General features: G+C 34.7%; 2 protein-coding genes across 2 annotated transcripts; one reads left to right on the forward strand and one right to left on the reverse strand.

The window, feature by feature from the left end:
* The first annotated feature begins 36787 nt into the window (after positions 1-36787).
* On the forward strand, positions 36788-38496 carry LOC139897968 (pentatricopeptide repeat-containing protein At2g15690, mitochondrial-like). The gene has a single exon (XM_071880684.1). The coding sequence runs from the start codon at positions 36831-36833 to the stop codon at positions 38391-38393; it is 1563 nt and encodes a 520-aa protein (XP_071736785.1). The 5' UTR covers positions 36788-36830; the 3' UTR covers positions 38394-38496.
* A 304-nt stretch (positions 38497-38800) lies between these two features.
* Positions 38801-40836, reverse strand: LOC139897969 (protein disulfide-isomerase SCO2-like). Its single transcript, XM_071880685.1, has 3 exons — positions 40198-40836; positions 39635-39761; positions 38801-39087 (listed from the first exon to the last, which is right to left on the reverse strand). The coding sequence occupies exons 1-3, from the start codon at positions 40603-40605 to the stop codon at positions 39014-39016; spliced, it is 609 nt and encodes a 202-aa protein (XP_071736786.1). The 5' UTR covers positions 40606-40836; the 3' UTR covers positions 38801-39013.
* Between the last annotated feature and the right edge of the window lie 31253 nt (positions 40837-72089).

The following is a 72089-nucleotide window of genomic DNA, read 5'->3' on the forward strand; positions in this document are numbered from 1 at the left end:
TATCACAAAGTTTCTCTACTAAATGTTCATATTTTCATCTCATCTATAATGTTCGTGAACAAAGTTTTTTCAAAAAACGAAAAGAAAAAAAAAAGTTTTTGCTTCCCCCCACCACTTCCCCCCGAATGGTTACTTCCCTCATGATTCTACCACTATATATATATATATATATATATATATATATATATATATATATATATATATATATATTACCAAAAGAAGGTCGTGAATTAGTTTAAGTGTGTAAATGAGTTGATGCTTGCTGGTTTGCAAACTTATTAGGGTGGTGCGTATTGTGATAATCAACCTGAGCGTCTCTAAGACAATGCAATAGGCATCGTCTATTCTTATCAGTTATGATAGTCACAGGGGCGATCGGTTTGTACAAGGCGGTGCATTTATGTATGTTTATGTGTATTTTTGAGTGGTCGTGTTGTCCAGTATATGTGTTAGTCTTGTTGTCACGGTACGTAGTGTTCAATTCGAGCTAGGCCTCCTATTTTAGGGCTAATATGTTGTTGATGTGATCTTAAAAAAAAATTCAAACTTTAAGTGTCATGATAGTGAATGGTGTTAATAAGACGTAGAATACTTTGTAAGTTTGAATATACTTCTTTGTCTTGGCTTAAAAAAAACTTATTCATTTCAGATAACCTAAATATATATTTTATTATGAGAGTTGTAGTTATTTTATTTTAGTTATTTTATTTTATAATACTTTTTAACGAACGAGTAAAGTGATTGTTATGTCAATTTACCTAACGCACCCACACTAGCGGAAGCGAGGATATAATTGTTTGAGACAAACTTGCGAGAAATAAAAGAAAGCAAAATAAAGTAACTGATAACACGACGATTTAACGTGGTTCGGCAAAACCCTGCCTACGTCCACCCCAAGAGTCCCTTTATTCTTATAATATAAAAGAATCCGATATAAGAAAAAGTACACTATGAGTAAACTCAAACTCAAGCCCCTTAGATTTTAGTATAAAATCTAAGTTTCTCTTACACTCTTCGTTTACACTCCTTACAAGAATAAAACTCTCAACCACACAAAGAAAGGTTCCCGTTGATGTTACTGATCAACTCCCTATCTACTTTGTGATACCCTCACAAATAAACACACTCCGTTGATAAACCCTATCAACTATGTTTTTCTCTCATTTGTGATATCTTGATCCTCTCTCTCTTTTGGATCACTTGATCCCACTCTTGGATGCCCTATATCCTTTCCAAGTTCATCTATTTATAGATGCACATATACATGTGAAAACATTAATGACATGCCGTATTCTTTGACTTGAAACATCGAGAGCCATGTATGCCTTGCAAACTCCAATTTGGCAACTATTGCTAAACACTACATGTATACATTGTATCTTGACTTTTGAGCAATGCAAATCAAACTTTTCTACAATGACTTCACACATGAAGAAGACAATTTCATTTTGATGTCTTCACCATGCAAAAGACAATTTCAATTTGTCTACTAAATGTGAGCCATCATATTGGACAACCGTCCAACAATCTCCACCTTGGTGAACATTCCATCTTCTCCGTTACCAAAAAAACTAACGACTAGTACTTTTACCATTGGCCTCCGTATCACTGATGCACACACCTTAAATCACCTCGGTCCTGAACCTGATTCAAATAAACCGGCCAATAATCATGTGCAGCTGACCCTGTCAACTTACCTAGTTGACACCGAAGAGGAGTCTCGAATCACCTCTTCCACCACAGTAGGATTTTCCTTCTCACCCTCGTCTACCTTGGTCAAACATGTCCCAACATGTTCCCGACATGTTTCCCGCGTGCACGCTTTCAAAACCTTCGAGACACGAGTACATTTTGTACTCGCCACCAGATGATGTAAACCCTCATACTTCTCTCCCTTCATCCGGACCTTTACACCACGTGTGATTTTCATAACTCCACCTACGACCGAATAGGCGTATCCTTGAGAATCCACCTGGCTTAAGGATATTATATTCTTGCACATCTTTGGTGCGTACGCCACACCACCAAGCGTGTAAGCAGCTCCGTGAAACAATTTTGTTTTTACCATGCCAACACCCTCAACATCACATGTCAATCCACCACCTAAAGTCAGCACCCCAGCCTTCTTTAATATTAGCTTATCAGAATAAGCTTTCTTGGAACACACATGCATCGTACAACCCGAATCTAAAATCCATTCATCTTGAGCAGAAGTAGAACTTTTGGAGATTGTGAGAACATCTCCCAAAATAACCGATTCATTAACTGTTATTACAGCTAATGAACCCCCAGATTTATCTTCACCATTCTTCCAGAGTGAACAACCCTTCTTGTAGTGACCCCACTCTTGACATTTGAAGCACTGGAAACCCTTCACGCCTTCTCCAGATCTAGACCTACCGTTATCATTAGATCTCTTCTCGGCAAACCTTCCCCTTCCATGACCAACCATAGCAAACCCATGCTCAAAATGGTCAATGGATCTTTGCCTCTTATCCTGTGATAAGATTAACGGTACTACATCCTCCATCTTTATAGTAGCCTTACCATAAAGAACAATAGTGACCATAATATCATACGAACTGGGAAGAGAGGTAAGAAGAATAAGGGTCTTATCTTCTTCCTCAATATAAACCTCAACTTTTGTAAGTTGATCCACTTGACCATTAAACACGTTCATGTGTTCAATGATATTTCAATCGTCATTCGCCATCTAAAATGGCTCCACCTTAAATTGCATACCGTCGTGTCCCGCCAACTCCAAACAAAAACTATCCGATAAACCTGGATACGCTCTGTGTGATGACCCGTCCAAATCCATTTGGACGAATACATCATTCATTGATTTCATAGTGAGGTTTTGACCTCTATATGATACGTTTTGTAAACATTGCATTCATTTGAAAAGGCACACCATAAATGAATATATAAATTCAAGGTTTTCGACATCTGATAATTTCTACGTATAGACAATCACCGTATATAATAGTTTTTAACAATACATCCGTTGACAATAGAGTCAAATAATATACATGGTGATGATTTTGTGAATGCAAAATTTTCTTGAATAAAGCATGTATGACTCCATGCACATAGCTTGTATAACGTATAAGCAAACAACGGAAGACTTCTAGGAACCTGAGAATAAACATGCTTAAAAGTGTCAACACAAAGGTTGGTGAGTTCATAGTTTTAATGTTGCGCATAATCTGTATATAAAGGTGGATCACAAGATTTCAGTTGTTTCATCCAGAAACGTTTATCAAAATATTCTACGAAATTGAGCACCCTGGTAACTAAACTTTAACGTTATAATAAGTACACCTGTTTTAACATACATGCAACCAACATGTAAAATACACGTAAACCAACGTGTACTAAACTCAAATAGCATACGTCTGTTTTATAGTTCAGGCTAGGGTTTCTATACCTTGAACAGACGGGGATGTCAAGCCCTATGGATCCATATACAACTATTCGCGCCCACCAGTTCTTATAACTGGCAGTTACTAGTTACCAAAGCTAAGGGATTTTAGGTTCAAACTCGGTGTAGAATTTAGTATGTACTTGTATCCTTTGCGTTTAAAATAAAGTGCATGTATTCTCAGCTCAAAAACATAGATTGCAAAAGCAATTAAAAAGGGCGCAAATGAAACTCACCTTAGCAGCACATAAGGTCATTCACCGAAATGTGATCGAAACTCGGAATGCAAAATAACCGTAGATCTCAACGTATCAATATTGTGATTCAATATTACAGGAAAGTACGTAGACGCAACGGAGATGATAAACACTAGGTTTGACTTGCGAACAATACCCACGAACATTACCCATAACCTCCATAGCTATAACCCATATTTTCCTTAGTTCTATCCTGCTTGAAAAGCTTGTTTCGAAATCGTTTGGGCATAACCTCGTCGTAATATTTTATGTATAATAATACTCCTAACTATAAGATTAATAATAATATTAATCTTAATAATAATAATAATAATAATAATAATAATAATAATAATAATAATAATAATAATAATAATAATAATAATAATAATAATAATAATAATATAAATATAATTATAATACAGAGTAAGAATGGATAGATAGATTGAAGAATGAATCGAGAGCAGAAGGCTCGTGCCTTTTATAGGCTTTTTCCGATTTTTACAGCTCCGCGATCGTGGAGTTATTGTGCCTTACAGCTCCGCGATCGCGAAGGTGCGCATTTCCAGCTCACACATTTTTGTTCACTAGCTTGTCGACATAATTTTATATTTATATATAATATATATAATTTATTTTAATTAATTATATATTATATTATATTCTCGTGCATAGTTAACTTGTAACAATAGCTCCGTTGTCTTGTACGTTGATGCCCGGTTTATATCCCGATTCCGGTTTTTCGAACGTCCTTTCGTACGCTTAGAAAACTTGTACTTTATGTTTCGTGACTCGTACTTTTGTCAAAATATATACTTACATTACCAATAACCATATTACCCGAAATGTATCTTGTACGTTCGAGTGTTTTGGTCATTTGCTTCTTTAAATTACCTTCGCGTTATTTATTAAAATACATTTAATAATATATTAAGTCTTTATAACAAATCGTTTTAAATCTAAATTTATATTATATTTTATCACTTTGTAAAATATATATATATATATATATATATATATATATATACATATCTATTTACATATAATTTGTTCGTGAATCTTCGAGCACAGTCAAAGAATAATTGATTACATGAATATAGTTCCAAAACTTTTGAGACTCAACATTACAGACTTTTCTTATCGTGTCGAAATCATTTAAAGATTAAGTTTAAATTTGGTCGGAAATTTCTGGGTCATCACAGTACCTACCCGTTAAAGAAATTTCGTCCCGAAATTTGATTGGGATCGTCATGGCTGACAATAAGTATGTTTTCATGACTCATATGAGTTGAAAATTAGAGTTTTATCATCATTGAGTAATATGAATAAAACAATTCGTTTATGTGAAGAGTACGAGTGAAGCTATCGCAAAAGGTTGAGATAGAGATTTAACTTTTGACGTAGTCACGGTGGATTTCTGGATTTCAAGGAATTTAAAGATAATCCTTGAAATCCATAATAGATTTGATTCTCCGGTAATCAAGAAAATTATGATCCTCTTTGATTAAATGCGGTAATCTGCCTCGATTGTTAGGTCTGATATTTCGCTATAAATTGACCTCTTCCGTTCCATTATTTTCTCCACTTCTATACTTTCTTTCTTAATTCATACTTTAAAGTATTCGTCAATATGCTCCATCCAGTTCTGATTCTTGATATACTCCTAACTTTCATATCTGTCATTCTTCTTTTTCATCTGCCGCTGGAAAAATCTATTTACTTCTACTATACTCTTGGTTTTATAGTGTTTTTAGTTTTCCCGTGTCTTTATATTTCTATATGCATCGATATACACGGTTTGTAATTTCTGAGTTGTTGTTGAGCTTTATATCTTCCCTTATATTTCAATGTCTCTGCTTCTGTCTTTCTATAATCATTGACATCCATAGTTAATGCTCTCTTCTATTTGCTGCAATTTATACTCCCATTTCTATTTCGGAGCTTCATGCTTTTGTTTTCTCTTCGCAAGTAATGATCCATAATTCGTAGGTATGGAGTTTCGAATGAACATGGCTAATGTTCTAAGAGAGAAATTATAATAGCACGATCTTGATTGGTTAAATTACTAGAATTCAATAGAAAAGATAGAACTATCAAGAAATTATGTTTTTGATATGTTTATATACTAGATAGAGTGTAAGAGTCGTGTAACATGGCACATGATGACGTTATGATATGTGAATCATCACGTTCCATTAGAAACTCAGCATGACTTACTGTAATATAATCACGTTGATCAAGTGTCATTATATTATACTAACTCATGCTTCAGTTCCCAACACTACTTCAAAATATTCATATTTTAAACTCGAAGGTTTACAGAATATAGAAACTAAACAGTTTTCTTTATGATGTAGTACAGATAACGCAAGAAGATAAATGATTTCAGATAAGGATAGTTATGAAAATATCTTCAGAAATATCGAGGATATTTATAATGAAAGTTACGATGATATCTTAGAATTTCTAATATCGAAAGGTGATGAAGAATATTTGTCCGCAAAGGTTAGTCAGGAGCAAGGTATTCGTTAATGACTTCAGCAGACACTGAATCATTTGGATTCTTTGAAGGCAGGTTTAGTCTTTATGATTTGTCCACAGCCTCCTTCATGGTTTGCTCAATCCGTTTTCCAGTTCCAAACCTTTTCTTTTTCTGAGCTTTGCCAACGCACTATTCTTTATCATCAAATTTTTGGCTGTTAAGGTCGTTTACAGTTTTTGCTGCTTCCTTCAACTTTTTCAACATTCAGAGTATTGATTCGTAGACTGGTTGCTTTTCAGAATTTTAGAATGAAAGCTCATAATTCTAAGAGATGAATGTTATATGTATACATATGATGTTCTAGTACAGTTTTGAATTCAAAGTATGGCATTTGAAAGATGTAAAAATCTAAGAGTGATGTTTTCTGTTAAATCTTGGCTTGGATTCTGATTTTTCAAAATCATAATATGTAATCAAATTTGGATGCGAATGGTTGTTTTGATTTCTAGGAAAGAATGTATATCGTTGTGAAAGTAGTGAGTATAGTTGATGATTTGCTGAATCAGAATCGAAGAATGTAACATATTAATTGTGAATTTATATATCTTTCGGGTACTACCTACCCGTTAAAAGTTTCACAAGTAATATTTTGTACCAGAGAATTTTATTACAGTCTTTATGAAAATATATGTATGTATATTTTCCTCAGATGTAATACAGATTTAATGAGTTAATATCGTATTAAGCTCATTTGATTTTCGGCTGGATTAGAAATGAATAATCTCTAAAACATTAAAGATTTCATAATCTTCACGGAGTATTTCACTAATGTAATCAATACTTCGTTATTCAGTTTTATTGATATTTCCTCAGTGAATCATGTTGGTGCTTATGGAACTCTTGCTAACTTCGCAAGGTATGAATGATGTTTTCTGGAAAGTTTCAAGTATATCGAAAATGAAAGTGTAAAATCAAACATGTATTTGAATAATACACTTGATTTATTATGAAATGGAATCTATTAAGTCGAAGCAGAGATTATAGTTAACGATTGTTAAGTCATTAACGAAGGATATACATCATAGCATATTAATAACATGAACTAACCAAGTAGTTAAGATTCACACGTAATAACTTAGTACGAAAAGATTTATTTTGATCTCAAAATTCATATATATATATAAAATATACATATAATTTCTTCAGAGGAAATGAGTTAATACTTCATAACTCGTTGATACAATATACGCGTTGTTGATTAGTGATGATGTTTACGGTGATTATGGATCTGGCGGAGCTTGTGATGTTGTAGATGCTGATGATGCTGACGATGCTTGTAGCGACCCGACAAAATCGTCATTGACGGCGCAGTCTACTTAGGTCCCGTTACGTGGTCATAAGTCTTTAAAACAACGTTTGACCAAAAATATGTCGCATTCATTTCAAATGTAAGGATGTTTCAAAGTTTACAAGAATAGTTCAACCACTAGTTACATTACAATGTTATAAGTATAAATGAAACCTATGCGACACAGTTTTAAATAAAGTCAAAAGACGCTCCATGTATGCATATATACTCGACATCCAATGCAAGTATCAAAATAATGAGCGGAAGCATGTATCACAAAACGTTCAAGGACCTAAGAAAAACATAGAAATCTGTCAACGAAAACGTTGGTGAAATCATAGGTTTAATAAATAAGTGAATAAGTAAGTAAGTCGAACCACAAGATTTGCAACGTTGAAATATTAGTACTATATTCTAAAACTTGATATCACGAGCACCCAATTATCAAGGCTTAACTTCTCTTTTACCCCATACACAATAGTGTTAGAACATACACTGTTTCTCGAAAATATATTTCATCCGCATAACGGTAGCGAACCGTTCGAATGAGGGTTTGTCAAACCCATATGGCCATACAATATAAGTTCTCGCTTACACCCGGCGAGTGTAACTAATGATAATCAAATTGAGGATTTTGTTCTAACTCGTATGTAGAATGTTTGTTTTCGTACTTGTGTTCACTTAGTAAAACGAAACGTTTATGTTTTCTCATCCCAAATGTAAGGTTTAAAAGAGTAAAAGTGGGACTATGATCTCACCTTGAGTGCACAAGTAAATAAAGTACTTCACAAAGTAACGTGTGCAAGAACGAGTGCTAGTCTTGACCTAAACAAGTAGGTTGTATCAATAACGGTAAACACGGTTGGTCAAAGTTGTTCGATTAGTCCTATGGCTCGTTACGACTCGATTAATGTAGCATGTGAATCAAATTGTCAAGTTTCATGCAAGAATCAAGTATACAAGAAGATTAGAACGGTTTAAACAAGTATTGGTTAAGTTTGGACAAAAGTCAACTTTGGTCAAGTCAAAGTCAATGAAAAAGTCAACACGTTCGGGTCGGGTCCCGAACTATTTTTCTGAGGTTTTTAATCATATATAAGCATGTTGGCCAAGTTTCATGTTAATCGGAGGTACGTAGCATAGTTAGAATTAAATGAAAAAGTGAAAATTTGGACAGCCGGGTTTGGAGCGCCGCTCAAGGTATTGGAGCGCCGCTCCATGTATCTGTTCAGCTCTGGGCAGTTTGAACACTTAAGCACGAATCCAACTTCAAACAACCATAACTAATGAACCGTAAACATTTAAAACACGTATCTTATATCGTTGGAAAGGTAATTTAACGAGGAACATAACTAAATACCTTTCATCAATCAAATTCATCTTTTACAATAACCGGTTTCTCGTCAAGTGATCATTAAAGGTCAATTTTCAAAGTTTCAAGTTCATAAATTGCATAAGATGCTTCGAGAACTTAATACACACATATAATACGTCGTTTCGTAGGTAATCACGCATACAATACTATCAAACACTTACAAATAACATTGCAATGCATTCAATGCATTAAAAGTCCATTTTACTTCTATCAAACCCTAATTCAAAATCACAAATTTAACAATTATGTTTATGAAGCTTTTCCATGTCAACTTATATACCAAATTGAAGCTAGTGATGCTAGTAACACATTTAATACATGCACTTTTAACATCTAACAACATTTAAGCAACCAAATCTCAAAATCAAACACACCCATTTCAAGTTTAAGCTAGTTACATCAAAATGACAAGAACAAGCATATAAATCACATATTCATGTTAGACTTGAGCCATAGACACTAATTAACACACCTTTAAGTTTAAAAATCAAGAACAAAAAATTTAGTGTTTTTAGAAAGTTACCCAAACGAGATGAAGTTAGTATCAAAATGTAGAGGATGAATAGAGGATCACGAATATGTAGGCGGATTTGTTGTGAGCTTCCTAGATCCGAATTAGATGATGAATGAGTGATTTGGTAAGTTGAGAGAAAAATGAAAGTATGAAAAAAAAAGAGAAGAGAGAATGAGATGAATGAGTGGTGTGAAGTACTTTGACTAGTTGACCTAGTCAATCCTTTGCCCACTTGGCAAGTTTAGTCCCTCAAGTTTCAAAGCGGGTGCGTGAATTAACCGAACGAATTATTTTGAAATACACAAGAGTAAACGGAAGATGTTATAATCCAATAACGAAAATATTGAGAACATTAGCTAATGGAGGATACGAATCTAGATACGAATCTAGATACGAATCTAGATACGAATGATATTATCAAAATAAAAAGACGGGCGTTAAAAATAATTTAACGAAAAAATGCGGGATGTTACATTACCCACACCTTAAAAGAAATTTCGTCCCGAAATTTAGTTGGAAGTAGTAGTCGATGTCTCTTCCTCGAGACCTTGTGTTGTCAATTCTATGAATAAGTGAAGGTACGTCCTTGGGCATTCCCACGAACTTTGATAGTCTGGATTTTACGTTGTCTTATGGTTTGGTTTTACGATCCATAATTTCAACCGGTTCTCCTATGAAGTGGAGTTTGTCGTCAATGGTAAGCACATCTAAAAGAATAACAAGTTCCTGTTCCGCAGGACACTTCTCAAAGTTTGATACCTGGAATGTAGGATAAACGGGAATTTAATTGAGTTGGGTGATCTAAACGGTATGTAGCGGTTCCAATACGCCCCAAGATTTTAAAAGGATCAATATATCGCGGAGTTAACTTTCCACATTCCCGAAACGGATTACACCTTTCCAAGGTGCAATTTCTCAATATTACGCGGTCACTCACTTGGAGTTCAAGAGGTTTACGTCTAACATCGGCATAGCCCTTTTGGCGACTACGGGCCGTCTTTAGCCCTTCTCGGACTTGAACAATCTTAACGGTTATTTCTTGCATGAGTTCAGATCCGGTGATTTGCTTGTCACCTAATTCGGTCCAACGAATAGGAGAGCAACATTTGCGGTCATATAAGGTTTCGAAAAGTGCGGCGTTAATACACTAGTGGTAACTACTGTTGTAAGAGGAATCGGCTAAAAGCGACAATACATGTTTGTAACGTGTCTTTCCAAGATTCGGATCGTACGTTTGCTTGGTCCGTCAGTTTGTGGATGATACGCGGTACTCATGTTTAAACGTATTCCTAAGGCTTCTTGTAAAACTAGAAGTGAAACGAGTATTTTGGTCCAAGATAATTGACAATGGTACACCGTGTTGGAATAGAACTCTTTAAGATATGTTTGAGCAGTTAGTTAGGGCTCGAATACGTTTGTTGAAACAAGTTTCTTATCGGCTACTGAAAACGTTCATCAGCGCTACTCACCCTCGTGGTGAATACTAGTAATACGTGAAGAGTCTCTCTCTCCATTGAGAATTTAGATAAAAGGTTTCCTTATACGGAAGTACGAGCGAAAAAGATAGGAGTGAAATGAGGATTTAGAATAGGATGAGTTTTCACCTCGATGTAGCCATATCGTGCATCTTGTGGCCAAACGTTGAGACTTGGTGGGAATGAGATAGTACACGTAGTTGTATAGTCCGGAGTTGAGTAGTAGTTGGCCATATATCAGAAGCATGAGGACGATAAGTCAAAGAAGAAAGAGGTATCCTTGGGTTGTGTATTATCTTGGGTCCCAATAATATCAGACGATAATAGTGAAATAACAGAGTTATGTAACGTGGTACGTGCTGATGAGAAAAATTGATCGGGTCCATAATTAAGTATTCAAATTCTTCGTGCAAAGTAACGAATTTTAGTTTCCTTGAATTTCGAGTCGAGAGAGTATGCCTTTCAGGCGTTCACGTAGAAATATTTCCATATTTGAGTTCCATCTTGTACTACACGAATTTAGCTAGTCAGGTTGGTGTGGATAATCACGTTCGAGGTTCGGACACGGAGAGATTTAAGGACGAACGATACGGGGAAAGTCGGAAATGAATCTTCGGTAATAACCTGCGAGATCCAAGATTTTACGAATACAATTCAGAGTAGTGAGGGTTTCCCGATTTCGTGTGACTTTGATTTTCGCGAGATCTACTTTAATACCTTGACCACTAACAACATGGTTTAGAATTTGGACTTCGTCTAACCAAAATTCTCACTTAGAGAATTCGGCATAGAGTTGCTCTTTTCTCAAGAGTTCGAGCATAGGGCGGAGACGTTGTTCATTTTCTTCTTCGCTTGAATTGAATAGGTTAAGTCATCACCTTTGAATAAAATAACGGATTTGTCTAGAATAGTTTACATACGCGATTCACGAGATCTATGAATACGGGCGGAGCCTTAGTTAAACTGAACGGTCACTAAAAGAAATTCATAACTATCGTAACGAGTTCAGAAAACGGTTTTGGAGATACCTTCTCCCTTAACCCTCAATTGTTGATAATCGGAATGGAGGTCGATTTTGGAATACACACGGAATCCTTATAATTGATCAAGAGGTCGTTGACACGGGGAAGAGGATATCGGTTCTTAACCGGAAATTATTTAGTTCACGATAATCGATACATATTTGTGGGGAAACATTTTCTTTTTAACGGATGGTTCTGAGCTCCCTAGTTCTATAGGTATCAAGTCAATATCAAATTCTTTACCCAACAAGTTTAACGTATACCCTCCGATAAGATTTGTCGGCACGAAATAGTTTTCCAAATGGCCTAAGTAGTATTTAGGGGAAAATGGTGGAGTGCAACGAGTACGAGTCAAAGCCTTGGTTATAAAACATTTATCGGCACCTGAATTGATTTAAACAAGAAACATAAGAGTTGTTGAGAAGAAACGTACCCGTGACTAGTTCATTGTCATCTCGGGCATCCAAAGTGTTAAGGTTGAAAGCTCATTCGCGTACATTGGGGTTTGCTTTCTTCTTTGGACATGCATTCTTAAAATGACCCAGTTGGCCACATTCGAAACAAGCACCCCTTCTGCGTGCACTATGAAATGTCCCGTTCTTATTGATTAAAAACGTTCCATATTAATTGATTTCGTTGCGAGGTTTTGACCTCTATATGAGACGTTTTTCAAAGACTGCATTCATTTTTAAAACAAACCATAACCTTTATTTCATAGATAAAGGTTTTAAAAAAGCTTTACGTAGATTATCAAATAATGATAATCTAAAATATCCTGTTTACACACGACCATTACATAATGGTTTACAATACAAATATGTTACAACAAAATAAGTTTCTTGAATGCAGTTTTTACACAATATCATACAAGCATGGACTCCAAATCTCGTCCTTATTTAAGTATGCGACAGCGGAAGCTCTTAATAATCACCTGAGAATAAACATGCTTAAAACGTCAACAAAAATGTTGGTGAGTTATAGGTTTAACCTATATATATCAAATCATAATAATAGACCACAAGATTTCATATTTCAATACACATCCCATACATAGAGATAAAAATCATTCATATGGTGAACACCTGGTAACCGACATTAACAAGATGCATATATAAGAATATCCCCATCATTCCGGGACACCCTTCGGATATGATATAAATTTCGAAGTACTAAAGCATCCGGTACTTTGGATGGGGTTTGTTAGGCCCAATAGATCTATCTTTAGGATTCGCGTCAATTAGGGTGTCTGTTCCCTAATTCTTAGATTACCAGACTTAATAAAAAGGGGCATATTCGATTTCGATAATTCAACCATAGAATGTAGTTTCACGTACTTGTGTCTATTTTGTAAATCATTTATAAAACCTGCATGTATTCTCATCCCAAAAATATTAGATTTTAAAAGTGGGACTATAACTCACTTTCACAGATTTTTACTTCGTCGGGAAGTAAGACTTGGCCACTGGTTGATTCACGAACCTATAACAATATATACATGTATATCAAAGTATGTTCAAAATATATTTACAACACTTTTAATATATTTTGATGTTTTAAGTTTATTAAGTCAGCTGTCCTCGTTAGTAACCTACAACTAGTTACCTACAACTAGTTGTCCACAGTTAGATGTACAGAAATAAATCGATAAATATTATCTTGAATCAATCCACGACCCAGTGTATACGTATCTCAGTATTGATCACAACTCAAACTATATATATTTTGGAATCAACCTCAACCCTGTATAGCTAACTCCAACATTCACATATAGAGTGTCTATGGTTGTTCCGAAATATATATAGATGTGTTGACATGATAGGTCGAAACATTGTATACGTTTCTATGGTATCTCAAGATTACATAATATACAATACAAGTTGATTAAGTTATGGTTGGAATAGATTTGTTACCAATTTTCACGTAGCTAAAATGAGAAAAATTATCCAATCTTGTTTTACCCATAACTTCTTCATTTTAAATCCGTTTTGAGTGAATCAAATTGCTATGGTTTCATATTGAACTCTATTTTATGAATCTAAACAGAAAAAGTATAGGTTTATAGTCAGAAAAATAAGTTACAAGTCGTTTTTGTAAAGGTAGTCATTTCAGTCGAAAGAACGACGTCTAGATGACCATTTTAGAAAACATACTTCCACTTTGAGTTTAACCATAATTTTTGGATATAGTTTCATGTTCATAATAAAAATCATTTTCTCAGAATAACAACTTTTAAATCAAAGTTTATCATAGTTTTTAATTAACTAACCCAAAACAGCCCGCGGTGTTACTACGACGTCGTAAATTCAGTTTTACGGTGTTTTTCGTGTTTCCAGGTTTTAAATCATTAAGTTAGCATATCATATAGATATATAACATGTGTTTAGTTGATTTTAAAAGTCAATTTAGAAGGATTAACTTTTGTTTGCGAACAAGTTTAGAATTAACTAAACTATGTTCTCGTGATTACAAGTTTAAACCTTCGAATAAGATAGCTTTATATGTATGAATCGAATGATGTTATGAACATCATTACTACCTTAAGTTCCTTGGATAAACCTACTGGAAAAGAGAAAAATGGATCTAGCTTCAACGGATCCTTGGATGGCTCGAAGTTCTTGAAGCAGAATCATGACACGAAAACAAGTTCAAGTAAGATCATCACTTGAAATAAGATTGTTATAGTTATAGAAATTGAACCAAAGTTTGAATATGATTATTACCTTGTATTAGAATGATAACCTACTGTAAGAAACAAAGATTTCTTGAGGTTGGATGATCACCTTACAAGATTGGAAGTGAGCTAGCAAACTTGAAAGTATTCTTGATTTTATGTAACTAGAACTTGTAGAATATATGAAGAACACTTAGAACTTGAAGATAGAACTTGAGAGAGATCAATTAGATGAATAAAATTGAAGAATGAAAGTGTTTGTAGGTGTTTTTGGTCGTTGGTGTATGGATTAGATATAAAGGATATGTAATTTTGTTTTCATGTAAATAAGTCATGAATGATTACTCATATTTTTGTAATTTTATGAGATATTTCATGCTAGTTGCCAAATGATGGTTCCCACATGTGTTAGGTGACTCACATGGGCTGCTAAGAGCTGATCATTGGAGTATATATACCAATAGTACATACATCTAAAAGCTGTGTATTGTACGAGTACGAATACGGGTGCATACGAGTAGAATTGTTGATGAAACTGAACGAGGATGTAATTGTAAGCATTTTTGTTAAGTAGAAGTATTTTGATAAGTGTATTGAAGTCTTTCAAAAGTGTATAAATACATATTAAAATACTACATGTATATACATTTTAACTGAGTCGTTAAGTCATCGTTAGTCGTTACATGTAAGTGTTGTTTTGAAACCTTTAGGTTAACGATCTTGTTAAATGTTGTTAACCCAATGTTTATAATATCAAATGAGATTTTAAATTATTATATTATCATGATATTATCATGTATGAATATCTCTTAATATGATATATATACATTAAATGTCTTTACAACGATAATCGTTACATATATGTCTCGTTTAAAAATCATTAAGTTAGTAGTCTTGTTTTTACATATGTAGTTCAATGTTAATATACTTAATGATATGTTTACTTATCATAGTATCATGTTAACTATATATATATCCATATATATGTCATCATATAGTTTTTACAAGTTTTAACGTTCGTGAATCACCGGTCAACTTGGGTGGTCAATTGTCTATATGAAACATATTTCAATTAATCAAGTCTTAACAAGTTTGATTGCTTAACATGTTGGAAACATTTAATCATGTAAATATCAATCTCAATTAATATATATAAACATGGAAAAGTTCGGGTCACTACAGTACCTACCCGTTAAATAAATTTCGTCCCGAAATTTTAAGCTGTTGAAGGTGTTGACGAATCTTCTGGAAATAGATGCGGGTATTTCTTCTTCATCTGATCTTCACGCTCCTAGGTGAACTCGGGTCCTCTACGAGCATTCCATCGAACCTTAACAATTGGTATCTTGTTTTGCTTAAGTCTTTTAACGTCACGATCCATTATTTCGACGGGTTCTTCGATGAATTGAAGTTTTTCGTTGATTTGGATTTCATCTAACGGAATAGTGAGATCTTCTTTAGCAAAACATTTCTTCAAATTCGAGACGTGGAAAGTGTTATGTACAGCCGTGAGTTGTTGAGGTAACTCAAGTCGGTAAGCTACTGGTCCGACACGATCAATAATCTTGAATGGTCCAATATACCTTGGATTTAATTTCCCTCGTTTACCAAATCGAACAACGCCTTTCCAAGGTGCAACTTTAAGCATGACCATCTCTCCAATTTCAAATTCTATATCTTTTCTTTTAATGTCAGCGTAGCTCTTTTGTCGACTTTGGGCGGTTTTCAACCGTTGTTGAATTTGGATGATCTTCTCGGTAGTTTCTTGTATAATCTTCGGACCCGTAATCTGTCTATCCCCCACTTCACTCCAACAAATTGGAGACCTGCACTTTCTACCATAAAGTGCTTCAAACGACGCCATCTCAATGCTTGAATGGTAGCTGTTGTTGTAGTAAAATTCTGCTAACGGTAGATGTCGATCCCAACTGTTTCCGAAATCAATAACACATGCTCGTAGCATGTCTTCAAGCGTTTGTATCGTCCTTTCACTCTGCCCATCAGTTTGTGGATGATAGGTAGTACTCATGTCTAGACGAGTTCCTAATGTTTGCTGTAATGTCTGCCAGAATCTTGAAATAAATCTGCCATCCCTATCAGAGATAATAGAGATTGGTATTCCATGTCTGGAGACGACTTCCTTCAAATACAGTCATGCTAACTTCTCCATCTTGTCATCTTCTCTTATTGGCAGGAAGTGTGCTGATTTGGTGAGACGATCAACTATTACCCAAATAGTATCAAAACCACTTGCAGTCCTTGGCAATTTAGTGATGAAATCCATGGTAATGTTTTCCCATTTCCATTCCGGGATTTCGGGTTGTTGAAGTAGACCTGATGGTTTCTGATGCTCAGCTTTGACCTTAGAACACGTCAAACATTCTCCTACGTATTTAGCAACATCGGCTTTCATACCCAGCCACCAAAAATGTTTCTTGAGATCCTTGTACATCTTCCCCGTTCCAGGATGTATTGAGTATCTGGTTTTATGAGCTTCTCTAAGTACCATTTCTCTCATATCTCCAAATTTTGGTACCCAAATCCTTTCAGCCCTATACCGGGTTCCGTCTTCTCGAATATTAAGATGCTTCTCCGATCCTTTGGGTATTTCATCATTTAAATTTCCCTTTTTTAAAACTCCTTGTTGCGCCTCCTTTATTTGAGTAGTAAGGTTATTATGAATCATTATATTCATAGATTTTACTCGAATGGGTTCTCTGTCCTTCCTGCTCAAGGCATCGGCTACCACATTTGCCTTCCCCGGGTGGTAACGAATCTCAAAGTCGTAATCATTCAATAATTCAATCCACCTACGCTGCCTCATATTCAGTTGTTTCTGATTAAATATGTGTTGAAGACTTTTGTGGTCGGTATATATAATACTTTTGACCCCATATAAGTAGTGCCTCCAAGTCTTTAATGCAAAAACAACCGCGCCTAATTCCAAATCATGCGTCGTATAATTTTGTTCGTGAATCTTCAATTGTCTAGACGCATAAGCAATCACCTTCGTTTGTTGCATTAATACACAACCGAGACCTTGCTTTGATGCGTCACAATAAATCACAAAATCATCATTCCCTTCAGGCAATGACAATATAGGTGTCGTAGTTAGCTTTTTCTTCAATAACTGAAACGCTTTCTCTTGTTCATCATTCCATTCAAATTTCTTCCCTTTATGCGTTAATACAGTCAAGGGTTTTGCTATTCTGGAAAAGTCTTGGATGAACCTTCTGTAGTAACCAGCTAGTCCTAAAAACTGGTGTATGTGTTTCGGAGTTTTTGGGGTTTCCCACTTTTCAACAGTTTCTATCTTTGCCGGATCCACCTTAATACCTTCTTTGTTCACTATGTGACCGAGGAATTGAACTTCTTCCAACCAAAATGCACACTTTGAAAACTTAGCGTACAATTCTTCCTTCCTCAATACTTCTAACACCTTTCTCAAATGTTCACCGTGTTCTTGGTCATTCTTTGAGTAAATAAGTATGTCATCAATGAAAACAATGACAAACTTGTCAAGGTATGGTCCACACACTCGGTTCATAAGGTCCATGAACACAGCTGGTGCATTAGTTAAACCAAACGGCATGACCATAAACTCGTAATGACCGTAACGTGTTCTGAAAGCAGTCTTTGGAATATCATCTTCTTTCACCCGCATTTGATGATACCCGGAACGTAAGTCAATCTTTGAATAAACAGACGAGCCTTGTAGTTGATCAAATAAGTCATCGATTCTCGGTAGTGGGTAGCGGTTCTTGATGGTAAGTTTGTTCAACTCTCGGTAGTCGATACACAACCTGAATGTACCATCTTTCTTCTTGACAAACAAAACAGGAGCTCCCCACGGTGATGTGCTTGGTCGAATGAAACCACGCTCTAAAAGTTCTTGTAATTGGCTTTGTAGTTCTTTCATCTCGCTGGGTGCGAGTCTGTAAGGAGCACGAGCTATTGGTGCAGCTCCTGGTACAAGATCTATTTGAAATTCAACAGATCGATGTGGGGGTAATCCCGGTAATTCTTTCGGAAATACATCAGGAAATTCTTTTGCGACGGGAACATCATTGATGCTCTTTTCTTCAGTTTGTACTTTCTCGACGTGTGCTAGAACAGCATAGCAACCTTTTCTTATTAGTTTTTGTGCCTTCAAATTACTAATAAGATGTAGCTTCGTGTTGCCCTTTTCTCCGTACACCATTAAGGGTTTTCCTTTTTCTCGTATAATGCGAATTGCATTTTTGTAACAAACGATCTCTGCTTTCACTTCTTTCAACCAGTCCATACCGATTATCACATCAAAACTCCCTAACTCTACTGGTATCAAATCAATCTTAAATGTTTCGCTAACCAGTTTAATTTCTCGATTCTGACATATATTATCTGCTGAAATTAATTTACCATTTGCTAATTCGAGTAAAAATTTACTATCCAAAGGCGTCAATGGACAACTTAATTTAGCACAAAAATCTCTACTCATATAGCTTCTATCCGCACCCGAATCAAATAAAACGTAAGCAGATTTATTGTCAATAAGAAACGTACCCGTAACAAGCTCCGGGTCTTCCTGTGCCTCTGCCGCATTAATATTGAAAACTCTTCCGCGGCCTTGTCCATTCGTGTTCTCCTGGTTCGGGCAATTTCTAATAATGTGGCCCGGTTTTCCACATTTATAACAAACTACATTGGCATAACTTGCTCCGACACTACTTGCTCCGCCATTACTCGTTCCGACACTATTTGTTCCTTTCGTTCTATTAACCCCTGGTCCGTAGACCTCACACTTCGCCGCGCTATGACCATTTCTTTTACACTTATTGCAAAATTTGGTGCAGAACCCCGAGTGATACTTTTCACACCTTTGGCATAGCTGCTTCTGATTGTTGTTGTTGCAGTTATTATTGTTGTTGGGATGATTGTTGTAGTTGCTGTTGTTGTTGTTGTTGTTGTTGTTGTTGGGCCGTTTGTTGTAGTTGCGATTGATGTTGCGATTGTTGGGATAATTGTTGCGATTATTGTTGTAATTGCTGTTGTTGTTGTATTGGTGATTCTTATCACCATTTTCCTCCCACTTTCTTTTGACTTGCTTCACATTGGCCTCTTCAGCAGTCTGTTCTTTAATTCTTTCTTCAATCTGGTTCACTAGTTTGTGAGCCATTCTACATGCCTGTTGTATGGAGGCGGGCTCGTGTGAACTTATATCTTCTTGGATTCTTTCCGGTAATCCTTTCACAAACGCGTCGATCTTCTCTTCCTCATCTTCGAATGCTCCCGGACACAATAGGCACAATTCTGTGAATCGTCTTTCGTACGTGGTAATATCAAATCCTTGGGTTCGTAACCCTCTAAGTTCTGTCTTGAGCTTATTAACCTCGGTTCTGGGACGGTACTTCTCGTTCATCAAGTGCTTGAATGCTGACCACGGTAGTGCGTACGCATCGTCTTGTCCCACTTGCTCTAGATAGGTATTCCACCATGTTAACGCAGAACCTGTGAAGGTATGCGTAGCGTACTTTACTTTGTCCTCTTCAGTACACTTACTTATGGCAAACACCGATTCGACCTTCTCGGTCCACCGTTTCAATCCGATCGGTCCTTCGGTTCCATCAAATTCCAAAGGTTTGCAGGCAGTAAATTCTTTGTAGGTGCATCCTACACGATTTCCTGTACTGCTAGATCCAAGGTTATTGTTGGTATGTAGCGCAGCCTGTACTGCGGCTATGTTTGAAGTTAGAAAAGTACGGAATTCCTCTTCATTCATATTCACGGTGTGTCGAGTAGTCGGTGCCATTTCCTTCAAAATAGTTAAATGGAACAAGTTAATCATACAGAATATTAAGAGTAGTTAATAGTATTTCGTAGCATAATATGAACTCATTTATAAAAGCTTTTTCTTCATATTAGCGTTTTATAAGTTTAAATTCGGGTAGTACCTACCCGTTAAGTTCATACTTAGTAGCTAATATACAATTCAACTACTACAATTCTATATGAAAAACTGATTATAATAATATTTCGCGTTCAAACTTTTACACAATATTTTACAAACTTACAATACTTCTTATTTTACATATAGCATGAAATATAGCACACAATAAATTTGATACAAGATGGTTGTGAAGATAATTCTAGCTAGTACACAAGTCGTTCAGCAAAGGCAATAAAGACATGTAATTCATACGTCCAGAAACAAGTCATGCATTCTGGTTTTACTAGGATTACTTCCCATCCTTGGTCTTGTGGAACATAACCGTTATGGCCGTTGATAAGACAGCGTGTTGTAACGTCGTCAAAGGGACGAGGGTTACGTAATGTCCAACAGTCCCGTAACAATCTAAATACCTCATTTCTTACCCCAATTACCGACTCCGTCACTTGTGGGAACGTTTTGTTTAATAGTTGTAGCCCGATGTTCTTGTTCTCACTTTGGTGAGAAGTGAACATTACTAATCCGTAAGCATAACATGCTTCTTTATGTTGCATGTTAGCCGCTTTTTCTAAATCACGAAGTCCAATATTCGGATATATTGAGTCAAAATAATTTCTTAACCCATTGCGTAAAATAGCATTTGGGTTCCCCGCAATATATGCGTCAAAGTAAACACATTGTAACTTATGGATTTCCCAATGTGATATCCCCCATCTTTCGAATGAAAGCCTTTTATAAACCAAGGCATTCTTGGAACGTTCTTCGAATGTCTTACAAACTGATCTCGCCTTAAATAGTTGTGCCGAAGAATTCTGACCGACTCTAGACAAGATTTCATCAATCATGTCTCCGGGTAGGTCTCTTAAAATATTAGGTTGTCTATCCATTTTGTGTTTTTATACTGTAAAATAGACAAGAGTTAGATTCATAAAAAAAAATACTTATTAATACAAGCAATTTTTACATATATCATAAAGCATAAGCACACTATATTACATATATTACACTACACGAATACAACTATCTTATTCCGACTCGCTTGTTTCTTCTTCTTCGGTTTTGATTCATTTTGCCAAGTTTCTAGGGATATATGATGTTCCCCTAATACGAGCCATCGTGATCCACATTGGTTTAGAAAAACCTGGTGGTTTAGAGGTTCCCGGGTCATTGTTACAACTTAAGGACTTCGGGGGTTGACGATACATATAAAGTTCATCGGGGTTGGAATTAGATTTCTCTATTTTTATGCCCTTTCCCTTATTATTTTCTTTTGCCTTTTTAAATTCAGTTGGGGTAATTTCTATAACATCATCGGAATTCTCGTCGGAATCCGATTCATCGGAGAATTGGTAATCCTCCCAATATTTTGCTTCCTTGGCGGAAACACCATTGACCATAATTAACCTTGGTCGGTTGGTTGAGGATTTTCTTTTACTTAACCGTTTTATTATTTCCCCCACCGGTTCTATTTCTTCATCCGGTTCCGATTCTTCTTTCGGTTCCGATTCTTCTTCCGGTTCCGACTCTTCTTCCGGTTCCTCTTCGGGAACTTGTGAATCAGTCCACGAATCATTCCAATTTATATTTAACTCTTTATTATTATTAGGTGAGTCAATGGGACTTGTTCTAGAGGTAGACATCTATCACATAATATCAAACGTGTTAAGAGATTAATATATCACATAATATTCACATGTTAAAAATATATAGTTTCCAACAAAATTTGTTAAGCAATCATTTTTCAAGTAAACACGGTCGAAGTCCAGACTCACTAATGCATCCTAACAAACTCGATAAGACACACTAATGCAAAATTCTGGTTCTCTAAGACCAACGCTCTGATACCAACTGAAATGTCCCGTTCTTATTGATTAAAAACGTTCCATATTAATTGATTTAGTTGCGAGGTTTTGACCTCTATATGAGACGTTTTTCAAAGACTGCATTCATTTTTAAAACAAACCATAACCTTTATTTCATAGATAAAGGTTTTAAAAAAGCTTTACGTAGATTATCAAATAATGATAATCTAAAATATCCTGTTTACACACGACCATTACATAATGGTTTACAATACAAATATGTTACAACAAAATAAGTTTCTTGAATGCAGTTTTTACACAATATCATACAAGCATGGACTCCAAATCTCGTCCTTATTTAAGTATGCGACAGCGGAAGCTCTTAATAATCACCTGAGAATAAACATGCTTAAAACGTCAACAAAAATGTTGGTGAGTTATAGGTTTAACCTATATATATCAAATCATAATAATAGACCACAAGATTTCATATTTCAATACACATCCCATACATAGAGATAAAAATCATTCATATGGTGAACACCTGGTAACCGACATTAACAAGATGCATATATAAGAATATCCCCATCATTCCGGGACACCCTTCGGATATGATATAAATTTCGAAGTACTAAAGCATCCGGTACTTTGGATGGGGTTTGTTAGGCCCAATAGATCTATCTTTAGGATTCGCGTCAATTAGGGTGTCTGTTCCCTAATCCTTAGATTACCAGACTTAATAAAAAGGGGCATATTCGATTTCGATAATTCAACCATAGAATGTAGTTTCACGTACTTGTGTCTATTTTGTAAATCATTTATAAAACCTGCATGTATTCTCATCCCAAAAATATTAGATTTTAAAAGTGGGACTATAACTCACTTTCACAGATTTTTACTTCGTCGGGAAGTAAGACTTGGCCACTGGTTGATTCACGAACCTATAACAATATATACATGTATATCAAAGTATGTTCAAAATATATTTACAACACTTTTAATATATTTTGATGTTTTAAGTTTATTAAGTCAGCTGTCCTCGTTAGTAACCTACAACTAGTTGTCCACAGTTAGATGTACAGAAATAAATCGATAAATATTATCTTGAATCAATCCACGACCCAGTGTATACGTATCTCAGTATTGATCACAACTCAAACTATATATATTTTGGAATCAACCTCAACCCTGTATAGCTAACTCCAACATTCACATATAGAGTGTCTATGGTTGTTCCGAAATATATATAGATGTGTCGACATGATAGGTCAAAACATTGTATACGTGTCTATGGTATCTCAAGATTACATAATATACAATACAAGTTGATTAAGTTATGGTTGGAATAGATTTGTTACCAATTTTCACGTAGCTAAAATGAGAAAAATTATCCAATCTTGTTTTACCCATAACTTCTTCATTTTAAATCCGTTTTGAGTGAATCAAATTGCTATGGTTTCATATTGAACTCTATTTTATGAATCTAAACAGAAAAAGTATAGGTTTATAGTCAGAAAAATAAGTTACAAGTCGTTTTTGTAAAGGTAGTCATTTCAGTCGAAAGAACGACGTCTAGATGACCATTTTAGAAAACATACTTCCACTTTGAGTTTAACCATAATTTTTGGATATAGTTTCATGTTCATAATAAAAATCATTTTCTCATAATAACAACTTTTAAATAAAAGTTTATCATAGTTTTTAATTAACTAACCCAAAACAGCCCGCGGTGTTACTACGACGGCGTAAATCCGGTTTTACGGTGTTTTTCGTGTTTTCAGGTTTTAAATCATTAAGTTAGCATATCATATAGATATATAACATGTGTTTAGTTGATTTTAAAAGTCAATTTAGAAGGATTAACTTTTGTTTGCGAACAAGTTTAGAATTAACTAAACTATGTTCTAGTGATTACAAGTTTAAACCTTCGAATAAGATAGCTTTATATGTATGAATCGAATGATGTTATGAACATCATTACTACCTTAAGTTCCTTGGATAAACCTACTGGAAAAGAGAAAAATGGATCTAGCTTCAACGGATCCTTGGATGGCTCGAAGTTCTTGAAGCAGAATCATGACACGAAAACAAGTTCAAGTAAGATCATCACTTGAAATAAGATTGTCATAGTTATAGAAATTGAACCAAAGTTTGAATATGATTATTACCTTGTATTAGAATGATAACCTACTGTAAGAAACAAAGATTTCTTGAGGTTGGATGATCACCTTACAAGATTGGAAGTGAGCTAGCAAACTTGAAAGTATTCTTGATTCTATGTAACTAGAACTTGTAGAATATATGAAGAACACTTAGAACTTGAAGATAGAACTTGAGAGAGATCAATTAGATGAAGAAAATTGAAGAATGAAAGTGTTTGTAGGTGTTTTTGGTCGTTGGTGTATGGATTAGATATAAAGGATATGTAATTTTGTTTTCATGTAAATAAGTCATGAATGATTACTCATATTTTTGTAATTTTATGAGATATTTCATGCTAGTTGCTAAATGATGGTTCCCACATGTGTTAGGTGACTCACATGGGCTGCTAAGAGCTAATCATTGGAGTGTATATACCAATAGTACATACATCTAAAAGCTGTGTACTGTACGAGTACGAATACGGGTGCATACGAGTAGAATTGTTGATGAAACTGAACGAGGATGTAATTGTAAGCATTTTTGTTAAGTAGAAGTATTTTTATAAGTGTATTGAAGTCTTTAAAAAGTGTATAAATACATATTAAAACACTACATGTATATACATTTTAACTGAGTCGTTAAGTCATCGTTAGTCGTTACATGTAAGTGTTGTTTTGAAACCTTTAGGTTAACGATCTTGTTAAATGTTGTTAACCCAATGTTTATAATATCAAATGAGATTTTAAATTATTATATTATCATGATATTATAATGTATGAATATCTCTTAATATGATATATATACATTAAATGTCTTTACAATGATAATCGTTACATATATGTCTCGTTTAAAAATCATTAAGTTAGTAGTCTTGTTTTTACATATGTAGTTCATTGTTAATATACTTAATGATATGTTTATTTATCATAGTATCATGTTAACTATATATATATCCATATATATGTCATCATATAGTTTTTACAAGTTTTAACGTTCGTGAATCACCGGTCAACTTGGGTGGTCAATTGTCTATATGAAACATATTTCAATTAATCAAGTCTTAACAAGTTTGATTGCTTAACATGTTGGAAACATTTAATCATGTAAATATCAATCTCAATTAATATATATAAACATGGAAAAGTTCGGGTCACTACACACTGGGCACCTTTTTAGCGACGGGGGCGGCACTTTTACAAACATGGGCCACATGGCCACTTCTTTGACACTTGATGCAAAATGGCTTGCCACATTCACCATAATGATGTTTGTGGCACTTGTTACAAATGGGTAGGCTTTCGGCATACCCTTTCTTACTGCCGGGGGAGAAAGGCTTCTTGGTGCAATTGTTGTGGTTGTAGTTGCTTGATGAGGAGGCTTCCCATTTTCTTTTATTGCCGCCCGATTAATCCTCGGCCGTTGGTGCCGGCACTTCAATTTCATCCACCTTTTCTATAGATTTGCGGGCCATTGTTAAAGCCTCTTGTAGGTTAGTGGGTTTGGATAACATTACCCCGTGTCGAATGCTCTTAGGGAGGCCATCCATGTAAAGTTCAACTCTTAAGGACTCGGGAGTCGTGAGGTTTGGACACATTAAGGCTAGTTCGGAAAACCGTTGATTATAAGCTTCGAGGTCATTCCGGACCGTTTTTAAATTTCTTAGCCCATGTTCAAGCCTTCGAGTCTCGTAGCGCCGAAAGTATTCAGTGATCATTCTTTCTCTTAATTCGGTCCAAGAGAGTGTGTGGGCTTCATCGGTACCCACCGATTGTACATACGTGTTCCACCATGAGAGAGCAATACCGACGAAAGTGAGGGTGGAAAACTTGACCTTTCTTGGTCCCCACAACTGCTTATGCTAAAAACGGCTTCCGTTTGTTTGAACCATCGGATGAGAGCAATCGGTCCCCCGATTCCATCGAAAGTAGGAGGTTTGCACCCCATGAAGTTCTTGTAGGAGCACCCCTCATTTGAATTACCGGCTCCATGATTGTTGTTGTTGTCGGAGGAGTGACCGGCCATGGCCGCATCCACAGCGGTGGCTATCATTCGTTGAAGGGCTTGTTCGAGAGTTTCGGGAGGAGTGTTGCGTTGACCTCGGTGAGCCATTGTTCCTTCATGACACAAGAATATCGTTGATTAGTATTCTCAATAATACTAACCGTGATATGGAAAAATGATAGAGAGACAAATTTTCCTTGACTCGCCTTAAATTCTTTATGTCATAAAGTCGGAACGTTCATATAAGTCATCGTAATATAATCCCGGCAATTATATTACCCTAATTCATATGTGCATTCGACATTATTTCACTAAGTCAATGTGGCGTGTCAATCAAATTTAAACAACGTGGGATTAAGATGGAATAAGAGTTAGATATGAATAGAAGAGTTCGAGTATAAATGCACAAGTAGTCAAGTAATTCCTACTTTAAGTCTATATGCCGGTTGTATTCTAGACTCACTAATGTACCCTATGACTCGGGGTTGACACCAATGAACTCTAAATCCCTACAACTAACGCTCTGATACCATCTGTAGCGACCCGACAAAATCTTCATTGACCGCATCGTCTACTTAGGTCACGTTACATGGTCATAAGTCTTTAAAACAAAGTTTGACCAAAACTATGTCGCATTCATTTCAAATGTAAGGATGTTTCAAAGTTTATAAGAATAGTTCAACCACTAGTTACGTTACAATGTTATAAGTACAAATGAAACCTATGCGACACAGTTTTAAATAAAGTCAAAAGACGCTTCATGTATGCATATATACTCGACATCCAATGCAAGTATCAAAATAATGAGCGGAAGCATGTATCACAAAACGTTCAAGGACCTGAGAAAAACATAGAAATCTGTCAACGAAAACATTGGTGAAATCATAGGTTTATTAAATAAGTGAATAAGTAAGTAAGTCGAACCAAAAGATTTGCAACGTTGAAATATTAGTAATACATTCTAAAAGTTGATACCACGAGCACCCAATTATCAAGGCTTAACTTCTCTTTTACCCCATACACAATAGTGTTAGAACGTACACTGTTTCTCGAAAATATATTTCATCCGCATAACGGTAGCGAACCGTTCGAATGAGGGTTTGTCAAACCCATATGGCCATACAACATAAGTTCTCGCTTACACCCGGAAAGTGTAACTAATGATAATCGAATTGAGGATTTTGTTCTAAATCGTATGTAGAATGTTTGTTTTCATATTTGTGTTCACTTAGTAAAACGAAACATTTATGTTTTTTCATCCCAAATGTAAGTTTAAAAGAGTAAAAGTGGGACTATGATCTCACCTTGAGTGCACGAGTAAATAAAGTACTTCACAAAGTAACGTGTTCAAGAATGAGTGCTAGTCTTGACCTAAATAAGTAGGTTGTATCAATAACGGTAAACACGGTTGGTCAAAGTTGTTCAATTAGTCCTATGGCTCGTTACGACTCGATTAATATAGCATGTGAATCAAATTGTCAAGTTTCATGCAAGAATCAAGTATACAAGAAGATTAGAACGGTTTAAACAGGTATTGGTTAAGTTTGGACAAAAGTCAACTTTGGTCAAGTCAAAGTCAACGAAAAAGTCAACACGTTCGGGTCGGGTCCCGAACTATTTTTCTGAGGTTTTTAATCATATATAAGCATGTTGGCCAAGTTTCATGTTAATCGGAGGTGCGTAGCATAGTTAAAATTAAACGAAAAAGTGAAAATTTGGACAGTCGGGTTTGGAGCGCCGCTCAAGGTATTGGAGCGCCGCTCCATGTATCTGTTCAGCTCTGGGCAGTTTGAACACTTAAGCACAAATCCAACTTCAAACAACCGTAACTAATGAACCGTAAACATTTAAAATACGTATCTTATATCGTTGGAAAGGTAATTTAACGAGGAACACAACTAAACACCTTTCATCAATCAAATTCATCTTTTACAATAACCGATTTCTCGTCAAGTGATCATCAAAGGTCCATTTTCAAAGTTTCAAGTTCATAAATTGCATAAGATGCTTCGAAAACTTAATACACACATATAATACGCCGTTTCGTAGGTAATCACGCATACAATACTATCAAACACTTACAAATAACATTGCAACGCATTCAATGCATTAAAAGTCCATTTTACTTCTATCAAACCCTAATTCAAAATCACAAATTTAACAATTATGTTTATGAAGCTTTTCCATGTCAACCTACATACCAAATTGAAGCTAGTGATGCTAGTAACACATTTAATACATGCACTTTTAACATCTAACAACATTTAAGCAACCAAATCTCAAAATCAAACACACCCATTTCAAGTTTAAGCTAGTTACATCAAAATGACAAGAACAAGCATATAAATCACATATTCATGTTAGACTTGAGCCATAGATACTAATTAACACACCTTTAAGTTTAAAAATCAAGAACAAAAAATTTAGTATTTTTAGAAAGTTACCCAAACGATATGAAGTTAGTATCAAAACGTAGAAGATGAAGAGAGGATCACGAATATGTAGTCGAATTTGTTGTGAGCTTCCTAGATCCGAATTAGATGATGAATGAGTGATTTGGTGAGTTGAGAGAAAAATGAAAGTATGAAAAAAAAGAGAAGAGAGAATGAGATGAATGAGTGGTGGTGAAGCACTTTGACTAGTTGACCTAGTCAATTCTTTGCCCACTTGGCAAGTTTAGTCCCTCAAGTCTCAAAGCGGGTGCGTGAATTAACCGAACGAATTATTTTGAAATACATGAGAGTAAACGGAAGATGTTATAATCCAATAACAAAAATATTGAGAATGTTAGCTAATGGAGGATACGAATCTAGATACGAACGATATTATCAATATAAAAAGACGGGCGTTAAAAATAATTTAACGGAAAAATGCGGGATGTTACAATGCTGACGGTACTGACGGTGCTGGTGATGCTGACGGTACTGTTGATGCTGCTGGTAAAACAGATTTAGCTTGTAAATCGTGCACCATTCCGATCAGGGTTTATTTCATCATTTCTTTTCGCTCACTCATCTGGTTTACAATTAGAGCTAGAATAAGTAATCTCTAAAACTTTTAGAAACTACATATTCTCTGCAGAATATTTCTTCGATGAAGTTATGAATCAATACTTCATCATTTATTGTTGTTGGTATTCCTTGGTATCTATGGTGCGTATGACGTTGATGTTCGAGGTATAGATTGTGATGTTGAGGTGTGGGATGCGGATGTTGTTGTTGGTGGTGGTAATGATACTGTTGGTGTTGATGATGGTGGTACTGTTGATGCCAATGATGTTGTTGGTGCTTGTAATCTTTGCACCATATTCTCCAAAGCCACTACCCGAGCGCGAAGCTCGTTGACTTCTTCTACTACACCGGGATGATTGGCGGTTCGGACGAGCGGATGAATAAGATCTAGAATTTGAGATAGTATATAATCATGACGAGATACTCTGGAGATGAGAGAGAAAATAGTATTACGAACAGGTTCGCCGGTAAGTGCTTCAAGTTCTTCGACAAGAGGTGAATGTGGTGGATGGAATGGATTACCTTCTTCTTGTCTCCAATGACTAAGTAGGCTACGAACTCATCCCCAATTCATCCAGAACCTATGTGATGGCTGATTGTTTGATCCATTCCGGTTACACTGTCTTCAGAGTTTGGGTGAATATCCATATCGGAATAGCTGTCGGAGTTTAAGAAATTTGAACTAGATACGGGATCCATCTTGTATAATTACAGAGATGATTTTTGATATGAAATATATTATAGAATTTAGATTGGTACTCTTCAATACATAATTTACATATGTATATATAATACCAAAATTCCATAAATCAAGGAGGAATTTTCAGAAGATGTCAAGCAAAGTTTACAGTAATAGATATGCTAAGATATGAATTCGTCTGTACACTATGTATGCAATAAATGCAGGAAACATGTCTAGGCATAAGAATGATAAGCATGTAATTTCCAACAAGAAATGATAAGTAAAACTCGATAAAAACAGATATGGTCATAGTCCAGACTCACTAATGCATCCTAATAATTACCAGTTAAACACACTAATACAAATTTTGATTCCCTATGACCTCAAGCTCTGATGCCAACTGTGATGACCCGTCCAAATCCATTTGGACGAATACAGCATTCATTGATTTCATAGTGAGGTTTTGACCTCTATATGATACGTTTTGTAAACATTGCATTCTTTTGAAAAGGCACACCATAAATGAATATATAAATCCAAGATTTTTGACATCTGATAATTTCTACGTGTAGACAATCACCGTATATAATAGTTTTTAACAATACATCCATTGATAATACAGTCAAATAAGATACATGGTGATGATTTTGTGAATGCAAAGTTTTCTCGAATAAAGCATGTATGACTCCATGCACATAGCTTGTATAACGTATAAGCAAACAGCGAAAGACTTCTAGGAACCTGAGAATAAACATGCTTAAAAGTGTCAACACAAAGGTTGGTGAGTTCATAGTTTTAATGTTGCGCATAATCTGTATATAAATGTGGATCACAAGATTTCAGTTGTTTCATCCAGAAACGTTTATCAAAATATTCTACAAAATTGAGCACCCTGGTAACTAAACTTTAACGTTATAATAAGTACCCCTGTTTTAACATACATGCAACCAACATGTACAATACACGTAAACCAACGTGTACTAAACTCAAATAGCATACATCTGTTTTATAGTTCAGGCTAGGGTTTCTATACCTGGAACAGACGGGGATGTCAAGCCCTATGGATCCATATATAACTATTCACGCCCACCAGTTCTTATAACTGGCAGTTACTAGTTACCAAAGCTAAGGGATTTTCGGTTCAAAATCGGTGTAGAATTTAGTATGTACTTGTATCCTTTGCGATTAAAATAAAGTGCATGTATTCTCAGCTCAAAAACATAGATTGCAAAAGCAATTAAAAAGGGAGCAAATGAAACTCACCTTAGCAGCACATAAGGTCATTCACCGAAATGTGACCGAAACTCGAAATGCAAAATAACCGTAGATCTCAACGTATCAATATTGTGATTCAATATTGCAGGAAAGTACGTAGACGCAACGGGGATGATAAACACTAGGTTTGACTTGCGAACAATACCCACGAACATTACCCATAACCTCCATAGCTATAACCCATATTTTCCTTAGTTCTATCCCGCTTGAAAAACTTGTTTCGAAATCGTTTGGGCATAACCTCGTCGTAATATTTTATGTATAATAATACTCCTAACTATAAGATTAATAATAATATTAATCTTAATAATAATAATAATAATAATAATAATAATAATAATAATAATAATATAATTATAATACAGAGTAAGAATGGATAGATAGATTGAAGAATGAATCGAGAGCAGAAGGCTCGTGCCTTTTATAGGCTTTTTCTGATTTTTACAGCTCTGCGATCGTGGAGTTTTTGTGCCTTACAGCTCCGAGATAGCAAAGGTTCACATTTCCAGCTCACACATTTTTGTTCACTAGCTTGTCGACATAATTTTATATTTATATATAATTTATATAATTTATTTTAATTAATTATATATTATATTATATTCTCATGCATAGTTGACTTGTAACAATAGCTCCGTTGTCTTGTACGTTGATGCCCGGTTTATATCCCGGTTCCGGTTTTTTGAACGTCCTTTCGTACACTTAGAAAACTTGTACTTTACGTGACTCGTACCTATGTCAAAATATAGACTTACATTACCAATAACCATATTACCCGAAATGTATCTTGTACGTTCGAGTGTTTTGGTCATTTGCTTCTTTAAATTACCTTCTCGTTATTTATTAAAATACATTTAATAATATATTAGGTCTTTATAACAAATCGTTTTAAATCTAAATTTATTTTATATTTTATCACTTTGTAAAATATATATATATATATATATATATATATATATATATATATATATATATATACATATCTATTTACATATAATTTGTTCGTGAATCGTCGAGTACAGTCAAAGAATAATTGATTACATGAATATAGTTCCAAAACTTTTGAGACTCAACATTACAGACTTTGCTTATCGTGTCGAAATCATTTAAAGATTAAGTTTAAATTTGGTCGGAAATTTCTGGGTCATCACACTCTGACCACTTGTTATGTCAATTTACCTAACGCACCCACACTAGCGGAAGAGAGGATATAATTGTTTGAGACAAACTTGCGAGAAATAAAAGAAAGCAAAATAAAGTAACTGATAACACGACGATCTAACGTGGTTCGGCAAAACCCTGCCTACGTCCACCCCAAGAGTCCCTTTATTCTTATAATATAAAAGAACCCGATACAAGAAAAAGTACACTATGAGTAAACCCAAACCCAAACCCCTTAGATTTTAGTATAAAATCTAAGTTTCTCGTACACTCTTCTTTTACACTCCTTACAAGAATAAAACTCTCAACCTCACAAAGAAAGGTTCTCGTTGATGTTATTGATCAACTCCCTATCTACTTTGTGATACCCTCACAAATAAACACACTCCGTTGATAAACCCTATCAACTATGTTTTTCTCCCATTTGTGATATCTTGATCCTCTCTCCCTTTTGGATCACTTGATCCCACTCTTGGATGCCCTATATCCTTTCCAAGTCCATATAATTATAGATGCACATATACATGTGAAAACATTAATGACATGCCGTATTCTTTGACTTGAAACATCGAGAGCCGTGTATGCCTTGCAAACTTCAATTTGGCAACTATTGATAAACACTACATGTATACATTGTATCTTGACTTTTGAGCAAGGCAAATCAAACTTTTCTACATTGACTTCACACATGGAGAAGTCAATTTCATTTTGATGTTTTCACCATGCAAAAGACAATTTCAATTTGTCTACTAAATGTGAGCCATCATATTGGACAACCGTCCAACAGTGATGATGGAAAAGAGTTTCGTTGTATGTACCGGTATATAATGAAGTTAGCTACTATAACATATGTGAAAAATATACTATTTTCCACTCTGTTTTATTGATAATAATTAAATTATAATTATTATATTTTTCTTTTTACCGTTTCATGTTAATTTTATATTTCAATAAATAGATAAAATAATAAAGTAAGTTTCTCTTTGTACTTTTTAATATATGCACAAAAATAAATAAAAGTTAGGGAGTAAAATTATGGTGTAATAATGATTTTTTTTTTTTTTTTAGAATTTGTGTTTTTAATTAATAATAAAATTGAGAATGATAGAGTCTCAAAATAATACCCTATATCTCGTATTATAAATGTACTATTTAGACTTTTAAATATTTTTATTTATATTAGATAATATTTTATAAAAGTTATATGAATTAAATTTAGTTTTGAAAGTGTTTTGCATTAGTTTAATTTTCATCTAGTATTTTGTGTTTTTATACACATTTTTACTCGCATTATTGGTTTTCTACGTTATTACTTTGAATGATATTTAAAGACTTTTGTATGCATACGAGTTGAAAATGAAGACTTATGTTTAAAGGTATGTTTATGGGACTTTGTGTGACTTTGGGCGAGATTCTAGTGAAAACTGACATCGACACGAAGCAAAACGGCAAGCGAAAGAAAGAAAACTAATAAGTTGCTGATTTCAGACGTGTGGTGACCGCGATTCAAGCATTGCGGCCGCAACGCTTCTGCAACATGGATTGGTGGCGGCGATGGCTTGATGGTGCTCGCGAAAAATGGACAAGAGCAAAGAATTTTGGAACAAGATGGGTCGCGATGGAGAGGCCTTATAGTGACCGCATGTTGCGGTCGCGATGTTGAATTGGCAAGACAATTTTTCCTGAAAATCTATAAATAGTCGGGTTTTACCCCAAAGTTGGAGTATGACTTAATTATGAATTTTAGAGCAGCACTTACGTATTTTTTAGGATTTCAAGGCCCAAGGGTGTTTAGAGTATCTTAACACTTGAATTTCAATTGTTAATCATTGGTACAATTTTACTTTAATTTTAATTGTTACAATGGTTGAATATTGTTTATCTATGTATTTGATTGCTTCTATTCCTATTATGAGTAGCTAAATTTCTATATATCAACTTAGATGACTGAAACCTGATGATAGATTGCTATCTTTTGTTTTTGTTCAATTCATTAAAATTGCTCTTGATTATGTTTAGTTAAAAACCACCGTTATTTAAAGTTTTCCAATTAATTGAATCACTGAGTTTATTATTTGCTAACGACAGTTATGTTGATTGATGAAATTTGCTAAATTATTGACAAATTGTTTAGATAATAGTTAAAATTATATAAGGGACACCAAACTATAATTAGACGATTAGTAATTTGATTGTTGGTTGATTAAAAATAGTTGTGAGGTTGTAAAGGGACACCAAAACAACCTAAGTTAGGATATATTCTTGAGTTTGTTTAATTGTGCACTTAGTTAAAAGATCTATTGGTGTTAGAGTTATTCGGTATGAACTCGTCACATAAGTTAGCGAGTAGGTTAACGACAATTAAGTTACAAGACCTAGTTTGTGCTTCAACACCTTGAGTGAACTAGGCAATTGTGTGAATACATAGGGACACCGAAGTAGGAACATAATTGGTGATTGGTTTGTGTCTAATTCTTACAGTCATGTGGCTAGGTTCGGAACACCGGAATAGCCCGGGTTTTATTAAAAGTAAAACTGGACTAATTCGCATAGTTGACAAACTTAGTGGTGATATAATGTGTATCTGGGTAGTGACAGTTCCTAGGTAAATACTTGTTAAGAAACTGTAGGAATCGACAGATAAATACAGTGTCACTACATTTACAGTTGTTTAATCGGGTTTAACGAAGCAATCCTAGCCAGGTGAATTGATTCTAAGTGGATATCACGGTCTCTATTGAATTCTTGTCTATTTACTTTATGCGTTATTTTTAGTTCAAAATCATTTTAAAAACCCCAATCTACTTAGGATAATTATTAGCATTAAATTCTTAACTACCTGTTCTCTGTGGAATGAACCAGGACTTACTATTAGCTGCTACTACACGGATATAATAGTTGCCTATATGTGTGAGAGTTTTAGTGGTATTCTCAAGTTTAAATTTAAAGGTTAGATTTCACGCATCAGCCGTATGATCTTCTGTGTGGTCGGAGTTTTTACTATATCTACAACTTCGACCGGCAGTTTTCTGAGACCTGAGATTTTTCCAACGATCTCTTCTCTTCCCGATTCGGCCGCTTGTTTCCTCTCATTTTCCAGTGACCGGAGGGCTCTAGGTTGGGTTCATCTTCACTACTATTTGGAGGTTGTCGGAATTCTTACCTACGTTTTTAGATCTCCTCGCCCCTTGGAGATCTTGGGTATTCAAGGTGTTTTTTTGTTTTGTTTTGGTTCATTGTTTTGTGTGATAGCAACTAATATGTGTGGTTCAATGGTTTGGTTCAAGGGTTTGGTTCCTTGACTTGGTTCAATGATTTGGTTTAATGGCTTAGTTCAATGGTTTGTTACTGCGTTGGTTTAGACAAAAAGTTGTTAGCTACTTTTCAATTGATTGGTATTAGTTTGTATTTACATATTAACTAATAAACAAAAGTTATGAATAGTAATAAACAAAAGTTATGAATAGTAATCAGGGGTATTCTCGACTTTTCATTTTTTTTTTATTTTTTTTTATTTTACCTAAATTTCATTTTACCAACAATGCCCCCACACTTTTTTAAAAAATTCAAATCGACCCCCAAAAGGGGGGTAAAGTGTCAACTAACCATTTTCATAAAAAATCTTAAATAAACTCCACCCAAATATTCAACGGGTCATATCTTCTCGCTCGCAACGAGTTAATTTTTTCCGACACCATCGTTAAACTCGAAATAATTTTAGGAACACAATCTCACTAGCTATACGCAAAACGAACGCTTTTTAAAAAACGCTAAATATTTGGGGTACTTTTCATAAACGTTGATTTTGCGTTAAATTTTTAAAAGTCGACAATTCCATAGCGAAACGCGGAGATGCACATATATTGTTAATTTAAAATAACATTTAAATCACTCACGGGTTATACCTTTTAGTTCGACTCGAGTTGCGCTTCAACGACATCATCGTTAGTCACAAAATAATTTTACTAAATGCAATAAAATACATTGAAAACCGAACCCCCGGCGTGAAGCGAGGGTTCGATAACTAGTTTTTAGTGTTAGAAACTAGTTTCAATTGTGTGCATCAATTTTAATCTTTTAATTTTCGGATCTACTTAATTTAATTTCCTGTTTTTTCGAAAAACAAAAAGTAATAAAACAAATTGTTGCATCTTTATACCCGACCCGTTAATGACCCACGTTTATACCCATGTATTCATTCATAACTCATCATTTCACATACTCTCACAAACTCAAATTAGGGTTTAACAAAACAAAACTGAAAACCCACAAATACAACAATGATGTCTCTAATGGCGATTCGCAGGACAAAACTCAGTTCCTCACTCAAGTTCACATCTTTTTTTAATCGTAATAGTATCAAAACCCTAACTTCTTCAACTGCCCCAAACAGTTTCAGTTCACCACCAAATCATCATCACCGATCAAACCCTAATAATCAATATAACGATCAATTCAATCAAAGATACCCAAATCATCAAAATCATTCACCGCCACAAAACCCTAATCAGCGCTTTAATTACCCTCAAAATGTTGCCCAACAGAATTATCAGCATCAACATTACCCCCAAAATGCTAACCAACAGAATTATAATTATCAGCAAAACCCTAATCTGCGTCAAAATTACCCTCCAATTGCTCCAATTCAAAGACAAAATGTTCAACAGCAACAGCAGCAGCAGCCGTTTAATTACTCACCACAAAACCCCAATCATGCTCCTGTAAAAAAAGTTGATTTATTGAGTGTATGTAAAGAGGGAAAGCTTAAGGAAGCTATTGAATTGATGGGGCAAGGTGAGCTTGCTGATGCTGATTGTTTTGGGGTTTTATTTGCGCTATGTGGGAAAATGAAGAAACTTGAAGAAGCTAAGAAAGTGCATGATTACTTTTTGAGATCGAGTTATCGAGGTGATATGCAGTTGGTTCATAAAGTGATCGATATGTACTTTAAATGTGGAAGTATGGTGGATGCACGCAGGGTGTTCGATCATATGTCTGACAGAAATATAGATGCTTGGCATTTGATTATTAATGGGTATGCAGGTAATGGGTTAGGTGATGATGGATTGATGATGTTTGAGGATATGAGAAATACTGGATTGGAGCCAAACGAAGAAACGTTTATTGCTGTTTTAGATTCGTGTGCTGCTGCTGATGCTATAGAAGAGGGTTTTATACATTTTGAAGCTATGCAGAAAGAGTACAAAATTAGTCCAAATATCGAACACTATTTGGGGGTGTTAGGTCTTTTTGGTAAACCTGGACATGTTGATCAAGCTTCGGAGTACGTAGAGAAACTTCCGTTTGAACCCACGTCTGAAATATGGGAAGCGTTAATGAACTATGCGCGAATTCATGGTGACGTTGATTTAGAGGATCGAGCTGAGGGGATACTGACTGGTCTTGATCCATCAAAAACCGACCCTAAAAAAATCCCGACCCCACGTCCTAAAAAATTCTCTGCTATTAATATGCTTGAAGGTAAGAATAGGGTGAGCGAGTTTAGGAGCCCGACGCTTTACAAAGACGAAGAAAAATTTAGGGCTGCTAATAAGGAACAAGTTTATGTCCCGGATACTAGATATGTTCTTCATGATATTGATCAAGAAGCTAAAGAACAGGCGTTGCTTTATCATAGTGAACGTTTGGCGATTGCGTTTGGATTGATATCTACGCCAGCAAGGACACCGTTAAGGATCATTAAGAATCTTCGTATTTGTGGGGATTGTCATAATGCGGTAAAGATTATGTCGAGAATTGTGGGTCGGGAATTGATTGTTAGAGATAACAGGAGGTTTCATCATTTCAAGGAAGGAAAATGTTCATGTGGTGATTATTGGTGAAATTGCTCCTGCTTTATTAAAATTGCACGGTTATAATTTTACAGATTGTTACTCAAAGCATGTTTGTGGCTTTGTTTATGATCATATTACTGATATATATATATATATATATATATATATATATATATATATATATATATATATATATATATATATATATATATATATATATAATATTATGAATTCTAAGTATTCATGTAGCTGAAGTAGGGATGTTGAAGATGCTTTGGGTTTTTTTCTATATATTGCATACCATGTCATACTGACCCAATTGGGTTCGACCCGTTTAGACCTGTTAAAAAAATCTGACCCATTTGAGCTCCACCCGGTTGGACACAAACATGACCCGAATGCCCAGTATAATATCTTCTTATAAGATCACTTGGGACTACAAAGTGATATCAGGATTTAAAATTTCAAATCTTATAGAACTAATCTTTATTATTTGTATAATTTCAAAACAAATAAAGACCTGGTTCTATCCCTGTATCTTCTATGAATGTGTTTTAAGTATTACAAAAGAGCTGGTAGCTCAAGAATTACAACAATATGCCGTAGATGAATCGGAAAGCATTAAGCTCGCCGAAAGTTCAATAAAACAATATTTAAAATTATGTGAGTCAAGGAAGTTTTCCATTATCTAGATCCTCCATTACATCAATGTCCTTGCGTGCTGTAATCTTTTGGACGTAACCTGTAAGCACAAAGTTAAATATGAATCCATACTCAAACATCAAACATAAAATGGATAATTGATGCAAGGATTCTATTATGTTAAAAGAGGCGTGTACATTACGAATAATTAACTAAGATCTCTAAGGTCAAATGGCCAGGCCAAAGATGCAAGGAAAATGATAACAAAAAATTTAAAATATATTGATTTCTTATTGTAGTAGAATGTTCCTAAATTTCTCAAAAGTTTCAGTATACAAAGATGAATTATTAATACTTTTTATATTAATCTTGGTAATGATCCAACCATACTGTAAGAAGCCACTAGACCTACTACTGATAGTTTTTTAAAACATATCAAATATACAAGAACACAACCAGCGGCAGTGTACAGCAATCGAGGTAAGTCACCCCTGATGACTGATTTTTTTTTTTTTTTTTTTTTAGCATATTTATATGTTAAATTTCGTTGTCTTAAGCTATTAAATTATCTATTCGCTGCTGACCACAACCTTTTATTGAGATACAAAGTTGAAGAAATAAGCTAGAGAGCCTCAAAAACATTATACCTATCCCTTGGCAGGGTATGCATTTGCAGGCAACTTCCTTTCCCCTTTTGTTGTAATAACTCACGTATCCTGATCCTTGACAACTTCGACATTTTCCAGTCCATTCGTAAACTACTTCCTTACAATCCTATACATATAACAATACCAATTGCACAAATTAATACCAACTAACTTCTCTACAACTGTTAGTCAAATAACAACTAACTGAAGTTATAGTCCTGTCAGAAAGACAAACAAAACCCCTGCAAATCAACGCCTTTTACATCGTATAACTTTCACACTCTCTTCTATTTTCCAAAATGCTACGAAACCTTCGTCAAAAGATATAGTAAAAACGTGAGTCAGCAAATTCAAATTTATTACAAATTGCTATTCACTCAAAACTCTACCATTTTACAGTGAAAATTGCAAGTTAGAAAGGTAAGTATGAATTATGATACGGAGTATGACATAAAGTTTAATCTAGATAACTAATTTTAACACTAACTTCAAATGCCATAACTGTCAGTAATCAAACTGCAGCTAATACAACTACTTTCTAACAGAATTTGAACAATACGAACCTCGATCATTGGATCGCAGCGTAACCGCTTATCAATAACATCAGGAGACACCGGTGACGTATCAGGATACGTCATCGGTAACGGCAAAGGATCATCATCGTCAGTTAAGTAACTCTCACGGTCACGTGACCATCTCTCCTTTGCATTTATTTTACTATTACTGTTACTGCTATTAATATCGTTAGATAAATTACGGTTACGTCGTTTATCTACAGGTGTTGGAGCTCCGGCAAGATCGATATTATTGAGATTACCGGGAGATGAGTAAGAATCGGCGACGGCGGATAGAGTGAATGGCCAGTTGAGGTTGTCTGCGGTAGCTCGGGGACGGAGGATGGTGGCCGGAGGTGGTAGGTAAGTGGTGGTTGGGGGTTTGGTGAAGATAGAATTAGGGTTTATGGAATACATTCAATTAGGTTATGAAATGAACGGAAACATGTAACGGAGTGTGTGTATTGTGCGAATCGGTAGATTTAGACGACGGAACAGTGAGTGGAAGGAGGTGGATGGACAGGATGGTGGTGGTGGTGTCGCCGGTGAAGGATCCGGATAGTGAAATGAAGCGGGTAATTTTTTTTAGAAATGATCCGAATAAGGGATAAAGCCTCGAGTTTGACTTGTTAGTTTTGTGTTTTGACTAGAGAAAATAGAAAGAACAAAATAAATTAGTGACAAAATTATGATGACACTACTACATCATTATATACTTCTCGAAACTTTTTTTGAGTAACATCGAATCCTCTCATTTGTCACTCACACATGCGTTAGGAGGAAATTCAATTCGCGACGATATTGGTAGTACAATCGAAGGTTGTAAAAACCCATAGACATTTCAAATCGCATTGATGTTGGCTGTACAATCAAATGTTAGAAACTCCCTGCTTGGAGTGAGATTCGAACCTAAGTTGTGAGTGAGTATTCCAAGTTGGATCTCACTCACATACCACTCAAGTCAAACTCTTAATCATGACATACTCCCTCACTTTTTTAATACTCCGTTTCAAATCTATTGTCCGCCGACAAAAATCACACAAATAAAAAAAATGACTTTCACATATACTTTTTGTAGACTTTACAATTCCATTTCTTAACTTTTATCTATTTTTTTTTTCTTACATGTATAAAGTAGTGACACAAAAGAACTTTATCATATTATTTTTTTAATATTATGAAAGTAGAGAATTAAATTGAAACATAACAAAATTGAATGATGAACAATAGAATTAAACTTTATCACATTATTTTTTTAAAATTATGAACGTAGACAATTAAATTGAAACATAACAAAATTGAATGATGAACAATAGAATTGAAACAAATGAGGTAATATTTATTTAATTTATTTAAAATAAATAATAACATAATAATTTAAACAAAAAAAAATTACATTAATAAAAACTAAAAACTACATAATTAAAATATTACATTCATACATAACATAAATAAAATTACACTAATATATAGCATAAAATCAATAAAGTTACGTAAATTTAGATTAATAGTTAAAAAACGTTCAATCTGAATAATCATCACCGTCAATATTACGGTGAATCATGTTTATAATATCTTCATCCATAAATATAAGATATAATTGAATTCAACGATTCACCATGTAGTGGATTTTCTTTATTTTAACTCAATATTCATTGTGCGTAAGAAATGAGTGTGATTGTTTCTAACATTGTCTTCTTCTAAATATACAACATGGAGCTCTTGAAATTAACGTTTTCACTTAACAACGCGAACGGGTGCGTTAAATCAAAACTAATAACATTAATATTTTCAAACGATTGTTTCGACTCACCATAGTATGTCTTCTGGCCATCATTAATATTCTCGTCGTAAAACACGTTCATTGAAACAATGCACGTAGTCATGAAGACAAGTGAGAATTTATATAATTTAATAAAATGGGTTTTCAGTAATTGTGTACGAATCATTACTAAGAGTTATCATTAAGGTGCATCAAAAATTTGTACATAAGAGTTACCATGACATTGAATTGTGCACATTTTTTATACACCTTAACAATTTTAAAGACCCATAAAAAAAATTCTATAGTTAATAATACGGAGTACAAAACAATACATACAGTAACACCGACATGTCGACTAGATGTCTCCTATAAAACATACATTTTCCTTACATACAATACGTACAACCCATGTGAACGCCATTTTCACACGTGAAAAATGATGACCATCTTATTTTATAAGGATAAAGTAAGCTCATCGGCCTTTCTTTTTTTTTTTTAAAACCAAAGTTATTAATTACGGAGTATGTAAATATTTTTATCTTTATTATTCTATGATTATTATTATCTTACATTATCGACAAAACCATATATATTATATATTATTATAAAATAAAGAAATAAAACAAAATTTAGACAAAATTATATGGATGGTCCTTGTAATTTATCATAAATTGTCTCGACATTTCAATTTTTTTTTTTTTTTTTTGACGTGTAGAGTTCATTACTTTTTTTTTAGTAAAGGGGATTCACCAGGTAAATATATTAATAGAAAAAACAAGAGTACAAATAAGTACGGAGTTATAGGAAATAATGCCCTATAACCTGACAAACGACCAAGCTTACAGAAAACAACTTAAAGCAACACGAGCCTATGCTCAACGCCAAACATACAAACTCAAGATATTTTCCAATCTAATTTGAGCCGCAGAGAACTGGGAGACTCCTTCCACTTGAAACTCGAAAGTTGTAGACGAACAGTAGAGTAGATCATCTCGTACACCTGAGCCGGGGACCAATTACCCTTCTTGAATACTCTGCGATTACTCTCTTGTCAAATAAAGTAGACATGAGCAACGAATAGAAGTTTGATAACAACTATCATCACGACGTTTCTAGAAGCAAACGGGCTTAACAAGAGAACAAAAGCCTTCGGATAATGTGTAACAATTAGGAAACCGATATGCTTCAACACAAGGGACCAAACTTGGCATTAAAAATCGCATGAGAAAAATAAGTTGTCATGTGAATCAGGAACCATGTTACACAACGGACAAATTATAATATCACTCTGCCGAATTTTTCAAGCTTTTAACTTATCTTGAGTCTTCTGTCTTTCACCCATTAGGAGCCACACGATAAACGCACGTCTTGGAATGCATTGAGAGCAAGGTTGCAAAAAACGTGAGACGGGGTCGAGACGGTCGGGTCCTAAAAAGGTCGAGACGTTCAAGACGGGGTCGAGACGGAGGTCGAGACGGACGTTGACCAAAGTTGACTTTTAAATATTTAAGTATAAAAATGCATATATGTACACATATTTTAAAGCAAAAAACTTCAATTGATTAATTTGTATCCATAATTGCTATCATCGTCAATTTAATACAAAAAATTCAAACTAAAATACGATATATTTCACCGATTTTATCGATTTTCACGCTTTTCTGAATTTTGACCGACTTTGACGCGATTTTTTCAACTTTGACCTGAATTTTGACCGTTGACTGTCATATTAGACGGTTTTCTTCGAGACGGGACGGGCTAGTCACCAAACCGTCGAGACGGGCGTCGCAACGGCTCGAGACGGGGTGTTTTGCAACAGAGATTGAGAGTACCAAACAACCGGGAACCATTGCACTTGAGCTCCTTGCAAGGCGTAGGTATTCCCACACTTGTTGAATAGAAAAAGTCACACATATTGCCCTCATAATCTTTCCATTTCACCACGTATGTGCCAAACGACAGAGCAGGATAGTTCATTACTTTGCATTTTTTTCTTGAATTCGACATAAGTTTTTTTTTTTTTTTTTTTTCCCTTCAGTTAGCCATTTTATGTGCATTACATGTGAGGGTAATTAAGCTTAGACCAACATCTAAGTTCCTTGTAACAACCCAACCCGTTATCCAACCAAACACGCGAATTTTTTTTTTTTTTTTTTTTTGTACACAGTAGGGTGCGCGGCGCGCAGCCCCCCTTGTGTGCGCGGGGCGCACAAGGCCTGGCAGCCCGCTGTCCAAAATGTCCAATTTTCGTTTAAAGATCTCTCACTTCCCGACACTTTTAGACGAAACGCTTTTCACAACACATTATAATATGTAAAACTAACAAGATTCAATAATAAAACAAGTTTTACGAAACCGGGCCCACATATGCCGAAATACGAGTTTCGTACAAAATTTAAGTTTCGACCACATTAGTTTAATTTCCAAACGACACTTTGAGCATGGTGTTTGGGGGTTAAACTACCCAAATCTTGGTCGATCTTTCAAAAGCTAAACCCTCGAGAGCCACACACTAATCCAAACGGATACCTTTGCCCTTGTCCACGCCGGAGCCTAAAAAGTTAAACAACGAGAGGGTAAGCTAACGCTTAGTGAATGCAATAGTTATACATATACATATATAACCTACTTACATGCCATCACTTACACAAATATCTCATACACGCCAGCATTTTAATATAGCATACCATTTCAACGTACAACGCTAAATCCACGATATTATGAGCTAGCACAAACAATAGCATATAACACGAACAATATAATATGCTATACTACGACACATAACCATGGTTAACCATTCATACATGGAGATGGTGCTTGCAACACCATCGGATTTCGCAACATCCATTAGTGTACTTAACACCGCGTATCACTAACCCCCGGGTGGTATCTTAACACCGCGACTAACCCACTCATTACATATTATGTGGTGTCTTAACACCGCGACTACCCCACATTCCATTAATTTCCGGAGTGGCGTCTTAACACCGCGACTAACCCACTCGTTACGTATTATGTGGTGTCTTAACATCGCGACTACCCCACATTTCACGCCACACAAATAAATACATTATATACATACATGCATAATTATTCCACTCACCTTAACGATTGGTGACGGTTTTATACCCCCACAAGCTTCAAAGCAAAGTACCTAATACAACAAGTACTCAATCAGCACACATACTAGTTGGACTAAACACCAACAATTCACTCATGTGCATTTAATGACTTAAAATGCATTAAATGCCTCAGTTACACCAAAACCGTCCATTTAAGGTCAAGACCATCGTAAATCACTAAAAGTTAGTGATTAAGGTCCAACAACACTAACTAATACAAAATTGGGGTATTTCATATCCATCTTTCCCAACTAGGTCAATCATTATCCATTTAACCATTTTAAAGTCAACACACCCATTTCGGGTCATCCACTAACCCAATTAACACCCATTCACTTAATAACTATGTGTGCTAGTAATTAACTAACCAATTATGACTCATAATTTCATTTATCATTTCAAAACCCTAGGTTAGTCATCTTTGAGTCCTCATGACCCAATATTACCCAAGAACACCCAAAATAACCAAATATGGGTTTTATGTTCATCACTAACCCAAAACCCTAATCCTTAAACAAATTAAAATAAGGAAATCAAGATTAGAGCATACCACCACAATCACAACGTAGCTAGTGATTAGATGAACAACTTTAATACACGCGCTTTGGCCCAAAATCAACTTCTTCCTCCTTGATTTGAGCTTTCTCTCTCTCAAAGTGTTTCTCACTCTAGAACTTTAATTTGGGGAGAAGATGAGGTTGGTGTAGTGTTGAATGTGTTTTCAACCACCACACAACTGGCTTCTAATGCCCTAAAATCGTCCCCATGTGAAAAGACAAGAATGCCCCTCATTTAACTTTAATTTAAAAAGCATGAATCTGTGCACAGGAGTAGTGTGCCACGCGCATCCTTAAGTGTGCGCTGAGCGCACCATGGCCTGGACAGTCTCTGGCCTCTGTTTAATTACACAATGCTTTCCGCACTTTATGTACCCTATATACTCTTCTGTACAATAAAAAATCGGGTCTTACAACTCTCCCCCACTTGAATTGGAGCGCGTCCTCGCGATCCAAGCCGCATGACAAGAGGGAAGATAAACTAACACAAACTCTTCGGGCTCCCAAGTAAACTCGAAACCTTTACTACGACGCCATTGAACTTTATAAGTTCTCACCTCTTTATTTCTCAACCTTTTGACCTTCTCATCGAGTATAGCAATCGGCTCCTTAATATATTCTAACTTATTGTTTAGCTCAATCTCGTCTAATGGCACCCATGAAGAATCATCCGCAAGACACTTACGGAGATGGAAAATATGAAATGTATTATGGATCCCCGCAAGCTCTTCGGGTAGTTCCAAACGATACGCAACTTCACCAACACGGGCTAAAATTTTAAATGGCCCAATAATCCTAGGAGCTAACTTTTCCCGTTTTCGAAATTGAATAATACCCTTCCATGGCGAAACCTTAAGCATCACCATGTCACCTTCTTAGAACTCAATTGGTCGTCTACGCTTATCGGCATACGACTTTTGCCTATCTTGAGCCGCTTTCAAATGAGTCCGAATCATCTCAATCTTACTATTTGTCTCTAAAACCAATTCGGTACTCCCGATTTCCCTTTGTCCCACTTCACCCCAACAAATCGGAGTTCGACACCTACGCCCATAAAGCATCTCATAAGGTGGCATTCCAATACTAGCATGACAACTATTGTTGTACGAGAATTCCACCAAGGGCAAGTGCTCATCCCAACTACCACCGAAATCGATAATACACGCCCGTAACGTATCCTCCAATGTTTGATTCGTACGTTCGGTTTGACCGTCCATTTGAGGATGGTACGCCGTGCTCAATCTCAATTGTGTACCCATATCTTCATGAAACTTTTCCCAAAACCGAGACGTAAAACGAGTATCCCGATCCGAAACAATAGATATAGGAACCCCGTGTCTCGATATCACCTCCTTGATAAAGCCTCCGACGATATCATTTCCCGAATGGGAAGAAACAAAGCACTTTTCGTCAATCGATCAACTATCACCCAAATTGTATCAAATTGGGTTCTCGCCGTCTTTGGTAACTTGGTAATGAAATTCATGGTAATGTACTCCCATTTCCATTTCAAAATTTCTAACGATTGTAATATACCATACGGCTTTTGATGCTCGGCCTTAACTTGCAAACACGTGACGCATTGCTCAACTTACTTAACAACATCACGTTTCATGCCCGGCCACCAATACTCTTTCTTCAAATCAAGATACATTTTTGTCGCGCTCGGATGAATGGAATACTTTGACTTATGTGCTTCATCAAGTAGCACTTGTCGGTAATCTCCCATTCTAGGCACCCACACTCTTCCTTGAAAGGACAACAAACCATGCGGGCCTTAGGTAATGGACTCCGTTTGCCCCACAATTCGTTCTTCATACTTGTTGTTAACAAAAGCTTCAATTTGAATCTCACCAAGCTTTACAAGAAAATTGTTAGTAATAATCATACGCAACGATCCTACTCGTATCGCCGAATGTTGACTCTTTCGACTCAACGCATCCGCGACCACATTCGCCTTACCCGGATGGTAAAGTATCTCACAATCATAATCCTTTACCACATCCATCTATCTACGTTGACGATAATTCAAATCCCGTTGATCAAAAAGATGTTTCAAACTCTTATGATCCGAATAAATCGTACACTTGACACCATACAAGTAGTGGCGCCAAATTTTCAACACATGCACTACCGCCGCCAATTCAAGATCATGAGTCGGATATCTCTTTTCGTGTTCCTTTAATTGTCGAGAGGCATAAGCGATGACCTTACCTCGTTGCATTAGAATGCACCCGATCCCATCTAAAGAAGCATCACAATAAACCGTCATGTCTTCTACACCTTCCAGCAACACTAACACTGGAGCTTGACACAACTTCTCTTTTAACAATTGAAAAGCAATTTCTTGCTCATTTTCCCAATTAAATCTCGCGTTCTTCCTCGTCAACTTTGTCAATGGAGAAGCGATCTTAGAAAAAGTCTTGGATAAACCGACGATAATAACCGGCCAACCCGAGAAAACTTCGGATTTCCGTAGGCGTAGTTGGTTGTTCCCAACTCTTCACCATCTCTATCTTCCCCGGATCTACTTGAATACCTTCTTTGTTCACAATATGGCCAAAGAATTGAACCTCCCTTAGCCAAAATTCACACTTGGAGAGTTTCGCATACAAATTCTCCTTCCGCAATGTCTTCAACACTTCGCACAAATGATGTTTGTGTTCCTTCATGCTCTTAGAATAAACAAGAATGTCGTCGATGAACACAATTACCGACTTGTCCAACATAGGTTGGCACAATCGGTTCATAAGATCCATGAATGCTGCCGGTGCATTCGTAAGACCAAAAGGCATAACTACAAACTCAAAATGCCCGTAACGCTTTCGAAAAGCCATTATCTCGATATCTTCCTCACAGACCCGCATTTGGTGATAGCCGGACCGTAAGTCAATTTTAGAAAAATAAGTCGCGCCTTGGAGTTGATCAAACAAATCGTCAATCCGAGGCAATGGATGACGATTCTTGATCGTTACTTTATTTAACTCCCGATAATCGATGCACATTCGCATACTACCATCTTTCTTCTTCACGAATAAAACCGGAGCGCCCCATGGCGAAGCACTCGGTCGGATAAAACCCTTTTCAAGCAAATCTTGGGTTTGATTTAACAACTCTTGCATTTCCGTCGGTGCTAAACGATAAGGAGTTTTAGCAATGGGAGTAGCACCCGGAATCAACTCAATGCGAAATTCAACTTGTCATTCCGCCGGAACACCCAGTAATTCATCCGAAAAAATGTCTTCGAATTCATTAACCACCGGAATTTCACGAATGGATGGTGGCTTGTAAGACCCGAATATTTATTTTGTATACTTGTTTATTAAAGGCATATGAGATCGGGCTTCGTTGAATACTTATATATATTAAAATTGGAAAAGAGCTGAATCTGTCAATCTGCGCGCCGCGCAAAGCGGCCGCGCGCCGCGCAAACGCGCTGACAGAACCTATCTTGTTTTATTTATTTTAAATGAAGGGTATTTGGGTAATTTCACATGGGGCCGGATTTGTGGGCATTATCAGTTGGTTTAGATCCAACTTTGGATCATTTCACATCCATTCATCATCCTCATCCATTCTTAGAGAGAGAGGGAGGTTTAGAGAGAGATTGGAGGTTTTGGTGAAGAAGAAGCTCGAATCGTTCAAAGTCTCGGGTTTTAAAGTTGTTCCTTTCGTTCTCGGCTACGCGGTGATAGTATTGGTAAGCTCAAACTCCGAATTTCATTTATTTAATTTGATATTCAAGTTAGGGTTTTGAGTTAATTTGTTGTAATACCCTTTTAGGTGATGAAATGGGTTTAGTGATGCTAGTAATCGGGTTTATTGTTATTGTTGGTGGGTTTTGGGTTGGTTGGCGGTTTGGCCTTGATTAGGCTTTGATTATGAGTTTAATCACTTGGATTAGTGATTATGGAAGTATTGGAAACCATTTTAGGTTGTTTGGTTGACTAACTTTGACTTTGGGTCAAATTAGGGTTTGGTGGTGACTATGACCCGATTGGCGATTTAATGAGGTTTATAAACTTAAAATGGATTAAGTTGAAGTATAGAACCGAGTTAAATGTGTTTTGGTGTCAAAACTTGTAAAGGATGAGATTTTGACCTTTATGGGTCAAAATTAGGGTTTAAGTGTCAAAATGGGTATGACACGTGTTTGGCACTTGTGTTCGGGTTTAATTGGCATATTAGGACCATTCTCACTTGTGTTAGTGATTATTGGTTAGTTTGGGTACGGTTTGTGCTTGGAAGTGCATTTGGGTCGAAATGGCACTAAGTGACGAATTGGGTTAATTTGTGAATCCAATCTAATTGTGTTGTGGTATTTGTGATAATGGAATAGGTATTTTTCATCGGCGAGTTGCGGTTTACTTGGAAGCTTTCTTCAAGACTTCAAGGTGAGTGATAATATCCTATATGCATATGTATGTGTAGGATGGGTGCGGGTCGGGTGAAGTGATTCTCGGTTATAGAGCTCACTTCACATATAGGTGGATTTGAAGGACTTGTGTATGAGTCCAATTGGCACGTTTGTGCGTCTTGGTTGACCATCTTTGGCGAAGTACACGTTTGTGTGCACGTTATCACACTTGGTTGTGATTTGGTTGTTATAACCCTAATGGCGAAGGGTTGATATGGTTGTGTGGTGGATTTTATAATCCCGTGACCGGGGGTTTTAGTATTGTGAAATGAATCTCGGGTAGTGCGGATTCATGGTGACTCGGGTTGTTCGGTCACCTTATTTGAGGTAGTGAATCTCGGGTAGTGCGGATTCACGATGACTCGGGTTGTTCGGTCATCTTATGGTTGAGAAGTGAATTTCGGGTTGTGCGAATTCACAAGGCTCGGGTTGTTCGACCAATGTTCGTGTGATTGAGGTTAAGGGGTTAACCTTGTGTATTATTATTATTGTATTATATTAATGTGTTGTTGTGTTGTAGCTAACCCTCCGGGTGTAGCTATTGGGCGATGTTTACTTTGTCGTTGGCGGACTATCTTTTGTGTTGTATCATTAGCTCGTTGCTTAGATCGTACGGTATGCTTAGTGTAGATGCTTTATACTTGGATGCTTCGGTATGCGGTATTTGTTTTGTGTGGCGTATTCATTTTATACATATATATGTATGTAGTATGTTATCATTCACTAAGCATTAGCTTACCCTCTCGTTGTTGACTCTTTTTATAGATACGATGCGGACGGTGGCTCGGGTAAGCGCGAGGACTAGAAGACTTGCATAGTTGCTTTAGTGACTTGCTTTTGGATCGTTTAGGATTGGGTAGTGTATCCCCAATCGCCATGCTCGGCTTTGTTTGTATTAAAAGTCTTTTGGTCAAATGTTGTATTTCGGTACTTAAGGTGGCAAAATGGGTCAATGTGGGACCCACTTCGTAAACTTAATTTTATTAATTAAACGTGCTAGTTTTATATATATGAATTCATGGTTAAAAGCGTTTTGGCTAAAGACATCGGGAACGGGTCAAACATTTTGGCATTTTAAGTAAAACGGGACAGCGGGCTGCCAGACAGGTTCTGCGCGCCGCACAACCTGTTGGCGCGCCGCGCAACTGGGTCAGTCAGCAAATTTTTTTTTTTTTGTCACGAAATTTAACGGGGTTTTATACGCGGTATGGTTTGGGTTGTTACATGGCTCTTCACGAGTATCAACTACATGGGCAAGAAAAACCATGCCACCACTACTAAGGAAACGACGTGCCCGTGCATAAGTGCATAATGACACAAGTCTTCTTCGTTTTTCGCCATGAATAATTAACTCTCCCCCACTAGGGGTCTTCACACGAATAGACTTTTCATGGCATGCAATATCGGCTCTATAACGATCGAGCCAATCCATACCAACAACAATATCGAACTCACCCAAAGTCATCGGAATGAGATCAATTTTAAACATTTCGGTACCAAACACAACATCACAATCTTTACAAACATCAACCCCTAGCACCGTCTTACCATCCGCTATTTCGACTTCTACCGGATGACTTAACTTAGCTAGAGTCTTATTAAGCTTAGACACAAATTGCGGAGACACAAACGATAAATTAGCACCGCTATCAAATAGTATCCTTGCCGGATTACAGTTAACCATGAAAGTACCTGAGACAACTTCGTTGGATTGCTTGGCTTCATCATGGGTCATCAAATAGTTTCGACCCCTAGCCGTACCCGCTGCTTTCTCTAACTTTTTCATTTGATCACCATACAAATCGGGACACTCCGACTTCCAGTGTCCTTCTTTTTTACAATTAAAACAAGTGAGTTTGGTTGTCGCCGAGTTCGTGCAATCATGAGCCATATGCCCCTTTCGCCCACAATTGTGACAAGAATAAGGAAAATCCCCGAAAACACTCTTCTTCACACTATTAACACTTTCGGTACCCTTCTTGTTCTTCTTGCTTGAAAAATTCGATTGACTCGAACCTTCGAATTTTCTTTTGCCAAAGGTAAAACCACTCTTTCTCAAAATGATTGCTTCAAAACCCTTAGCCATGTCGAACAACTCATCAAAAGTTTTCACCGCATTTACACTAATCTTTTCTTGATAGTTGTCATTCAAGATTCGATAGAAGTCTTTCTTTAACATGTGATCATTCCCGACATAATCCGGGAAAAATTGGGCCTTTGATAAGAAAGTGGACTTGAGAGTGTTCAAGTCCATCGACCCTTGCCTCAAAGTACACAACTCGTCTTTAAGCCTTATAAGATCGGACAAAGTTCGGTACTCTTTGAAAAATTCCGCCTTGAATTCATCCCACGTGAATTCCATACATTGCTCTTCACCATAGATTTGGATTTTTGCGTCCCACCACAACTTGGCATCGCCCCTCAACATACTACACCCGTACCTTGTCTTCTTATCGAGAGGGCATTCACAAGTACGGAAAGCCCCCTCCATATCGAAGATCCAACGGGCACTCTTAAGTGGGTCTCGTTCGCCTTCAAAGGTGGGAGGTTGAGAATCCTTGAAGTTCTTATAGTAGAAGTCTCATCTTCCAACATTATCTTCATGAAGAACTACCTTCACTTGTTCCTTGACTAGATTGACTACTTGCTCGTCAATCGAATCTAAGAACATCTTCCTAAAGTCCTCAAGGAAGGCCGTGTGATGCCTTTTCAAAATCTCCTCAACCTTGGCCGTAAACTCGGAGTCCTCGCTCGTACCTCCTTCATTGGTATCATGTCCGTTTCTCATCTTCATTCTATAAAACGGAAATAGGTTAAACCATGAAACGAAAGGATAAGACATAATATTCATATACACCTCACCGCCCCATCTTGCTCAACAATCGTCGTACATCGCTTGTTTGACACGATTTAAACCCGCATTAACTTGCTAGTACAACGTCTATCTCGTTTGATGATTGCAAACATAACACAAAACAATTAGCGCAAGGTTAGTTCACATAAACCTAGGCACTAACCAATCCCGGTCCGACCCGTCTCCTACAAGTCCCGCATAAAACGCATACACAATAAAGTCTAAGTCTAGGGACCTATCTCAAGTCGCCTAAATCCCTTAGACCATGCTCTGATACCACTTGTAACAACCCAACCCATTATCCAACCAAACACGCGAAAATTATTTTTTTTATACACAGTAGGGTGCGCGGCGCGTAGCCCCTTGTGTGCGTTATGCGCACAAGGCCTGGCAGCCCGCTGTCCAAAATGTCCAATTTTCGTTTAAAGATCTCCCACTTCCCGACACTTTTAGACGAAACGCTTTCACAACACATTATAATATGTAAAACTAACAAGTTTCAATAATAAAACAAGTTTTACGAAACCGGGCCCACATATGCCGAAATACGAGTTTCGTACAAAATATAAGTTTCGACCACATTAGTTTAATTTCCAAACGACACTTTGAGCATGGTGTTTGGGGGTTAAACTACCCAAATCTTGGTCGATCTTCCAAAAGCTAAACCCTCGAGAGCCACACACTAATCCAAACGGATACCTTTGCCCTTATCCACGCCGGAGCCTAAAAAGGTAAACAATGAGAAGGTAAGCTAACGCTTAGTGAATGCAATAGTTATACATATACATATATAACCTACTTACATGCCATCACTTACACAAATACCTCATACACGCTATCATTTTAAAATAGCATACCATTTCAACGTACAACGCTAAATCCACGATATCACGAGCTAGCACAAACAATAGCATATAACACGAACAAAATAATATGCTATACTACGACACATAATCATGGTTAACCATTCATACAAGGAGATGGTGCTTGCAACACCATCGGAGTTCGCAACATCCATTAGTGTACTTAACACCGCGTATCACTAACCCCCGGGTGGTATCTTAACACCGCGACTAACCTGAAATATCCCGTTCATATCGATTATAAATGTTTCATATTAATTGATCTCTTTGCGAGGTTTTGACCTCTATATGAGACATTTTTCAAAGATTGCATTCGTTTTTTTAAAAACAAACCATAACCCTTATTTTATCGACAAGATTAAAAGGACACTACCTAGATTATCAAGAAATGATAATCTAAAAATATCACACTTACACACTACCAGTACATATTGGTTTACAGTATTAATATGTTACAACAAAGTAAATCTCGAATGCAGTTTTAAAAAATATTATACAAGCATGCTGACACCGAATCTTGTCCATATTTTAGCATGCAACAGCGAAAGCTCTTAATAATCACATGAGAATAAACATGCTTTAAACGTCAACAAAAAATATTGGTGAGTTATAGGTTTAACCTATATATTTATTAAATCGTAATAATAGACCACAAGATTTTCATTTCCATTTTTCAATAATATGCGAACTGCATAAAAACCATTCATATGTTGAACACCTGGTAACCGACATTAACAAAATGCATATAGAATATCCCCAAAACAGAAATCCACCTGTATTAATAACTCGAAGTACTAAATCATACCATTTTTCAGTATGGGGGGAGTTAGTGCCGTAGATCTACCTTTAGGATTCGCGTCAATTAGGGTGTCTGTTCCCTAATTCTTAGGCTACCAATTTAAAAGGGTGATATTCGGTATTCATAATCCAACATAGAATGTAATTTCAAGTACTTGTGTCTATTTTGTAAAACTTTTATAAAACTGCATGTATTCTCATCCCAAAAATATTAGATTTAAAAGTGGGACTATAACTCATTTTCACAGATTTTTCCTTCGTCGAAAAATAAGACTTGGCCACTGGTCGATTCACGAACCTATAACAATATGTACATATACATAAAAGTATGATCGAAATATATTTACAACATTTTTATTACGTTTTAAAATGATTTAAGTTTATTAAGTCAACAGTCATTGTTAGTAACCTACAACTAGTTGTCCACAGTTAGATGTACAGAAATAAATAGATATATATATTATCTTGAATCAATCCAAGACCCAGTGTATACACGTCTCAGGCTAGATCACAACTCAAAGTATACATATTTTTGGAATCAACCTCAACCCTGTATATCTAACTCAAATATTACTGCATATAGAGTGTCTATGGTTGTTCCAAATAATATATATACATGAGTCGATATGATATGTCAAAACATTGTATACGTGTCTATGGTATCCAAAGATTACATAATATATTAGAATACATGTATAATACCATATAAGTTAGCTAGGATATGATTAATATAGGTTTGTTACCAATTTTCACGTAGCTACAACAAGCAAAATTATCCAATCTTGTTTTACCCATAACTTCTTCATTTTAAATCCGTTTTGAGTGATTCAAGTTGCTATGTTTTCATATTGAACTTAAGTTTATGAATCTAAACAGAAAGAGTATAAGTTTATAGTCGTAAATACATGTCACAAGTCAAAATTATATGAGGTAGTCATTTCAGTCGAAAGAACGACGTCTTGATGACCATTTTGAAAAACATACTTCCACTTTGAGTTTAACCATGAATTTTGGATATAGTTTCATGTTCATAAGAAAAATAATTTTCCCAGAAGAACAACTTTTAAATCAAAGTTTATCACAGTTTTTAATTAACTAACCCAAAACAGCCCACGGTGTTATTACGACGGCGTATGTCCGGTTTTACGGTGTTCTTCATGTTTCCAGGTTTTAAATCATTAAGTTAGCATATCATATAGATATATAACATGTGTATAGTTGATTTTAAAAGTCAAGTTAGAAGGATTAACTTTTGTTTGCGAACAAGTTTAGAATTAACTAAACTATGTTGTAGTAATTACAAGTTTAAACATTCGAATAAGATTGTTTTATATATATGAATCGAATGATGTTATGAACATCAATAATACCTAAAGTTTTATGGATAAAACTAATGGAAATGAGAAAAATAGATCTAGCTTCAAAGGATCCTTGGATGGCTTGAAAGTTCTTGAAGTAGAATCATGACACGAAAACAAGTTCAAGTAAGATTTCCACTCGAAATAAGATTGTTATAGTTATAGAAATTGAATCAAAGTTTGAATATGAATATTACCTTGTATTAGAAAGATAACCTACTGTCAATAACAAAGGTTTCTTGATCTTGGATGATTACTTGGAATGGATTAGAAAGCTTGGAAGTAATCATGCAAACTTGAAAGTGTTCTTGATTTTATGAAACTATAACTTATAGAATTTATGAAGAACACTTAGAACTTGAAGATAGAACTTGAGAGAGATCAATTAGATGAAAAAATTGAAGAATGAAAGTGTTTGTAGGTGTTTTTGATCGTTGGTATATGGATTAGATATAAAGGATGTGTAATTTTATTTTCATGTAAATAATTCATGAATGATTTATAATATTTTTGTAATTTTGTGAGATATTTTGTGACGACCCGGAGATTTCCGACCAAATTTAAACTTAATCTTTATATGATTTTGAAACGATAAGCAAAGTCTGTAATATTGAGTCTCAAAACTTTTGAACTGCTTCATATATGCGATTACCCTTCGACTGTTCTCGACGATTCACGAACAACTATTTGTAAATAATTATGTGTGTGTGTATGTGTATATATATATATATATATATATATATATATATATATATATATATATATATATATTGGATGTATAATTTAAAATATTATTGTTATGAAAATGATATTATAATAGTTATTTAAAAACATATCTATATATAAATAAAGTATATTAAAAATAAATATTAAATAATTATAATACTCGTTTGATGTCCCGATTGATATTAAGTAAGTTAAATTCAAACTTATATGATTTTAAAATAAACGGTGATTCAAAAATGAGTTCTATAAGTTTTAGGCTTACTAAAAATGTATTTAGGATCTAGTTATTAAATTTTAACACTTTTTATATTTTACCCAGAATTGAGAGGGACGGTTGATGTAATTTTTATTTAACAAATTAAGGATCGAATTTTATACCATAATGACAAAAATAAATAAAGATAATTACTGTAAAAATTTGGGATTTTTCCGGAGACTTTTATCCGCTAGTGATTAACAACGGAACACGAAAAATCAGTCCGTAAACGAGAAGTTAAAACATTATTAGAGGCGGCTCTTCTATTTATACACGGATGGAGTACTATTTCTTTCTTTAATTCAAACATGACATCCACATTCTAATTTTTATATTATATTAGTACTACTAATTATTAGTTATATATATATATATATATATATATATATATATATATATATATATATATATATATATATATATATATATATATATATATATATATATATATATATATATATATATATACAAACATCTGCATAGGAACAAAGCATCACTAACTTTGAGTATTAATGAGCTATACAAACACCCACTCCTTACAACCATATTCGATCATCTCCTATTCTCTGCCATCACCAACCTCAAACCACAACCCACCCTTCTTTCTTTCTTTATATGAACTGACCCGACACTTCATCACCACCCTCTTTAACCGTTACAACCCTTTAGTTTTGTTGCAAACACGTTACCCACAAACCCCAATCTCTGTCATCTTGAATCACCCTAATCGCCCCGCTTATCACATCTCAAACCATACCACTATCGTGAACTTTCACCCGCCACTGTAACCACCATCACTTCCCTTTTCTTTCTATATTTCTTTTTCGATCTCTCACTTCAATCATGTAAACCACGTCACCACCTTTTACCACCCTTTCTCTTCACCTAAATCCATCACCTTTCATCTTCAAGAACACCACCATTCACCACCTCTCTCTCTATTTTCCTCTCTCTCTCTCTTCTCCAACTCACGAAGGCATGCTGCTACTTCAAGTTCCATTTCTGTTTTTCTGTTCAAAACTACACCCATCGAAACCCATTTCACCACGACTACACCACCGAAGTCACCACTACCTTGAAACCATTTAAACCGACACCTCCACCTCATCATCTCTCTTGTTCTTTCTATTAATTGAAACCGAGACCACCATAACCCATGACCACTCAACGTCACCTTCTAAACACCACGCAACCCATCGATCACCTACAACTCCTATCTCATGTTTACAGTCGTCCCATAAACCGCCATCACGTCAACACCACCTATTTCATTTTTTTTTCCTTTCTTCTGCTACTTCTATTATTTGTTCCTATACAAAATTGCTGCAACTATTTTATGTTTCTATCCCTATATTGGTGAAGAAGATGAATAGTAAACAATGATGAAGATGATTGGATTCCACTCGAAAACCATCATGAACCTCCTGCAGCTGCTAATTCCTGTTTTCTGTTTCTAATCGCTAAATGTTAACCGCTGCTGCCACGTTAGTTATACTGTTCCTGTTATTTTTTTTTATTTGATGATGACTATGAGGTTAACCAATTTAGAGTCATGCACACAGATAGAATGCCACGTAGCTGGTTGTGTCACAAAGGTTTGGCCGGTTGTAAAGAAATCAAGGAAGATAAATAAATTAAATGGTGGGGACTTGATGAATTAAAACAATAAAAACACTGACGTTTCATCTAAACAAACTGGGTCTACTTCCTTTATATATTTTTGGGCTCGTGAGTAGGTTTGGGCCGTTTTAATTGTTTTGGGTCGAGATCCATTGAAATCTTTTGTTGTGCCGAATTGAGAAATAGAGGGTTAAATAAATATCGGGTTAAGTATTTTTGGACATGGTATTAATTCAGAAAAACTGAGTTGGTCGAATGGTTAGGAGGAAAATGGATAAGCGAGAGGTCATGGGTTCGAGCCCGGTATGGGGCATCTTTTTGGGAAAAACTTATAAAGGTATTCTCTTATTATTATTATTATTATTATTATTATTATTATTATTATTATTATTATTATTATTATTATTATTATTATTATTATTATTATTATTATTATTATTATTATTATTATTATTATTATTAACTAAAACAAGTATTAACTATCATTTATTATTATTATTATGATTATAGTTCCAAGTATGATGATTATTATTATTATTATTATTATTATTATTATTATTATTATTATTATTATTATTATTATTATTATTATTATTATTATTATTATTATTATTATTATTATTATTATTATCAATATAAGTATTATTATTAGCACTATCATTTAGGTATTATTAGTAGTATCATGATGAGTAATACCATTATTATTATTATTATCATTATTAATATAACTATCATTGTTGAAATTATCATTATTAGCATTATCATGAAAAATATCAGTTTAATAAAATTATCATTTTTATTATTTTTATTATCATAAAAATATCATTTTATTAAAAATTATCATTTTAATTATTATTAGAAATATTATTATTTTTATTAGTATTATTTTTAGTAACATTACTATTATTATCACTATTATTATTAATGTTATAATTACAAATAAAAATATATATAAAAACACATTACCATTATATTAATATTTCTTAATACTATATTTTGTTATCAATTAAATTATATTAAAACTTAATATGATAATTATTAATTATATACAAAGTATGAATTAAATATATTAAGTTTATCTATATAACATAATATCACAAGTATATTATTAATAATAATAACATATAAATTTGTTCGATTACAAGTACAAGTCTTAATAAATATACAAATGATATAGGTTCGTGAATCCGAGGCCAACCCTGCATTGTTCAGTTTCGTCGTATGAATATTTTTACTACAAAATATTGTAAAGTGAGTTTCATTTGATTCCCTTTTACTCTTTAAATTTTTGGGACTGAGAATACATGCGCTACTTTTACAACTGCTTTATTAAATGCTTTTGAAATACATTTTGAACTGCGAATACATGAAATGCTTTTATAAATGTTTGACGAGATAGACACAAGCAAAACATTCCTCGAATGAATTATGTGGACGTGATAATTGCCACCATTGAATTATGTGGACGTGATAATTGCCACAATTGATATGAATATTTTTCCCCTGATTATTATTGCTTGGTAACCTAAGAATTAGGGAACATCACTAATTTTGAGAATTAGTGCACGCCTAATTGAAGCGAATCCTAAAGGTAACTACCGGGTTTAACACCTCCACCCAGAATGTTCACTAAACGGAAGGGCTAGTGGGCGTGGTGTTTAGTACTTCGAAGTTTATATGATTATTATACAGACGAGATGTTTTGTTTTAGGGATATTATTATGCGCATTATATGTTAAGGTCGGTTACAAAGCCAAGCTATGAAAGTAAAGTGAATGTTATGAATCGAGAGAATGATTTTATACACAGGTTATGTGTATGATATTTTGTACACGAGATATGTGTACGGTTACTAAGATTTATGAAAAATGGTTTTGTACACGAGAAATGTGTACTGTATTTAAAAGATATCGCATGTACATTACAGGTGGGTATAGGATTCGGGCCCATTTGTACCATGCAGCATTTAAATCTTGTGGTCTATCAAAATGATGAATTTTATTGTTTAGGATAAACTTATGCACTCACCAACCTTTTGGTTGACACTTGAAAGCATGTTTATTCTCAGGTATGAAAGAAATCTTCCGCTGTGCATTTGCTCATTTAAAGATATTACTTGGAGTCATTCATGACATATTTCAAAAGACGTTGCATTCGAGTCGTTGAGTTCATCAAGATTATTATTAAGTCAATTATAGTTGGTTATATTATGAAATAGTATGCATGCCGTCAACTTTCGATGTAATGAAAGTTTGTCTTTTAAAAACAAATGCAATATTTGTAAAATGTATCATATATTGGTCAAATACCTCGCAATGAAATCAACTATTGTGAATCGTTTGTAATCGATATGGACTTCGTCCAGATGAATTTGGATGGGTCACTACAGGTGGTATCAGAGCGGTGGTCTTAGCGAACCAGGTCTTGCATTAGTATGTCTATCTGCTACTTGTTAAGATGCATTAGTGAGTCTGGACTTCGACCGTGTCTGCATGTCAAAAGTTTTGCTTATCATTTCGTGTCAAAAATTACCTGCTTATCATTCTTAGGGAATCATTTGCTTATCATTCTTAGTTAAATGATTGCATGAATAGTGTAAAGACAAAAGTCACATCTTATCGTATCTGCTAATTCATATCTTAGCGTATCTGTTACAGTAAACTTTGCCTGACATATTTCGTAAATTTCTCCGTAATCTATGAAATCTTTTGTTCTCTATATATATATATATATATATATATATATATATATATATAAATATTCTATGTAATTAGAACCAATAGCCGAAAATCATTTCATATCGAAAAATCCTTTACTCAATCGTACGAAATGGAGCTCGTCACTAGTTCAAGTTCTTCGGAACCCGACAACTATTCCGACATGAGTTTCACCTAAGCTCCGAAAGCAGTGTCACCAGAATGGATCAACCAATCAGCCATCCCCAATTCATCTGATGGGTTCGTAGCTGACTTAATCAATGGAGACGCGAAGAAGGCGATCCTTTTCGCCAACCGAATTCACCTCTTGGTGAAGAACCTGAAGCACTTACCGGTGAACTTATCCGAAACACTATTTTCAGCCTCATTTCCAGAGTAGCTCGACATGATTATATTCTATCTATAATTCTAAACTTATTCATCCGCTCGTTCCGACAGACAATCATCCCGGAATAATAGAAGAGGTCAACGAACTTCGCGCCCGAGTAATAAATTTGGAGAATATGGTGCAAAATTTACCAGCTTCAGCAACATCACCGGCACCAACAGTACCATCAGTAATAGCACCAGTACCATCAATAATCCACGCCTCAATATCTCATTCTGTACCTCGAGTATAATCATCGTTCTACGTATCGTTCTACATCAATTATCTTTGTTCTTCATGGCAATTATTTAATCTCTAATGTTATAGAGATTATGTATTCTAGTTTTGACGGTAAACCAAATGAGTTTAATACTATATTAACTCATTAAATCCATGATTACATCTGAATAAAATATATATGTAATTATATTTTCACAAAGATTGTAATTAAAAATTCTTTCGTACAAACTGTTAATGGTGAAAATATTTTAACGGGTAGGTAATACCTGAGGAATATTTAGATTTCACATTAATAAGTTACACTGTACATTCTTCGAATCTGATTCAACAATCATTTACTATCCTACTTACATCCACATATATATGTATCTGTTCACCACAGAATAACCATTTTCATTCAATTTCATATTTGGATTTTGACCTATCAGAGTCTAACAAGTGACATAATGAAGAAAACATTGGACAAAATAAAATTTGTTAGAAACAAACAAATTAATTATGAGAAATTTTGTGAAGAATCCACGCTAACAAAATCCTAGCTAACTGTTCCTTGCTAACTGTTAAATCCTTATTACATTTATTTATCGCAATTTATTTCTCGCAATTTTAATTCTCGCAATTTTATTTATTGTCATTTAATTTCTGTTATTTATTTTACGCACTTTATTTATCGTCATTTAAATACTGTTATTTACGCATTTTAAATATCGGGACACGTATACAAGGTTTTGACATATCGTATCGACGCATCTATATATATTATTTGGAATAACCATAGACACTCTATATGCAGTAATGATAGAGTTAGCTATACAGGGTTGAGGTTGATTCTACAATAATATATATACTTTGAGTTGTGATCGAGTCTGAGACATGTACACGGGTCACGATATGTATTAATTAATTCGAATATTATATATTAAACTATATACGAATTATTGGACTGTTACTGTGGAGTATCGACTGTGGACTAATAACATTGGACAATTAAAATGAATTAAAATATTGATTATAACATATGAAACTAAACATTTCTTTAAGTTTGCCACTTGATCTCATCTTAAACCTCATTTGTATCTTGACGATTACAATCTACATTCAAACCTTTCATGATTCTTGAAAACACCTCAATCGAAAGGATGAACCAACCGCACTTTACCTACGAAAGAAAAGATTGATACATATAGTTATGCACCTGAAAAACTCTCGAAAACTGAGTAAACGTTTAACACGTAGCTGTGCTAATTCCTTTAACGTTGTTATTACCGAAAATAACTCTGCAATCTCTTTTCAAATTAGCCAATTTTGTCACAGCTTCAGCAAGTCAACTTCGACTTTCATTCGGATTATCTTTATTATAACGTTGACATATAAATTTGCCTTTCGTCATCATTACCGGAGAACCTTTAATATACCACCATAATACCAGCAGACGTACCAGCAACCTCGTTACTCCTTGGCTTAAATCTCTCCGACAAATCACTATATTTATCTATAGAAGTTTTATCATGAACTCATCTGCATCTTGTAACGAGAATTGCCATATCAATTACCGAAAATTAACAATCAGTATTTTTGAATCTCGCAACAATTCTACGTCAACAGTTATATGTATAGATATAACATCGATCTCTTAGAATTATGATCTTCCATTCTGAAACTCTGAAAAACACCCAGTCAACGAATCAATACTCGTAATGTTGAAAAATCTGAATGAAGCAGCAAAAACTGTAAATGACCTTAATAGCCTAAAGTTTGATAATAAAGAATAGTATGTTGGTAAAGCTCAGAAATGTTGGAACTGGAATACGGATTGAGCAAATCATGAAGGAGGCTGTGGACAAATCACAAAGACTAAACCTGCCTTCAAAAAATCCTGATGATTCTGTTTCTGATGAAATTTTTAGCGAATACCTTACTTCTTAATTGCTTTAAATCATTGTGAATAAATTTCTTCATCACACTATGATTAAAAAATTCTAAGATATCATCATATCTTTCATTATAAATATCCTCGATATTTCTGAAGATATCTTCATAAATATTCTCGTCCGATATTAATTATCTCTCCGCACTGCCTGTGTTATTTCATAAAAGGAAACTATTTTAGTTTCTAAATTCTGAAACCTTCAAGTTTAAATTATGAATGTTTTTAAAGTAGTGTTGGGAATTGATGCATGAGTTAGTATAATATAATGACACTTGATCAATGTGATTATATTACAGTAAGTCATGTTGAGTTTCTAATGAAACGTGATGATTCACAGACCATAACGTCATCATGTGCCATGTTACACGACTCTTACATTCTACTTGATCTCCAAACATATCGGGAACATGTTTTCCTGATAATTCTATCTTTTCTCGTGACTTCTGATAATTTAACAAGTCAGATCATGCTATTACAAGTTCTTTCTTAGAACGATAGCCATGATCATTCAAAATTCGAAGATTTAACCTACGAATCCGAGGCGTCTCAATCGCTTTATTTAAAGTCAAGACGAATCTTATTTTCCTCATTTCACTCTTTTGTGATAGCTTCACTCGTATGTTTCGAGTAATCGAATTGTTTCATTCATATTACTCAAGGATGATAAAACTCTATTTATCAACTCATATTCGTCATGAAAACATACTTATTGTAGTGACCCGAACTTTTTCATGTTTATATATATTAATTGAGATTGATATTTACATGACTAAATATTTCCAACGTGTTAAGAAATCATACTTATTAAGACTTGATTAATTGAAATAGGTTTCATATAGACAATTGACCACCCAAGTTGACCGGTGATTCACGAACGTTAAAACTTGTAAAAACTATACGATAACATATATATGGTTATATATATAGTTAACATGATTTTATTATAAGTAAGTATCTCATTAGGTATTTTAACAATGAGTTATATACATAAAAATGAGACTATTAAATTAAGAAACTCGAAAACGATATATATAATGATTATCGTTATAACAACGTCTTACTAGGTACATATGAAACATATTAAGATATTGATACACTTGGTTAATTATGTTAAATTATAAGTAAATATATCATTAAGTGTATTAACAATGAACTACATATGTAAAAATAAGACTACTAACTTAATGATTTCGAAACGAGACATATATGTAACGATTATCGTTGTAACGACATTTAACTGTATATATATCATACTAAGATATATTATATATCATAATACCATGATAATGTAACAATTTAACATCTCATTTGATATAATAAACAATGGGTTAACAACATTTAACAAGATCGTTAACCTAAAGGTTTCAAAACAACATTTACATGTAACGACTAACGATGACTTAACGACTCAGTTAAAATGTATATACATGTAGTGTTTTAATATGTATTCATACACTTTTAAAAGACTTCAAGACACTTATCAAAATACTTCTACTTAACAAAAATGCTTACAATTACATCCTCGTTCAGTTTCATCAACAATTCTACTCGTATGCACCCGTATTCGTACTCGTACAATACACAGCTTTTAGATGTATGTACTATTGGTATATACACTCCAATGATCAGCTCTTAGCAGCCCATGTGAGTCACCTAACACATGTGGGAACCATCATTTGGCAACTAGCATGAAATATCTCATAAAATTACAAAAATATGAGTAATCATTCATGACTTATTTACATGAAAACAAAATTACATATCCTTTATATCTAATCCATATATCAACAACCAAAAACACCTACAAACACTTTCATTCTTCAATTTTCTTCATCTAATTGATCTTTCTCAAGTTCCATCTTCAAGTTCTAAGTGTTCTTCATAAATTCCATAAGTATAGTTTCATAAAAATCAAGAATACTTCCAAGTTTGCAAGTCTACTTCCAAGCTTTCTAATCCATTCCAAGTAATCATCTAAGATCAAGGAACCTTTGTTATTTACAGTAGGTTATCTTTCTAATTCAAGGTAATATTCATATTCAAACTTTGATTCAATTTCTACAACTATAACAATCTTATTTCGAGTGAAAATCTTACTTGAACTGTTTTCGTGTCATGATTCTGCTTCAAGAACTTTCAAGCCATCCAAGGATCCTTTGAAGCTAGATCCATTTTTCTCATTTCCAGTAGTTTTATCCAGAAAACTTAAGGTAGTAATGATGTTCATAACATCATTCGATTCATACATATAAAGCTATCTTATTCGAAGGTTTAAACTTGTAATCACTAGAACATAGTTTAGTTAATTCTAAACTTGTTCGCAAACAAAAGTAAATCCTTCTAACTTGACTTTTAAAATCAACTAAACACATGTTCTATATCTATATGATATTATAACTTAATGATTTAAAACCTGGAAACACGATGAACACCATAAAATCGGATATACGCCGTCGTAGTGAAACCGGGGGCTGTTTTGGTTTGGATAATTAAAAACTATGATAAACTTTGATTTAAAGGTTGTTCTTCTGGGAAAATGATTTTTCATATGAATATGAAACTATACCCAAAAATCTTGGTTAAATTCAAAGTGGAAGTATGTTTTCTAAAATGGTCATCTAGACATCGTTCTTTCGACTGAAATGACTACCTTTACAAAAATGACTTGTAACTTATATTTCTGACTATAAACCTATACTTTGTCTATTTAGATTCATAAAATAGAGTTCAATATGAAACCATAGCAATTTGATTCACTCAAAACGGATTTAAAATGAAGAAGTTATGGGTAAAACAAGATTGGATATTTTTGATCTTTTTAGCTACGGGAAATGTTTAACAAATCTACACAAATCATATCCTAGCTAACTTATATTGTATTATACATGTATTCTAATATATTATGTAATCTTGGGATACCATAGACACGTATGCAAATATTTTGACATATCATATCGACCCATGTATATATATTATTTGGAACAACCATAGACACTCTATATGCAGTAATGTTGGAGTTAGCTATACAGGGTTGAGGTTGATTCTAAAAATATATATATACTTTGAGTTGTGATCTAGCCTAAGATGTGTATACACTGGGTCGTAGATTGATTTAAGATAATATATATCTATTTATTTCTGTACATCTAACTGGGGACAACTAGTTGTAGGTTACTAACGAGGACAGCTGACTTAATACACTCAAATCTTTAAAACATAATAAAAATGGTTGTAATTATATTTTGATCATACTTTGATATATATGTACATATTTGTATAGGTTCGTGAATCGATCCGTGGCCAAATCTTATTTCCGAGAAAAGAAATATCTGTGAAAGTGAGTTATAGTCCCACTTTTAAAATCTAATATTTTTGGGATGAGAATACATGCAGGTTTTATAAATGATTTACAAAATAGACACAAGTACGTGAAACTACATTCTATGGTTGAATTATCGAAATCGAATATGCCCCTTTTTATTAAGTCTGGTAATCTAAGAATTAGGGAACAGACACCCTAATTGCCAGGAATCCTAAAGATAGATCTATTGGGCCTAACAAACCCCATCCAAAGTATCGGATGCTTTAGTACTTCGAAATTTATATCATATCCGAAGGGTGTCCCGGAATGATGGGGATATTCTTATATACGCATCTTGTTAATGTCGGTTACCAGGTGTTTACCATATGAATGATTTTTATCTCTATGTATGGGATGTGTATTGAAATATGAAATCTTGTGGTCTATTGTTACGATTTGATATATATAGGTTAAACCTATAACTCACCAACATTTTTGTTGACGTTTAAAGTATGTTTATTCTCAGGTGAATACTAAGAGCTTCCGCTGTTGCATACTAAAATAAGGACAAGATTTGGAGTCCATGTGTGTATGATATTGTGTAAAAACTGTATTCAAGAAACATATGTCGATGTAATATATTTCTATTGTAAATCATTATGTAATGGTCGTGTGTAAACAGTATATTTTAGATTATCATTATTTGATAATCTACGTAATGTTTTTAAAACATTTATTGATAAAATAAAGGTTATGGTTGTTTTAAAAATGAATGCAGTCTTTGAAAAACGTCTCATATAGAGGTCAAAACCTCGCAACGAAATCAATTAATATGGAACGTTTATAATCAATATGAATGGGACATTTCAGTTGGTATCCGAGCGTTGGTCTTAGAGAACCAGAAAATTTGCATTAGTGTATCTTATCGAGTTTGTTAGGATGCATTTGTGAGTCTGGACTTCGACCGTGTTTTCTTTAAAAATGATTGCTTAACATTTTTGTTGGAAACTATATATTATTAACATGTAAATATTATGTGATATATTAATCTCTTAACATGTTTGATATTGTGTGATAGATGTCTACATCTATCACAAATCCCATTGACTCACCTAATAATAACGAAGAGTCGAATATATATTGGCAAGATTCACAAGTTCCCGAAGAACCAGAAGAAGAGGAAATGGAACCGGAAGAAGAGGAAGAAGAAGAGGAACCGAAAGAAGAAGAAGAGGTTCCGGAGGGGGGAATAGTAGGAACCACAGAAAATCGGTCAAATAAAAGAAAATCCTCAACCAATGGACCAAAGTTAATAATGGTCAATGGTGTTTCCGCTAAGGAAGCAAAATATTGGGAAAATTACCAATTTTCCGATGAATCGGATCCTGATGAGGATTCCGATGATGTTATAGAAATTACCCCTACCCAATTTAATGAGGCAAAAGAAAATAATAAGGGAAAAGGCATCAAAATAGAGAAATCTGATTCCGACCCCGATGAACTTTATATGTACCGTCAACACCCGCATTTTCAATATTGTGACAATAACCCGGGAACCTCTAAACTACCAGGTTTTTCTAAACCAATGTGGAAAACGATGACTCGTATTAGAGGAACATCATATATCCCTAGAAGATTAGGAAAAAGAACCAAGTCCGAAGAAGAAGAAACCAGTGATTCGGATTAAAGGGGTGTGAGCATGTTGTGTAATAAATGTATTGTAGTGTGCTTGTACTTTTATGTTCTATGTAAAAATTGCTTGTATTATTTATTTTTACGAATATAATCCTTGTCTATTTTATAGTATAAAAACAAAATGGACGTTAAGGGTAGACAACCGAATATTTTAGAAGACCTATCAGAGGATATGATTGAGGAAATCTTGTCTAGAGTCGGTCAGAATTCATCAGCACATTTAGTTATGGCAAAATTAACTTGTCAAACATTTGAAAGACTTTCCAGAAATGCCTTAGTTTATAAAAGGCTTTCCTTTGATAGGTGGGGTATATCACATTGGGGAGACTTTAAGTTACGCAATGTTTTCTTTAAAGCGTTAAATGCGGGGAACCCAAATGCAATTTTACGCTACGGGTTAAGAACCTATTTTGACTCAACTTATCCCAACATAGGATTTCGTGAATTAGAAAGAGCTTCTAACATGCAACATAAAGAAGCATGTTATGCTTACGGGTTAGTGATGTTCGCTTCTTACCAAAGTGAGAAAAAGAACATCGGATTGCAGCTTTTAAATAAAACTTTCCCACAAGTGACGGATTCAGTAGTTGGGGTGAGAAACAAGGTTTTTAGATTATTACGGGGCTATTGGACATTACGAAACCCTCGTCCTTTTGACGACATTACAACATGTTGCCTAGCCAATGGTCATAACGATTATTTTCCACAAGACCAAGGATGGGAAGTCGTCTTAGTAAAACGAGAATGCATGACTTGTTTCTGGACTTATGAATTACGTGTCTTTATTTTCTTTGCTGAACAACTTGCGTATTAACTAGATTTATCTTCAAAACTGTCCTGTATCATAGTGTACTATATTTCATGTTATATGTAATATAGCGAAGTTGTAAGTTTGAAGAATATTTGTATGTGATATATTATTATAATCAAGTTTTTCATATGGAATTGTAGTAGTTGAATTGTATATTAGCTACTAAGTATGAACTTAACGGGTAGGTAGTACCCGAATTTATACTTATAAAACGCTAATATGAAGAAAAAGCTTTTATAAATGAGTTCATATTATGCTACGAGATACTATTGACTACTCTTAATATTCTGTATGATTAACTTGTTTCATTTGACTATTTTAAAGGAAATGGCACCGACTACTCGACACACCTTGAATATGAGCGAAGAGGAATTTCGTGCCTTTCTTGCTTCAAACATAGCCGCAGTACAGGCTGCGCTACATACCAACAATAACTCTGAATCTAGCAATACAGCTAACGGCGCAAGAAATCGTGTAGGATGCTCCTACAAGGAATTCACTGCCTGCAAACCTTCGGAATTTAATGGGACCGAAGGACCAATCAGATTGAAATGGTGGACCGAGAAAGTTGAATCGGTGTTTGCCATAAGTAAGTGTGCTGAAGGAGACAAAGTGAAAACTGCATTCAAGAAACATATGTCGATGTAATATATTTCTATTGTAAACCATTATGTAATGGTCGTGTGTAAACAGTATATTTTAGATTATCATTATTTGATAATCTACGTAATGTTTTTAAAACCTTTATTGATAAAATAAAGGTTATGGTTGTTTTAAAAATGAATGCAGTCTTTGAAAAACGTCTCATATAGAGGTCAAAACCTCGCAACGACATCAATTAATATGGAACGTTTATAATCAATATGAAAGGGACATTTCACTTATTGTCAACCATGACGATCTCTATCAAATTTCGGGACGAAATTTCTTTAACGGGTAGGTACTGTGACGACCCGGAGATTTTCGACCAAATTTAAACTTAATCTTTATATGATTTCGAAACGATAAGCAAAGTCTGTAATGTTGAGTCTCAAAACTTTTGAACTGCTTCATATATGCAATTACCCTTCGACTGTTCTCGACGATTCACGAACAACTATTTGTAAATAATTATGTGTGTGTATATATATATATATATATATATATATATATATATATATATATATATAAAAAATAATTGGATGTATAATTTAAAATATTATTGTTATGAAATATGATATTATAATAGTTATTTAAAAACATATCTATATATAAATAAAAGTATATTAAAAATAAATATTAAATAATTGTAATACTCGTTTGATGTCCCGATTGATATTAAGTAAGTTAAATTCAAACTTATATGATTTTAAAATAAACGGTGATTCAAAAATGAGTTTTATAAATTTTAGGCTTACTAAAAATGTATTTAGGATCTAGTTATTAAATTTTAACACTTTTTATATTTTACCCAGAATTGAGAGGGACGGTTGATGTAATTTTTATTTAACAAATTAAGGATTGAATTTTATACCATAATGACCAAAATAAATAAAGATAATTACTGTAAAAATTTGGGATTTTTCCGGAGACTTTTATCCGCTAGTGATTAACAACAGAACACGAAAAATCAGTCCGTAAACGAGAAGTTAAAACATTATTAGAGGCGGCTCTTCTATTTATACACGGATGGAGTACTATTTCTTTCTTTAATTCAAACATGACATCCACATTCTAATTTTTATATTATATTAGTACTACTAATTATTAGTTATATATATATATATATATATATATATATATATATATATATATATATATATATCTATTGATATATAAATATATATATATACAAACATCTGCATAGGAACAAAGCATCACTAACTTTGAGTATTAATGAGCTATACAAACACCCACTCCTTACAACCATATTCGATCATCTCCTATTCTCTGCCATCACCAACCTCAAACCACAACCCACCCTTCTTTCTTTCTTTATGTGAACTAACCCGACATATCATCACCACCCTCTTTAACCATTACAACCCTTTCGTTTTATTGCAAACCCATTACCCACAAACCCCAATCTCCATCATCTTGAATCACCATAATCGCCACGCTTATCACCTCTCAAACCATACCACTATCGTGAACTTTCACCCGCCACCGTAACCACCATCACTTCCCTTTTCTCTCTATATTTCTTTTTCGATCTCTCACTACAGTCATGTAAACCACGTCACCACCTTTTACCACCCTTTCTCTTCACCTAAATCCATCACCTTTCATCTTCAAGAACACCACCATTCACCACCTCTCTCTCTATTTTCCTCTCTCTCTCTCTCTTCTCCAACTCACGAAGGCATGCTGCTACTTCAAGTTCTATTTCTGTTTTTCTGTTCAAAACTACACCCATCGAAACCCATTTCACCACGACTACACCACCGAAGTCACCACTACCTTGAAACCATTTAAACCGACACCTCCACCTCATCATCTCTCTCGTTCTTTCTATTAATTGAAAC

The sequence above is a fragment of the Rutidosis leptorrhynchoides genome, chromosome 3 (assembly GCF_046630445.1).
Source record: "Rutidosis leptorrhynchoides isolate AG116_Rl617_1_P2 chromosome 3, CSIRO_AGI_Rlap_v1, whole genome shotgun sequence".
NCBI lineage: Eukaryota > Viridiplantae > Streptophyta > Magnoliopsida > Asterales > Asteraceae > Rutidosis > Rutidosis leptorrhynchoides.

Excerpts from the sequence above, each read along its gene's own strand:
- LOC139897968 (XM_071880684.1), top strand. The coding sequence starts at position 36,831 with ATGATGTCTCTAATGGCGATTCGCAGGACAAAACTCAGTTCCTCACTC.
- LOC139897969 (XM_071880685.1), bottom strand. The coding sequence starts at position 40,605 with ATGTATTCCATAAACCCTAATTCTATCTTCACCAAACCCCCAACCACC. Across the intron at positions 39,762-40,197 it reads GCTGCGATCCAATGATCGAG|GATTGTAAGGAAGTAGTTTA; the intron begins GTTCGTATTGTT and ends TTATATGTATAG. Across the intron at positions 39,088-39,634 it reads CATACCCTGCCAAGGGATAG|GTTACGTCCAAAAGATTACA; the intron begins GTATAATGTTTT and ends TTGTGCTTACAG.